At 46.3% G+C, this 71,929-nt stretch overlaps 1 protein-coding gene across 2 annotated transcripts; it reads left to right on the top strand.

The window, feature by feature from the left end:
* The first annotated feature begins 30,870 nt into the window (after nt 1-30,870).
* Tmem273 (transmembrane protein 273) lies at nt 30,871-62,858 on the top strand. Of its 2 annotated transcripts, none has more exons than XM_050140604.1 (5): nt 30,871-30,986; nt 50,837-50,890; nt 51,740-51,871; nt 53,273-53,318; nt 61,700-62,858. In XM_050140604.1, exons 1-5 carry the CDS (start codon nt 30,941-30,943, stop codon nt 61,722-61,724), a joined length of 303 nt encoding a protein of 100 aa, XP_049996561.1. In that variant the 5' UTR covers nt 30,871-30,940; the 3' UTR covers nt 61,725-62,858. The 2 variants fall into 2 exon arrangements, with proteins under 2 accessions (XP_049996561.1, XP_049996560.1); XM_050140603.1 differs by having other exon boundaries at nt 61,489-62,858.
* Nucleotides 62,859-71,929: the final 9,071 nt, after the last annotated feature.

Here is a 71,929-nt window from a genome sequence, read left to right as displayed (position 1 = left end):
TACAGAACAATTGTGCAACTGTTAATACAAGTGGGGGACCCTTTTCTGCACACCAGTGGGCCAAGAACAGGGGCACCAATGAGGTTACAGAACACATTTTGAAAGAAAGCTCAAACTGCCGGCCTCAGTCGGGAGGGCACACTTCTAGCTGCCACCTCCTTCCAGGGGTGGTGGCTCCAGCCTCATACCGGGAAGCCTCGGCAGAGGCAATGCATTTGAGGGCACATTCAGATGTCTGCCTCCACCTTCCGGAATGGATGACGCTGGTGTGCGCACACGGCCGGTTTTATTTTTACCCCGTATTTCTGGAGATAGCTTAATGGCTTCAAGTACTCCTTTCTGTTCGTGAAATTTAAAAGGGGGGGAAAAGAGCGCACATAATTATAATCCCACAGCAGGGCAATTGGCTTGCCTCTGACTATTAGGTCCCATTAAAGATGTATTATCTGTGGCGTCTCAGGAGAAATTCCTACTTATTTATGCTTAGTATTAGGGCAAATATTAGTTACCATCAAAACAGGATGCAGTTAAGTCTAATCCGATGTCACCAGCAGAGTTTGTCTTATAAACAAAATAAGTGGCAATTACTTTCAAGATGAACTAATAATTTTTTTTCAAGCCATTCCATTTTGCGTGCACGAGCAATGGCCGCCGATGGAAGGTAAGTACTTCAGGAAGCGCGAAGAGTGTGCTTTTTAATCACACTTTATTTAAATGTACACACCAAGGCTGTGGCTTCGAAGGCGAAGGCTCCTTCCCCTCTCCTCCTCCCTAGGTTCTCCTTGGAGACAGCAATTAGGAAACACAACCTAATATAGGAAATGAACATTGCTGCTTTTATGAGAATTTTAAACCAAATGGCTTTGCTCTTGGAGCGGAAGCTGCTCTCCTTCCCAGCAGCCCAGCAGGTTGATCTGCGCTACCTGGTGCTCCAGACCTCCTGGAAAACGACTGCTTTGCCACCCAGAAAGATGCTTTTTATGGGAAAGATGGGAAGGACCAGTGGAGGGCTAGGGTGGGGCATCTGAAGTTGGAAGAAGGGTTCAGAGGAGCATTCAGAGGGGTTATAGATATAGATATATATCTATATATTATACATGTAATATATCTATTATATCTCTCTATAGATATAGTAGATAAGACTATTATAGATAATAATATCAAGGCTGTCCTGATGTGAGTGTGGAGTAGCCCCAAGGTAAGTAGCCCTTTGTATGTGGGCGTCTCCCCTGGGAGCATATGGCTGCATAGTATTGGTTTATCCTACATTTAGCAGATAAATTCAGAACTTTCTCCTGAAGCATAAAGTTCTGAGCCTAGGTTTGTTGATCGAAGACTTTATCAGGTTCTTAAAGATGTTCCCACCAGGACTATTGTGCTACTTGGCAAACAGGTAGAGTATGCGCCTTCTGGGACCCAGGCCCCCAGCATTTGTATTACATACACATCTCCTGTTCCTTCTGGGATGTCTTTGGTGGGGGTGGGGGAGCCAAGTTCCCAGTAACCAAAACTGTACCTTCTTCAAGGCCCTGGTCCCAGCTCCAGTCAGGCCTTGCCAAGTCTGTTTCTGAAGACGAACACAGGGCTATATTCCTTTTGTATTTCATCAGGGGCTCTGAGCAATCCTTGGACGACCCAGCTCTCAGTACTGACCTGGTGGTCCAGCCTGGAGGCTTATCTCTGGAAGAGAAGATGGCCCCATTTGCCATGCTGGGAGACACTGGGCTGCACTGAGCATTTGAGTGTAAGAGTGGCTGTGTGCATGGCCGGTGGGACCCCAGTCCTCCATCCTCTTCTCCACCCAGGAGGTTAGCGCTGATCTAGGCTGTGAAAGATAGGGAAACATCAGGTTCTTTCCCCTCTGTGTGGCTCATCACATCACACAATCTCACTGGGCCTTTTTCTGCGACGAAGTAATGCATACTCCCCGCACCCCTCTCTGCTTGGCTGGGGACCTAGAGCGTCCTTTGACCCTTTTATAGAGGGCCCAGACCCACATTTCCCATCAAATGCTAACATCTAGTGTCTTGTGTACGTGTTCAAAATAAGTGGTCTCACCACGTCTTACTCTCCTGGGCCAGCGCCTACTTCTTCCTGCCCTGCCTGCAGCCCTGCCCTTGGTTTTCTCAGCGCCTTGCCACAGGTCAGGCCCCGCTCTCTCATCCCAGTGTGTACCCTCACTGCAGCAGCAACCCTCACCCCACTCTCTCGGTGCCTTCCTCTGTCTCTTTCAGCTGCTCTCACTGTCCACAGAGGATTGGCTCCAGAATCTCCCAAGGATAATAAACTACGAGAATGCTCAAGTCCCTTTTATAAAACGGCACGGCATCACACAGACACTAACTGCCCGCATCCTCCTGTGTACTTCAAGCCATCTGTAGATTAATTTATAATACCGTGTACAGTGTCAATACTGCATCAATAGTTGCTATGGTGCATTATTAAGGGATTGATAACAAGAAAGACAGTCTGGGTGCGTTCAGTCCAAATGCCTCTTCCTCAAACATTTTGCCACTCGGATTTAGTGGGATCCATGGGAATCGAAGCAGTTGAGGGCTGACGTCATATATAACTATAAAAATGAGAAGGGGGTGGTACAGCTGTTTTTAATGTTTGGTTGAATGGTTCCACAGATGTGGAGTCCCTGAAAGAAGAGAGCCAACAATCTACAGAAGACGAGTGAGTTTGGCTGCTGTTGTTTGAAAATAGTGTTTTAACAAGGTATACTGTACCTAGAACACTCTGCAGATTATCTGCTAGATGTTGAGTGAATACGGCCCATTTTGTTAGCTCTTTTACTAAAACTGGGTTTACATAGGCAAGATTAGTATAACCTTGCTTAGTCTCACATAATGGGAAGGGCTTGAACTCAAGTCAGTCTACTGTTAAGCTGACCAGTGGTCAAACCCCTGTTTACTGATCTATCAAGAGAGGGCTCCATCTCTCTCCCTGACCCACAGAGTACCAAAGACCTTGGCTGTGACTTCTTCAAACCCATGGGAGCTGGTCACAATGGACCTACTGGCCAAGTCTAAGCCACACCAAGGCCAACCTGCCACCCTCAGATGGGAGGCGGAACAGCACCTAGAAGGTGACACCCAGGACTGTAAAAGAGACTGAGAGAGGATATAAGGTTCCATGTAGGGAAACCGTGGAAACTGAGAGATTTCCACACGCACTATCAGCATTGCGTTTTTCTGATGAGCTGTTTTTGCTGGCCCAGAATAAGTGTGGGAGGGTTTTTTTGTTGTTTGTTTTCAGTGCTGGAGATTTAAGCTCGGCCTTCATGGATGCAGAGCAGGGAGTCTACACATCCAAACCCTTCTACATATGTACCCAGACTACATATCTATCTCACCAGGACTCTTATGATGAGGGCATGTTGACCTTTGTCAAATGCTTCTTCTGCGAATACCGAGAAGATCATGTGACTTCTGTTCTTAAGTTTATTTAAATGGTGTATTCAATTTATTGATTTGTGGATGTTTGAACCAACCTTGTTTTCCTGGGATAAAACACACGGAGTACAGCATATGTTTTTCTTAACGCGCTCTTGAATTCATTTCGAGGAATTTTGCCCAGGTGAGGTGCAGGGCCCACTCTCCTGAGTACTGCCATCAGTGAGGGGTGGGGCCCCTTTACTGACTCTCCTGCCTTCTGAGCCAACTGTCCTACACTGCCAACTGGCAGGGCCAGCTCACCCGCCTACTGCAGGCAGTGAGGGGCAGGGACGGGGTGAGGAGGAGATCTCTCTCCCACACCTCCACCACTGGCTGAGCAGGGACCGTATTCATGGGCTAGGTGGAGGCCGTGCATTATCACCATGTATGCTAGCCTATACTTTTCAGTAGGAGTTGGTCTTGTCATTGCCGCTCTGTGGGTTTTGGCAAATTCATAATAATGCCCATCTAACAGGAAAGGATCACAAAACAGTGTCCCTGCCCTGGAAAGTCCTTTGGGATCCGCCTATTAATCCCCACACCTCACCAGATCCTGGCAACCACGGGTCTTTTTAAAACTGTCTTTATAATTTTGAGCTGGTCAGAATGTCATGCTGTTGGACATCATGTAGATTTTCCGTGCTGCTTTCTTTCGCTTGTCTTTCCAGTTAAGTTCCTTTTATCAGTCTTGGGCCACCCGGAAGGCATCTATAAGCAGCTTTTCTTTTGGGGGGGGGTGTATTGCAGAGAAAAGGGTGTATTTGGTTTACACGTCCATATTGATGTTCATCATTGAAAGAAGTCAGGACAGAAACTCAAGCTGGGCAGAATCCCGGGGGCAGGAGCTGATGCAGAAGCCAGAGCGGTGCTGCTTACTGCTTGCTTCCCCTGGCTTACACAGTCTGATTTCATACCTAAAGACAGGGTTTCCACCCTTTGATCTAAATATCTGTATCTTTACAGAAATAATATTTAGAATGATTCTCCTTACAACATCTACAAATCTATTTAGGTTTATAATTATCCCGTTTCTTAGCTTTTGTTTTTCAAAAAATGATTGCCCTTTTTCCTTTATTAGCAAATTCTCACCTATCATTTCACTAATTATGGTGGCTCCCCTAGGGATTAGAACATTCATCACTGACTTATTAGTGCCTAATATGGATTAATTTCCTAATCACTTCCTCCACAAAGTAAGGATATTATCCCTTGGTTTCATCTCCCCCTCTTGTCTTACGCACTCTTTCTACCATGCAGTTCGATTCTATACCTGTTTAAGTCCCTGCGGCGTTATTATTACTGCTTTACACAGTGGAGAATTATTTTTAAGCTGATGCTTGCTCTCCCTTTATGCAGCTTATCATTTTCCCTTGATCTCTGCTTCTGTGTGGAATCAAGTTCCTCTATCAACAGAGACTCAGGCATTTCACTTAGTAGTCTTTCTTGCTGGCGGTACTCTCTGCTTATTTATTTATTTATTTATTTACTTATTTATTTATTTTTGCTTCACAATGTCTTCATTTAGCTATGGTTTTCAAAGTAGTGGGTGTTTTTTCGTTAGTTATGTAATTCTATGTCTGCAGCTGATCGTCCCTTGGAACACTGAAGACGTAATTCCATCACCTGCAGGGTCCCATCATTTCTAGCAATAAGTCCACATTCGGGTGCATAGATGTGCTCTTGGAGGAGCTCTTTCTCCTCCTCTACTTTCTTTAAAGTATTTTATAATTTACCTTTGATTCCTCACAGATGTATAGATGCACGTGACTGCCATTTCCCTTGGCATTTGTCCTATTCAGATTGCCTCTGTCGGGCCTGCCCTTGCTCCAATCTAAAGACTGATTACAAACGGCTGGTGGTGTTCTAGGCCTATCGAATGTGGAGAAGAACTCTCCAGTTCTCCATAGCAGCAATACATGTTCCTCCAGGGCCCTGGTGGCCTCCAGTCTCATGAAGTCACATGTCCACTTCCTCCCCTTTCTCCCTGGACAGTGGGCAACAGGCACCATGGATCAGTTTTGAAACTGTTCAGTGCTAAGCTTCAAATCTGTGCCTCCCATTCAAATGATACTCCCTATGGGGAGGTGTTGTGAGGCCTCTTGGAAAAGAAGGCTCTCTCATGGATGGGATTCTCACAAAGAGACCCCAGAGCACTGCCTTCCTTCATTACCACACGATGATAAACAAGACAACAATCTACTAATAAGGAAGTGAACCCTTCACAGGATCCACATCAGCTGTTGGCTTGATCTGGAATTTCTCAGCCTCCAGAGCTCTAAGGAACAGATGTCTGTTGTTTGCCGACATGTGATCTGTGATGCTCTTTTCTGGCTGCCCAAACAAGTAAAAAGTTGCAGTGGATGGATGGTTTTCTAGAAGCATTCACCATTCTCAGGCTGGTGAGTGTGATGCCAGTCATGACCCGACCCACCATCATTTGGTACTCCTAGATGAGAACAAAGTATTTAGAACATATCACCCGTGTCTGTAGCCCAGATCCGCCATCCTTCCTTTTTTAGCTGTGTGACTGAAGGAAGGAGCTATGGTTTGAATACATGTGTCTCAAAGGCCCATTTTTTAAAAAAGGTTGGTCTTGAGGGAGATGCTCTGGGACCTTTAAGAAGTAGGACCTAGTGGGAGGCATTTAGTTCATTGGGGGTGCACCTAGGACATGCTAATGACAGGTGACACAAGATACAGTAATCCGGTGTCGAAGACTTGTATTGGAACCCCCTTGGTGTGCACGCCATGCATGCAGAACCACGCCTGTGAGTCCATCTGCCAGGTATGTCGGTGACCCACTTTAGGGGAAAGAGGATTCTATTTAGCTCAAGCAAGTTCACGGGATCGGAGGTCTGAGTTCCTCACTGTCTCAGCACTAATCGAGTCTCAACAGCCATTTGGTTTCGTTTCTGCATTTGCCAGACACCCCAGCTCTCATTTTCTCAACCAGCAATTAATAGAGGCGGCATCAAGGGCTATTTCAGGAGCCATGAAGAGCTAAAGTGGCCAAATTGCTAGCAGCATGCTTGGAAATACAGCATGGCAATATTGCTCCATTCCGACTGCCCTTCCTGAAACACCCAGAGACACAGGGTTCTCACGTTGATGCTTCCACAGACTTCCCTCATAATATCTCCAATTCAGCATCAAGACATTGTGGAAAGCACAGGCTTTAAGGACACTTATTTTCTTATTTGGGTCTTGGTTGCCCTTCATGCTAACCTGGACCAGTACCTGGGCAGCCACATCTTTAAGTCTGTGTCTGGAGCCTTTCAGCACCAGGGCAGAATTTCAGATGAGTCACCTGGAGAAGAGGGACTCAGTGACCTTCTAAGCTCAAGGTTAACGGTTTACCCCCTACTTTATCTGTCAGAAAAGCCTGAATTCTGATGTCCCGGGAGTTCACTAGAAGACATCCTTGGGTGCAAAAACTTTCCCTGGGAACCGAAACCACACAGTAGTGGAGGCAAAGCAGATGTTTAGTAGAAAAATGGCTCCATAGACTACAGAAGCGGAGCCCAGAATTCTCTGAGAAGAGACATACAGAATTTCCCTCCAGAGCTGGAGTCTTCACTCTGTCCCATCCCTTTTTATCTGAGTTCCAAAAAGCTGACCCTCCTACATCTCTAGGCTACATATGAATTCAAATTGGCGGCTTTATCTTTAGAAAAAGATCAGAAGCAGAAAGTCAAAGCCACCCAAGACTTATACCTTGGGCTGCATTGGGTTGTGTGAGTAGAACTTTCTCCTTTTAATGGTTAAAGTTGGAGGAGTCTGAGTTGACAGGGAGTGAGACATTCGTAGCATCTTCCAGAGTGGCAACACGGAAGCCGAGCCCTTGAAGGAATTCAGCGGACCATCCTTCCTCTCCATTCCATGCCTTTAGCCCTTCCTTCTGATGGAATTCCACACCCTGAGATGCCAGTAGGGCCAGGATTTCAGCAAAGACCATCTGAGCTTAGATGCCTTCCTCCCATGGTTTCAGCTTGTATTCGACCGATGGAAGAACTGAGCTAAGCTCAGTTTCTGTTCTTGCCTTGTTAGTTTTTGTGTCTGGGAGTTAGATGTATGCTCACTGGTGAAAGACTGGTGCTCAGAGTTCCACCAAGACAGTATCTATTCATTTTATAAAAAGTATTCTTATAAATATAAAATTATAAAAATAAAACACATAAATTTTAAAAATAAATAAAATAAATTATTTTTTTTTAAAAAAAAAAAGCCCACTCGTCTCTCCAATTAAGCTTGAATTTAGGGACAGAAAGCAAATAGAAAGGGAGAGCAGGATTATCCACGGAAAGGAGAGGAAGAGAGTACAACTTTTCGACACCAGTGAATCCTGAGAGGTAGACCAGATGGAGGAAGGGTAAATTTGAAAGCCAATTCTGATGCACTAAAGGCTTCTGAGTGTAACTTTTGTGGAAATGAAGATTAGAGGACTAAGCTGACCCCAAAGAAATCACAGGAAAGTTTAGTCAGTTTGTGTTTTACTGTAGTCACTCACCTGGTTTTCTAGATTGGCTCTAAGCAAACATTGGCTTCCCCTCCCTCCTACACACAAATGATTCACTTTAAGAGGACAAAAATCTGACTTCCTTCGAACAAAAGTAGCGGAAGCCACCCAGTCACAGTGTTGATAAGACGCGAGCTAAGAAGAGCAATAGACAGGAGAGAAGACCATTGGGGAAAGCGGCTTCAGGATAGAGAGGAGGGCAGAGCGCGGAGAAAGAGGCTTCAGGATGAAAGGCACCAGGCCTGAAGAAAACAAAGATATCAGGGAAGCCTGGAGACTTCTCCAACCAATGGCTACACACGTCAAAATAGAACAAGCGTGAAAAAAGATCTCTGAATCAGGAGAAGCCAAATGCTCTGTAAATGACCCAGAAAGAATGAGGATGCTGGTAGACCAGGGCTTTCCAACCTGTCCTCACTATCCAGGCCACTTTATTCTCAGGAATGCCTCTCTCTTTCTTAATGAAACGTCTCTAGTTCTGTACTACCAATGTGTCCCTGTCCAATTCTTTGTTCTAGGACACAAGAATCTGCAAATCTCAGCAGATTAACAATGGTTCTTTATCAGGACCAGTCAGTGACACTATGGCATGGATGTGGCTCTTCAGAAAGAGGTTCCAGAAGCTCTCGTGAATCAGCATGGAGGATCTGGGCTGAACTCTATGAATGGCTGGTGAAATGCTAAATATCTTTCTATTTAGACTCTCAAAACCATTTGATCCCTATAACCCCAAGCCACTGGGAAGATCAGAGCTCTTTAGCTCTTCAGTGTAAATCTTATGGGCTTTTTGGTAAAGGGCAATAGCAAACTGGCCCTAGCTTAGTTCTTTATGGATAGCTTTATTTTTTTCTTTGTATAATTTTCCATATTCTGAGAAAGGCTGTGATGAGATCAAATCACCCTGGACAATGCCTTCCATTAGATCCATCCTGAAACTTCTATCAGTTTCTTTGTAATAGGGGAAATTGATTTTCAAGAGAGGTGATGAGGTCATGTTCAAACCCCTGATCCCCTGATTGAAGATTCAGGTTTTTAGTTTTATTGCCCAGACAACTAATTGCCTGGCCTGAGTCCAACCTGAATGAAGACCAGGCTGTCTTTGAATTCGAAAGCAGTTTCTACAAACTTGACTCAAAGGCTTTTGAGCAACACTCTAGCTGATGACGGGACTAAACCAAGCCAGTGACTGCCACCTTTACACTAGTAGAGGGATTCCTAGTAATTCCTTCTGTATGACAACTGTTAGGGTGCTGGAGACATCTCACAAAAGGCCACCATCCACATATGCAAGCAGCAAGAGTGTTTCTATTATTCCAGCATGCATGCTGGGGTGTCGCCACACACAGAAACAAGATGGCGAAAGACCCCGAGAAGGACGTGTGGGCTCCTTTTAAGCACAGCAGAGAGGAGGTCCTAGGGCAGTTAGGTCATTTTAAATATGATTGACTCAAGCAAGTGGTAACCATAGTATTGCATTCTAACTGGTCAGGGTTAGCCAGGGACTGGTCAGGGCTACAGTTTTCCATTTTGGGGAAGACCTGGACAAGTCCCAGCCATTGCTCTTGGTACAGCGTGACCAGGCCTCCTCCTTGTTGTCGGGGGTGTTGGGGATTACTTTGTTCAAGGCTCTTTCAGAATGCCTGTTCCATCTTAGGAAACTGAAACTGAGGCCTCATCTCTGAAAGAAGACCGAGAAGCCTGTTGTGGCGTTTGTTTGGTTCTCTCAACAACCATCTTAGAACAAAGGCAAGAGAAAGTCTACAAGGAACACTCCTCACATAAGACCAGACTTTAGGAAAATGGCGTCAGGCCCTGTGAGGCACGTAGGCGAGCAGCTGAATTGGTGTAATAGTTATGTCTCCTCCTACTTCCTACTTCCAGGGCACTGCTCCCTGCCAAAGGCCTGACCCTTGTATCAACACTGAGTAGATTGAAGGAGACTTTTCTTCCATGAGAGCTTGACTGATGGTGTGTGGATCCTAGAATCCTCCCTGGCTGTTGTGGTCAGAATGTGAGACTTCTTTTCTATAGGCTTATGTGTTTGAACAATTGGTCCTTAGTTAGTGCCACTGTCATGGAAGGTTGTGGAACCTTAAGGAGGCAGAGCCTCATTGAAAGAAATGAGTTTTTGGGAGATTTAATACCCTGGCTCCACACTCGTCTGTTCTGTTTCCTGATTGCTAATGAGATATGACACCTCGTGTTCCTGTCTCCATGGCAGTCAGAATTCCTTCTTAAACTAGGAGCCACAATGAACTCGTCCTCCCGTAAGCCGTCAAGCATTTGGTCACGGCAAAGAGGACAGTCCGTCATGCATGTCAGAATCATCACGGGCGTCAGAACCGTTACGCGTGCCAGAACCGTCAAGCGTGCCAGATCCAACATGCGTGTCAGAACTGTCACGCGTGTCAGAATTGCCACATGTGTTGGAATCGACACGCGTGCCGGAACCGACACACGTGTCAGAATCACCACGCGTGTCAGAACCGTCACGTGTGCCAGAACTGCCATGCGTGTCAGAATCGCCAGAACCGTCATGTGCGCCAAAGCCCACACACGTGTCAGAACCGCCACGCGTGTCAGAACCATCATGCGCGCCAGAAACCGCCATGCGCGTCAGAATGGTCATGTGTGCCACAACTGTCACACGTGTCAGAACTGTCACACGTGTCAGAACTGTCACACGTGTCAGAACTGTCACGCGTGTCAGAACCGACACGCGTGCCAGAGCTGCCACGCGTACCAGAACTGTCACGCGTCAGAATTGCCAGAACCGCCACGTTTGGCAAAGCCCACACACGTGTCAGAACCATCACGCGCGTCAGAATCATCACACGTGCCTGAACAGAACGCGTGTCAGAATGGCCATGCGTGCCACAACTGTCACACGTGTCAGAACTGTCACGTGTGTCAGAATAGACAGGCGTGTCAGGACCGACACGCGTGTCAGAACCGGCACGTGTGTCGGAACCGGCAAGCGTGTCAGAATCATCACGTGTGTCAGGATCGACATGTGTGTTATAATCACCATTCGTGTCTGAACCGTCACGTGTGTCAAAGCCCACACACGTGTCAGAAACCGACACACGTGTCAAACATCGACATGCGTGCCGACACACGTGCCAGAATCAATACGTGCCAAACTCGCCATGCACGCGAGAATCGACACACGTGTCAGAATTGTCATGTGTGCCAGAATTGACATGCGTGTCAAAAGTGTCACATGTGTCGGAATCAGCACGTGTTTCAGAGCCGTCACGCACCTAGAGGCGTGCGTGTGTCAGAATCGGCACGTGTGTCAGAACCGGCACACGTGTCATAACTGGTATGCGTGTCAGAATCGGCACACGTGTAGAGGCACTTGCGTTCCAGAATCGGCTCGAATGTAGAAAAGGACACACATGTCAGAATCGGCATGCTGTCAAAATCGGCAAGAGTGTAGAAAAGCATACACGTGTCAAAATCGTTACATGTGTCGGAATCGTCACGTGTGCCAGAATCGACACACGTGACAAAATCGTCTAAGGCATCTTGAAGCCAGTTGTCATATCTACAAAGTGAGCTTCCGTCTCCAGGGCCTTTCATAGGCAGGATCATCACGTTATAGGAGATGTTTGAGGCAGTGGTGGAGCCCATGAGACTATGGGATCCAGAGAGAAGCTTCTGCATCTCCTCGTAGAAAAGAACAAACGTCACTCTGGGGCGTCCATCACATCTCCAGGCACTACACTAGGTCACACGGCAATGCTCCGTCTGTGGCACTCGGGGACCCAACCATCTTGCAGGTATGTCATTTTAGTTAGGGCCAAACAGGTTTAAGCCGTCAGCAGCAGGGGTATGAGGGACCCGAGAAGCTCAGCTCAGGGGTGGAGCTCCTCCCCATGTGCTCCATGTCCATCCGTTGGTGTGTTGTAGTAGACTCCTGTCCTCCCCTGTGCCACAGGCAGATCCCACACACAGCTGGTAAGGAATGGAGCCAGGATGCACAGGCCACATTTTAGGACTCCACAGCTTAGCATCTCGCTTCAGGCCTCAGGTACACCCTAGATCCCCGAGGTGTCGGTCTGATGCTCAGGACAGAGCTTAGCTTCCCGTGCTTTTGGGAGGCTGCCCCTCCAGGCCAGTGCGGCTCACTTTCTTCTGCCTATTTATTTTCGATCCTGGGCTCTGTGCGCTCGTGTAGCACCCCACCCCCAACTTTAATTAGAGTTTATGATCAGTTTGTGAGCTCATCCTGCCAACCAGTTCCCTTGGCTCAGGTGCTCTTGTCTCTCAGCCTTTTGCAGAGATGACCAAAGAGGGCCCCACAGCTTCAAGCTCAGGTAATTGGCCAGAGGACCTTTGGGGACACTCTACACCCAGAGCCACAAGGCCAGAAGAGCTAGAAGGTGACATTTGACACTTGATAAAAGCTGTTCTCAACTTCTCAGAGCAGGCAGCACTCAGAGCAGCCTGTGATGAAGGGACTCAGTTCCGGGGGAAACGGAGAGCAATCTGCAGATCAGTGGACTTAAGGCAGAAGTTTGACACAATGGAGCCTTGGAAACTTGTATTTAGCAAAACGGGATGCAATCTCAAAAGCCAGGGACAGTTATAAAGCTTAGTTCGACTCTGTGGCTTAGAGTCTCCACCAGGTTTCAAGGAATGTGTTTCTGTAGGCAGAAGTTACAAAAGCAATAAAGCCAGAGATGGTTCTAGAAAATCGCTCCCAGGACCAGCTGATCCCTAGGACAACTGGGCTTGCAGATAGCACCACTGGGTGGGATTGTGCCAAGTGAGACCAATGAGGCAGTGTAAGAGTTTAGAAAAATATAGAAAACCTGGGGGAGGGAAGAAATGTTGGTCCTCGCAGGGACCTATATAGCACAACCCTATGATTGGCATAGCTTTATTTTGTAGTGGTCTCTCTCTCTCTCTCTCTCTCTCTCTCTCTCTCTCTCTCTCTCTCTCTCTCTCGTGACATGGTTCAGATATATATATATATATATATATCTGAAACACTGTATTAACAAGTTGTGCACACTATTTTACCTATAAAGGGTCTTTCTTCGTGTTATAATTTTGTAAATGTTATCTTATTAGTTGTACTTTTTGCTGTGTGTATACAAGTCTTTGAACATTTAAGTTATTTCTATTTGTCCACCCCTTTTGTATTTGAGACGTCTTACCATGCCCTTGGGTCATCCTTGAACTATATGCTCCAGGCTGGCCTAAAATGCTCTCAATACTCTTGCCTCGGTCTTCTTATTGCTTGGATTGAGATAGGCAAGCATCAGAAATAGTTCAGTCTGGGATCAACTTGGATCAGTTTGTGCACCCCCTTCCAATAATGTGCTTGATTGTCTAACTCCTTTGCCCACACAAACTATGCACACATATCCCAATGTACCGAGCAACCTTGGGCCAGCCCTTGCATTGGGCCATACCTACAACCCCTTCACAATGGGATAAACTTCTCCACCCATAACAAGAAAACTTAGGATGTCTTGTTTCATATGTATCTCTAGTGTACCCAGGTACCAAAACATAGGAAGACTGATCCTGCCTAAACGGATTTGGGTATTCACAATAAGAAAAACCTGTGTCCTCAAGTAAATGTTAAGGGAAAATTCTTTATTGCCTTCTTATACCTATGTATAATTCAGCATATATGATTAAAATCAGACACATTATGCAAAGAGACATGCAGAGTAGAAAAATTATTGTATGACCCAATCTCACAATCAAACCAGAGAACCATGTCACTATAGTAATCTCCTTCTCTTAAACCCCATTTAAAACATCCCAAACAGTAACTGGAGCCTTCAGCACGTTCACTCATGAGGCTCTCGCTCCTTTGCAGTGTCCTTTTATATTTTCTGTTGTTTTGATTTAAATAAAATTCCTTGGAATTTTTGCAAATCAGTGTGGCACTTATTTCAGTTACTAAATAAGAAGCCAAGAACCCTGGAGCAAGCATGCCAGCCCTACAGTCTTGGAAGCATGAGCCACTGTGCCCAGCTGAGTTACCCACTCTTATGATGAAGTTTGCACACTGGAGCATCTTGCTAGAAAAGACCCCCTCCAGAAGGAAATTTGGCATGCTGAAGAGCATACCTTCTTGTTAATAATGGGCACCTGCCTGCCTAACGACAGCCTGCTTACAGCCGTGCAGCCTGCGACGGTTAGGACAGTCAACCTGTTGGGATTTAGATTTACCGTAGACACGCATCTATGAGATTATTTCCCTTAGTTCTATGAGATTATTCCCAAAAGGGTTTAATTAACGGGAGAGAGAAGACCTATCCAGAATGTGAACTGAGGTCCCAGGCAGAATTCAAAGGAGAAAGTGAAGGGAGCCTCAGGACCTATGGCGCTTGATTCCTTCACGGTGGATTCAGCCCGCTCAGCTGCCTCCATCTCCTGCTGCTGTGCCTTCCTCGCCATGGTGACCATACTCTCAAACAGTAAAATAAGCTTCCGCTCATTGCTGCTGTCCATGGACGAGCGCTAAGCCTTAAGCAGATCCTGCCTTCCAGTGTTGGTTTTGGCTTTTCTTTTGTCCCCCCTTCCCTCTCTCTCCTTCTTTCCCTCCTTCTCTCCCTCCTCCTCTCTCCTCCTCCTCTTTGTACCGGGCATTGCCGTGGTGGGGTGCAGTAGAAACAAAGATGAAAATTTCACTTGGGTGTGCTGGGACGTACCCATATCCATAAATTCTAGCACTGCGGAGACTGATGCCAGAGGACAGCCATGAGTCTGAGTTTGCGGTCAGCCTGGGCTACACTGTGAGCTTGAGAAATAGAGTAAGACTGGAGAGTACATTTCTGCTTCATACAGACCCCTCTGTCAGAAGGAGGATGAGGACTAGGCAAAGTGGTGGGAAAGAAACTCTTTCGTGTTTTTCAGGCCCTGCTCTGCCAGCCACAGAATCCCATTCCCTAGTCACAATACCTCTAAGGGACTACCCCCCCCCCCCATACTTCTTCCTGGTGCAGAAACACTGATACCTAATTTATTGCCTGTCACAGATTCTTGTATGTCACTCACAGGATGCTCACTTGCCTAGGTCCTTGGTTATGTCCCCTGCTTCCTTCCTAGCCATGCAACTGTCTTCAGACTGGCAGTGAGGTTGGGTTGTTTGCCCCATCTTGTCTTTCAAAGCTTCTGTCCCCTTTTCTGCACTGGAGCTCACGGGCAGCTGTGTCAGTCGGTCCTTTCCCTTCAGCAAAGGATGCAGAGGGTCTACCCTCCTTGAGGCAGCAACAGAACACACTAAAACACAAAGTCTCTTTAGAACATCTTCACTGTTGTTCTGTAACTCACACTTGGGAAGAGCCAAGTGCCCTTCAGAGGATCCAACGCATGGATATTTCAGGGCCCAGAAGATTGCTTCAGTGTAGCTTTGTTAGTTTCAAGCTGTTGGACCAAAGTTTTAAAGTGTTTTTAGTTCTTCTCTGTCATAACCTGTTTTGGAGCGGGGACTATTCATTCAGTTTGATTCTTTTTCTCCCTCAGCTCTTGCACAGAGGCAAAGTTGATAAGGAGGAAGTAGCTCTGCTCATCCCCAGAAGACTGTAACGGTAACACTTTAGCTTCCCTCTAATTACAGCCACCATGACAGTTCATATGTTGTAGCAATAAAAATAACCATAAACCTTACATAATCATTAAAGTTAAGCAAACAGCCCCACACTGCATCATAACGTACAGGTAGTTGCTAATAATCCGGGAACAGCATTGGGGCATTCAAGGAGCAGCTTTCCTATCTCCACAGTTTCTTAAACAACTTCAGAGACATATTTTTATTAAGTATATGCAAGGCAGATGATCTTAAACCTCAAGAAGAGTGTGCATAATAATTGTGTACTCTTGTAATGCTCTCTGAAGACCTATTCAGAGTCCATTCGGAAAGACAATAATATATCAAGAAGTTCTGCAAACTTCCTCCTAATGAAGACATGCCAATTTGAGACCAAGAATGTGGCCTCCAAGGACAGAATAACCACTGCTCTCTGTCTCTCGGTATTTTGCTACTTTATTTCAGAGTGATTCAAAATCTAATTAAATTTCTAAACTCTAATGAAATTACAGAAGAAAAATCATTTAGGATTATATTATGTACAATTACTCACGGCTGAAAATCACAACTACCTTCTTTCACCGGGATGGAGTCTCCAGGGAAAACCACTGTTATTTATCCACCATATAAATCTGAAGCCTCTCCCACTCTTTACAGGTTGGAGGTAAAACTTAATTAATTAAATGTATATATTTTGAGATGCAATGGATAGGTGGAGAGGGAGTTCACGGGAAGAAAGCATATGAGCTCAAGTCTCCTGATGCAGCATGGGATCTCCTGATGCAGGACACGGGGTGGGTGAGTGTCCCCCAAGGATCGGATTTCCTGATGCAGGACACGGGGTGGGTGAGTGTCCCTCAAAGGTGGGATCTCCTGATGCAGGACACGGGGTGGGTGAGTGTCCCCCAAGGGTCGGATCTCCTGATGCAGGACACGGGGTGGGTGAGTGTCCCCCAAGGGTGGGATCTCCTGATGCAGTACACTGCCCACCACAATTACAGAAAGGCTAGGCAAAGTTGAGGGACTCGGTTACTACGTGCTGTTGGGATTCAACAATCTTAGCTTATTTTTCCTCTAGAGACTAGAGACGGGATTATCACTAGAACACTGCTGAGGGATAGTGGCTGGGTGTGTCTGTGCATACTTGCAGAGGTCACAAGAAGGCATTGGGGTTTGTCCTCTTACTCGGTGACTATTCCTTTAGGCGGGGTCTTTCCCTGAACCAGAAGCTCACATTTTCCCAGCAAGGCCCCTTGGCACTGAGGCGACACTTGTGTGTGCAAGGGATGCCCAGCTTGCTACACAGGTCTGGGATCTGAGCTCTGGTCTTCATGATTGCTCTGCAAGCACTGAGCCCTCTCTTTGGCTGGCCATGAAGGTCGTATCTTAGCGTGAAGCATATCTTGGGACACTGTAGGTATGTAGACAGCAGACACAAACAAGAACACAGATTATTACATGTACAGAATTCAGAAGCTAGCCTGTGAAACTCTTTCCGAATCTCATGGCTCACATAAGAAAGAAATGTGCAATGGTTTTCCCAGTTTTGGCAACGCTGTGCACACTTCTTCATGCATTGACAGTAAAAGGCACGCTAAAGAATAGAGTCCCATACAATCTCGTCAGTCGGTTAACCAATGAAAATAGTCACACAGTTTCTAAAGACTTCTATGCTCTATGTTCTTCTTTTAAAAAATAATTTGTACCTTTCTGTGGTTTTGTATTTCACTGTGGATAAATACTCACCTTTGAACTTAATTTTTATCTGTTACTTTGCATTCTTTTTAAATTTAGCTTTTACTATTTTGAAATTGTGGGTGTGAGTGTACACACGCAAGTCATGACAAGTGTGTGGAGGTCGACTACAGCCCTTGGCGCCGGTTATTGCCTTCTGCGGTTTTGAGACAGGGTCTCATTGCTCACTGCTGGCCCTGGGCCTAGGGAATCCTCCTGTCTCTGCCTCCCGTCTTCCTGGAGGAGTGAGGGAACACATGTCTGTCACTGAGCCTGTCCTTTCATGGGTTCAGGAGATCTGAACTCAAGTCCTCACCCTTGAGCCATTTCTCCAGTCCTCTTTTTATTTTAAACCATTTAGCCACGTCACTTACATTTTATTGTCTCAAGGTTATACAAAATCTGGATCTTTCATAAAGGAGAACTGATTTTTAAATAAAAATAATGAGCCAATAAAATATTGTAAATAAAAGAGGGAAATTACCTATTTCTAATTCTAATGAGATCCAGAAAAAAATCCTATACACATGAAAGTATGATATAAAAGCATTTTCAGAGGAGAAGGATGGAAGGAGGGAGGGAGGAAGGAAGGGAGGGATATAGAGAGAGAGAGAGAATGTTGCCAGAGACTTACCTTGAAAACAAGCAAGGGTGTTCCTCAGAAGTGAATGGAATGCTGTCACATGACCTTACAGATGCAAGAGGGCAAGGGGCAACAAAAGAATGATTGGGCACATGATATCAACACCACAAATAGGAGGACAAAGGCCACCCGCAAGGTTCATCCCTCCCTCATCCTCTTAGGTCTTCAGGAATTTTGTCTTCTACATAAGGCTTAAGAGCAGGGCACGGAGGTCTTCTGAATGGCTCTTCTCAGTGTTTTGAGCCCTTCCGTGCAATTTCAGAGAACTGTCTTATCTGTCAATTACTCAATTTATAAACATGATGGTCACTGTATTTGTTTATGTTTTCTTGAATGTCAACGTGGAGATTTATGTGTCTCTATAAATAACTCCCCCCCCCCCCGTTTTTTTTTTTTTTTTTATTTTGACAAATAACATGATAGGGTCCCTTGTAGTTCAACCTGGCCCGGAACTCTCTATGTGGTCAAGGCTAGCCTTGAATCCTTGAGCATCCTATCTCCACCTCTGAAGTGCTGGGATTACAGGTGTGGGCCGCCATGTTTGGTTTAGGACAAAGACTACAAGGATCAGGAGTTGAACCCCTGCCACAGCAGCAAGAGTAGAGAACCTAACCACCAGGGAGCATCATTGGGCTAGACTATGAATTAGGTTGCTATTTTGAATGGAATCTTAAAACTTGAATGTCCTTTGAGTTTGTTTATAAGAGCAAATAGTTTTTACAGTGGTTTGTATTCAACTACATAGCTTAGATCCCCCATTTTTGTTTTTATGTATTAATTATGTTGCTTTCTATTCAGATAATCAATTGGTGTGCAAATAATGCCAGTTTGCACCTTCTTTTTAGTCCCAAGACAAAGGATTTTTTATTTTGCATTTAAGGACATAAAGAGTTTTTAAAATTCCTTTAGATCACTGCATATTTTTCTCTTTTGATCAACTAATACAGTGAAATATATTTGCAGATTAATTTTTCTACTTTTAAACCGTTTTAAAATTCTTTGGTTAAAATTTAGTTGATATAGTGCATCAGGTCTTAAAATAAGTAACAAGGAGACTTCTGGATAAATGACAGATTAGAAGGGGCATCCATGTGAGCCGGTGCAGGAGGAGTGTGGGTGTAAGAAAGGATACACTCAGTTCCAAGTTGAGCCCTAGTAGAAGAGATGGGGGTTCACAAAGGAAAGAGGACAACTAACTGACTAGTGCAGAGACAGAAGCAGCGTGTGACTCTGCAGGAGGCACAGACAGCTCCTGTGGAGGCTGTGTGCACAGGAGGGCGCCAGATACCTTGGAGTTACAGGCAGTTGTGAGTCTCCCAATGTGGGTGATAGGAACTGAACTCCACCACTCTGGAACAGCAGGAAATATTCGCAAAGGCTGAGCCATCTCTCCAACCCCCAGCTCGATTTTTATTTGACCTCTTAAAAATGTCATTTGATACACAGACTTATTTTTGGGGAGGGGGTTACGAGACAGGGTTTCTCTGCAGCTTTGGAGCCTGTCCTGGAACTAGCTTTTATAGAACAGGTTGGTCTTGAATTCACAGAGATCCTCCTGCCTCTGCCTCTCGAGTGCTGGGATTAAAGGTGTGCACAACCTCCCAGCTTACACAGACATTCTTAATTACAGTAAAATACAATTTATCCATTTCTTCCAGTACAATAAATATAAATTCTTATTGCCAAAATCACAATATAGTCTTTTACTTTACATTTAATTATATGTAATTATTTCTGTCAGGTTCCCTTTTATTTTTACTGTTTTTGTTCATCTTTTTCTCTATTGTCGGGGAGTGTAGGGAGTTCTTTACACAGACTTAGTCTTCCGCTGTTGATTTACTGTTTAGGCAGTTCAGCCTTAGGATTTTTCTCTAGCCTATCATGTCTGTTCCCATGACGCTCTCCTCATCATTTGAGCATAGGAACACCCACATCCTTCCTGGACTATGGAGATCAGTGGCTTTAGCACATGCCAACTGTCACCAGATACCATCCCGGCTTCCTACTCCACACCTGAGTTAACAGCACTGAGATTTTAGTTCTGAAAACAGGGGTGTTTTACAATCATTCTTAAGATGAAAACAATGTAGAATGAAAATGAAGAACAATTTGATTTTTTTTAAAAAAAAAGTAGGAAATACAGATTTTAATGAAGGTGCACAGATATAACCTTATTCTGGAGTTTTGTTAAGTCCAACCAAATACTCAGAGGAAACGTCTCCTGTGGGACTGGAAATTAGTTTCTTTTAGTCTCTGAAGTCTGATAAACTAAACCAAAATGCCTTCACCTTTTTGGTATGGGTCGCATACAAATGACTAGCTATTGATCCAGCTATATCCATTTTGTTCCGTCCCCCAGAATGGATTTTTGAAAAGAAGTATATGTTTTCTTCATTCTTTTGGTAATTGACTAATTGATTGCTTTTTAAAGTTGCTTTTAAAAACAACAACAACATTGAATTCTAATATCTTCCTTGGTTTTCTGAATTTTTTTCTGATTATCTTCAGATTTTTTCACACCACTGAGATGGTATTTTTTTATCTCAAGGGACATTTGCCTGGGTGTGAAGCCCTGGTTCCAGTGAGCGTTTGCCTGGGTGTGAAGCCCTGGTTCCAGTGAGCGTTTGCCTGGGTGTGAAGCCCTGGTTCCAGTGAGCGTTTGCCTGGGTGTGAAGCCCTGGCTTCAGTCTTCTGTTCCAGCTATTGTTTCACAGGTGTCCCCACCCCCGCCCTGCTGCTTCAGCCAAGATACACAATGCAGTCGAAGTTTGATCCACAATGTTTATTTCTCTCTTAAAGCTTCCTGAATTATCCTTTTCTGTGATGGGAACAAATTCGTTCTCCTGCCATGTTCTTTAGTTATTTCTTTTGCAATCTTTCGTCTTTATTATCGAGAAATAGCATGTATCATTTCTGCAAGTATTTCCTTTTTCTCATAGCTTTCTCTCCTTTTCTAATACCCAGTTATAGCAATGTTGGTGTTTTGCCCCAAGTTCCTCCACACTCAGTTCTCCTTCCCACAGCCTTTCCTGCTAGCTGATATGTTTTGGAAGAACAAGAGACTCATTCCTCTGAAGCTAATTAATTTTCCTGCCGTGTTCAATCTTTTATTTTTCTCCCCAGAAATGTTTCTTATTTACATGCTTTCATTCCCAGAGGCTCCAATTTTTAGTCCCTGTTTTTCCATTAAGTGAGTTCTTTGACAATTTCATACATATACGTTTTGCATTCTGATGGCTCTCTCCCTGCCCTTCTGAACCACCTTCCGGCCCGTCTCTGCTCTCGCTCCTACCTTTTGTCACATTTCCAGATTTATGAATCTTGTCTTTGTTGTGTGACCTGTTTAGTTTAACTAGGATCGTCTGTTTGACCACTGGATTAGGAATGTCCACGGGTCACCAGTAGGTTCACAGGTAAAAATATTAATTCCCATTTTTACCTGAATGCGTCCGCAGGAAATAGCCCCACAGAGAGGGGCAGGGCCCCCTGAGTCTCTCCTCTATCCTTTTCTGGCTGTCTATGGGCCCACTCTCATGCAGCCCAAGTCCAGTCACCCGTAGTCGTGAAGACGGAATTTTGCAGTTCATCTTCCTATCTTTCTGCTCAGAAAGGCTCCTGGTCTTCTCTTCTGCCATCTTCTCTGAACCTTAAGGAGATGGCATTTAGGTCTTGTTTAGGGCCAGGCCATCAATAGCCACTGAATGTCAGTCCCCTGTGTAGACTTGGGTCTGTATCCATCACAGGTCACTGGAAAGAGGGGTTTCTCTGTCGAAGGATGAACATGCTACAGGCGCAAACACATATATATTTATGAAGAGGTTTGAGGCTCGGACAATTTGACTAAACAACAGTATCAAGCCCGTCCACCCAGTCTCTATGACTTGACCTCTTCTGCCGTGAGTTTGTGAGCAGGTTTCCTGTACCAGGTGTGGACTCGCTGCTGTGGAGAGGGAGGGCTGTTTCTGTTCATCTTCATAAGTAAGTGTTTGTTGTACCTAACTTTTCCAATCTCCTTTCTTGTCTCAGGCTGTGTGTTTGTGTGTGTGTGAGTGTGTGTGCATCTGCTTAAGTTAGATTACAGCTTTTCCTGTTCTGTTATCTCCAGTTCCTCTGTGCCTTATAGAGATGGGGGACTTGTTTTAGAGGTCCTCTGTGCCTTATAGAGATGGGGGACTTGTTTTTGAGGAGACCGTAATTCATGGTTCTGGAGATAGCAGTGATGTGGGATGACCCTCTGTATGCTGTGAATATGTATCCCTGCAATTGGCTAATAAAGAAGCTGATTTGGCCAATAGCCAGGCAGAATAGGGCCAGGCAGGAAATCCAAACAGAGATACAGGGAGAAAAAGAGTGGAGTTAGGGAGACACCAGCAGCCTCTGAAGAAGCAGGATGCAAGGTAACAAGCCACGATCCTTGTGGAAAAATATAGGATAATAGGAATGGGTTAATTTAAATATAAGAGTTAATTAATAACAAGCCTGGGTTAATAGGCCAAATAACTTGTAATTAATATAAGCCTCTGAGTGGTTATTCAAGAGCTGGTGGGCAGGAGAGAAACTTCCAGTTACAATGAAGAGTTCAAGCTCCATGGTCACATCAACGAGGGCTTCATATTGCATGGGAGAATGGGAGAGGGTTGGAAGGGATGGCAGGTGGAACCCTTGTGAGAGTGAGCACTAGTGGGTGCAGATGGGGGTCAGGGACTGTGACGCCAGGGACTGTGACTAAGCCATTCGGTGAGAACTATGCCACTCTTACGAGAATGACAATCCCTCTTACCAGCTGAACCTCCTAATACCCCTACCCTGGCAACCAGATTTCAACATGATATTTGTGATACACCCAAACAATTGCCCCAGTAACTACGCTGGACCCTACTCTCAGAGCTTGTATCTAGAGGAAGCAAAGCCTCAGAGATGGATGCGTTGGGATGCGGAGGGTGAGCTTCATGAGCAAATGCCCTTGGGCAGGCCAGCTGGCATCCGCCTGACAGTGTTTGTCCCTTCACTAGAGTCTCCTTGACGTGAACTCACGATCTTCTACCACTGGGCTAGCCATGATGAGCTTTTGCCTCAGCCAAGCAACTGAGTCAAGACAGCAAGTAGAGGGCTCTATACAATTAGCTTTTGCTTTTGCTATGGGCTCCTACAGCCGTATGCTGAAACCCAAACACACTCGAGCCACAAGGGTTTCTTGCAGTTTCAGTTTAGATTGGAGCGATCCACTTATCCCCTTCTTCTCTGCTGGAAGCCCTGTGCTGCGAAACCAAGAACCCTGTATTAGTCTCTGCCGGAGCAGTGCTAAACCTGCATTTATTGACGTCTCCTATTGTCTCCCAGAATGGGTTTGTAACATTTGGGTTATATGTGGAAAATTGAGTTTATTTCCGTAAGTCAACATTGCAAGAAACACTAACAACAAAGACAGCATGGATGGCTTACGCCTTGATTTACAGTGTGCCAATCACTGCCTAGGAGGTTTGTTGGTGATTAATTGTCTCATTGTCACCCCTAGGAGTACAGTTTCTATTCTCTTTTTATAGATGGGGAAAAAAAAAAAAAAAACAAGGCATGGAGCAGTGTAAGATAAAGAGCATCTGGCTTCTCCAGTCTATGGTCTGATTCATTAGCGTTGGTTCTAATATGTACAGACATACAGACATACATACTACAACACACACACACACACACACTCACACACATATATTAGAATGTGTGTGGGGGGGGCGGAGCAAGAGACAGACAGAGACAGAGAGAGATGGATTCAAGCTAAATACTGGTTACTTTTCTTAAAAATTTACCTTCTTCTTCATCTCAAACCATGGCTAGTGTGACGGTCTAGATGCACGGCTTTGACAGTGCTGCTCTGCTCTCTGGGAGCCTCCCTGTGCACTGAGCACACAGAAGGTTTTGCCCCGAAGCCCAGTTACACGTCTCCTTGGATGTAACCCCTTCTACCACTGAATGTGTTTGGGTCTACAGCCTCCCCAAAGTGACATCAGTGGACAACCAGCTCATTGGCTCTCACTGGTCCCTGGCAAAAAAAAAAAATGAGGGTGAAAGTAGCTTTTGGATTTGGGTGCTTTCATTATTTCAGGATGGATGGCTTTAATAATGAATCTTGTATTAATACCTTAATGGACTGTATACTTTTTTATCATGACCTGGCCGTATTTGAGGAAATTTAGAATCACAATATTATTCTTGGGTCAGCAACAGAAGTGTGCATAGCCATGAGGGATAGGGAAAGAAATTAAGCCATGAATATGTAAAGGCATAAATATAATTTTTACATTTGGGAAGTAATAATAAAACACATATATATGTCCACACAGTACATTGGGAGCACATTTATGTGTAAGATTCCCTTGAGGCTGCTCCCAAGGGCACTCACATTTTTATTTCACCTTATTACTCCTGCTAAGCACACTCCAAGGTCACAGTGCTCTTCCAATGCAAAGGGTATAGGGCAGGCAGGCTGCAGCCACCGGCCAATTTCGCTTACAATCTTCACTTTCCTTATTTCCTGGAAAACGGGTCCCTTCCAGCTTGCAGGGCAAAAGGAACCATCTTGCTGGTGATTACTGTACACAAAGATTTCCTGGGAATATATAGCACCCCATCTGTGCACCCCAGACAGGGATCCTATGACAGGCCAAAGGACAGATAGTACCAAAGTCCAACTTGGTGAATCAATAGATTTTATTGGGGTTACTTACAGGAGTGTGGGTGAGGGGGTACTTGTAAGAGCAGAAAAGACTCAGCTGGGTGCATCACCAAGCCCAGCCCTTGCTCACAAAAGTTGGGAAACCTCAAACACACTGCAGGCAGCTCTGTAGGTTGGAGAGCGTCCTTTCCAGGTGACGGAAGTCCAGACCAGGCAGCCGGTCTGGTCCCATCGTCTTCTCTGCAGCTCAGCTTCATCAAGTGGAGAGGGACTCCCAGCTTTTACTCCTTACTCCAGCGGAGGGGGAGGGGCTAGTGAACCTGGTCAGCTTCAGGGACTTCCTAAAGCTATTTTGAAATGTTTGTCTTCCTGTTTAAAGCTCTCCCTGCGGGATGGAACGTTTCATCCTCTAGGACACGGCCACGCAACACATCCTCAGAACCAGCAGTTCAGCTTCTTCTTTAAACTGTTTTTCTTCCAGTGGGATTCAAGAATAAAATCTTGGGAAAACCTCTTTTTCTGTGGTTCTAGAGAACGGACCCAGGACCTCCTGCACCCTAAGGACTTGTTCCACCCCTAAGGTCCTGTCCTAGACTCTTGGGGAAAACTTTCAAAGCAGCCATTGCTTCTTATTGGAGTTACATTTCTGTTACATAACCTTGATATTTGTTCTAATTTTTAATTATTTAATTTTGAGTCTCTAATAGATACAGACTTGCCACGTATGTGTTACATGGAATAATTAATCAAAGCCAGTCTTTTGTCAAATTTTTGCAAGTGAAGTGGGATGCTAAGTTGCACAGAGCCAAAGATCCTGTTTCAGGCCCTGTGAGGAAACAGCAACCTTCCCCTTAAGGGAGCATAGGACAATGTCGGTGTTCCCACTGAACAGTTAAAGGACTTGAACATCACTTCAGCAGCCCAGGCTCTTATTTGCCTTCTCTGTCTCCTCTCTCAACCTTACTCCCAGAGGGGTCCTCTCTCTAGTTCTGAATCTACCAGTCCCTATGTCCCTATATAACCCCACCCCTGAAACATACACAATTCAGTGAGTCAAGGGAATGTTTCTGGACTCTCTGCTGTCTAGCTTGCTCTATGTCACCTTCTACACTTTGATTGTTTTCTGACACCATTTTCTGTTTCTGAGGTTTACCCTCCATGTCCTATGTGGCTGCTGTGTGTTCACTATTACAACTACATGCTGTTCCAATCTACCAATTCTCCCACGGTTGGATTTTTGACATTCTTTTGAGGTGAAGTCTTCTTTGTAGCACAAGCCATGCTTTGCACGTGTCCTTTCCCATATCGCTGAATGTCCAGGCAAGAGTCCCTTGGACTACATCCTGGAGAGTGGCTGTGTCCTGTGACCTGCTGTTATTCAGCTTTATCCAGAGAACTGGAAAAGTTTTTTTCAAAGGTGTATAGCATATTGCTTTGCTTTCTCACTTAACTCGGGCATTATCTAAGGGTTTTCTTGTTGACAATCAAAGAATATATAAAATATTACCTCAGTGTACTCGTGGGTTTCATGTCTCTAACCCCTGAGTGTAGGATTTTGCACTGTCAGGGTCTTTGGGATTTTTGAGGTCTCTCTGCTTTCCATGAAGACATAGCTTTCATTTATTTAGGTCTTATTTTCTGTTGCACACCAACATTTTCTTGACATTAATCTAGGGTAACAATTGTCGGATCACCATATAGTCTATCTGGTCAATGTAATATATTCTATATATGTTGTTCATGATAATGGTATCATTTGTAGTTCTTGTTTTTTTTATTTGTTTGTTTTGAGATAGACTGGGTTTCTCTGTGTAGCCCTGGCTATGCTGGAACCCATTCTGCAGACTAGGCTGGCCTTGAACTCACAGAGATCTATCCACCTGTCTCTATCTCCCAAGTGTGCTGGGATTAAAGGTGAGTGTCACCATGCCCGGTTGGCAGATAATAGTCTTTATAAAAATATTCTCTATGTTATGTTGTTAACAGTGGAGTTTTTGCTCCTAAAAAAAGTTTCTAAAATTTTCTTAAAACTCTTTAAAGTTTTTAAACTTAAACTCTAATCTTTTACTTAACTCTAAACTTAAACTCTAAAAACTCAAAGCTTTTAACTACTTGGTTCCATCTGTTGAAGGGTGCCGGGTTTTCCTGCTTCCTGTGTCTCTCGTGTGTTTCAGGAAGTTATATTTTCCTGAGATTGTGTTCACTTCCCCCAAGTTTTTATATCTATTGGCTTAAGATTGTTAATAATACCAGCAGCGCATGATTGGTGTTTCCTGTATTTGTATTCACCCTTCTTCTTCATACCCTATGCTTGTAAACTCTTTTCTCTTTGAATCCATTCTTTGAGAAGTTTGTCATAGTATTAGTTTTCTTAGAGAAAGACACTAGAGTTTGCTGGTCCTTCCTGCTGAGTCTTTCATCTCTGCCTCATTATTTTATGCTTTCCTATTTTTATTTATTCTTGAGGGGGTGGCGGGGAGAGAAAGGGCGTGTTTTTATCACCTGTCACACTAGCTCTGCAGCTCTTTGCTTTCTCTGCCCATCTTTCCCTTTTTGTTTTGGTCTTTTTGCTCTACTGAGATAGGATCCTGCTGAATAGCCCTGGCTGGTTTGGTGTTTGTAACCCTCTTGCCCCTGTGTCCTGAGTGCTAGCTCACACACTAGCATGCAATCTCTTGCCTTTCTTTTAGGCATTAGCACCGACATATTTCCTTCTAATTATTAACTCTGATGTTCTATGAAATTTGATATGTAATGTTTTCATCACCATTTGATTCCAGCTGCTTTTGACCTCAGCATCACTTAAAAATGTTTTTGAATTTCCCAATATGCTGAACTTTAGCTTCTCATTGCTGCCACAGTCCTGACTCCATTCTACTGTGCTAAGGAAAAGGACCTTTATGTCACAGTCCTCTGACATTTTTAAGATTTACCTTGTAGCCCATGTATGGCCAACCATTTTGGGTGGTTAGAGGTGGTTGTGACCTGGATACTTCTAATCACTAGATGATGCGCTCTCAGTCAATCTAACAGCCCACTTTTGCTTTTGCTAATATCCCTTAACACTGGCAATTGACGGTTCCTCCCACCTTGCCCTGAAGGTGTATGGGGCAGGGCTGGGGACACAGGAGGAGGGCAGGAGACTCTCTGGCATGATGAAGTTGGAGGTAAGCAGCAGCTTGGGCACAGGGCAGAGCATCATGACTGCTGGAGTGGTACCCTCTCTTCTGACTCCTGGTGAGGTGACCTCTTTAGCCTCAGCTAAGTTCCAGCCCATTCCTGCCTGTTGAACCTGACTCTGCGAGCTGGGCCAGGCTTTGGTTCCTACATTAAGAAGTTGTGATACTGAGCCCCAGCTGTGTAGGTCACCAGGTGAGGTTCTGACTCTGCTCTCACACACTCATGAGCTAGTGTAGTGGGAGCCACCATGACACCTGCAACAGACACAACCACGGGTTATGCACGACAGCCATATCAGATAGAGCAGCTGCTCCTGCTGGGGGCAGCGTGGCATAGCAGAAGGGCAAAGGCTCTGTCTTTAGAGGTATCAATCAATCATTGCCGGCTTGAGCCTAGCAGGCATCTTCAGGCTCTGTGTTTTATTTTTTTTTTCTCCAGCCTAGCAACCAGCAGGCTTCAGCTCTCCAGCTCAGGAAGTGAGAGCAAGTGAAAAGCAGAAGTTGCCGAAGCTGCGTGCCTTCCTGGGTAGCAGGGACAGGTTGTGCCCTGGGAGGAGGGCCAGGAGGCAGGCTGCTGTCTGTGTTAACTTGCCATGTGGAGACACTTGGAAATTGGAAAATGAGTGCATTTATGTCAACATAGAACCACCTGCTCCATCTTGTTGCTGGGTCTCCTGGCACTGGAGTTGTAGGTGGTTGTAAGCCACCATGTGGGTGCTGGGCGATGAACCTGGGTCCTCTGCATGGATAGTAAGTGCTCTTAACCACCCAGCCATCTCTCAAGCTCTCACAATTTCTTACAGCCCTCTCAGAGTAAGTGAAATATTTTTCCTATGCACCATTAATAAGAAGAATTATTTTGGAGTTCATATGTGTTTAGAGAAACAAGTGTGAGCATTTTAATTGTTGGGGTGTGGGGTTCAAACCCAGGGCCTTGGGCTTGCCAGGCACATGCTCTACCACTGAGCTTCACACTCAATTCTTGCTTTTATTTTGACCTTTGAGTTTACCCAGAAGTTGTACTTGACTCTGTTCTTGTCTGTCTAGAATCCTTTTTTAAAAGCTTTCTCAGGCTTTTTGGGGGAAATTTTTTCCTTACATTGGGCAACATTTGTAGATGGAAGTTCCTGTCCTGCCTGGTCCCACAGCCATTCAGTCCAAAATAAACAGAGGTTTACATTGATTATAAACTGATCTGTTGTTAAGGCTTATTATTAACTACTTCTTATAACTTAAATTAACCCATAATTCTTATCTATGTTTAGCCATGTGGCTTGGTACCTATACTCAGTAAGGCATTCTCATCTTGCTTCCTCTGCTTCTGGATGATGACTGCATCTCTGTCTTTCCTCTTCCCAGAATTCTCCTAGTCTGGTTGCCCCGCCTGTAAGTCCTGCCTGGTTACTGGTCAATCAATGTTTTACTAAACTAATATGAGTGAAAAATCTTCATCATTCCACAGCAATAGTAGAGTCTCACCATGGAGCCCAAGATGGCCTGAAACTTTCTCACCGTTGTGCAGCAGCAGCATCACATGGGATTATACATTAAGACCATATAAATTTGCTATTATGTGTGGAGGTAGGAAGATAGGACATTTTTAGGCTGCTAAAATGATCAAACTGCATTGCTCCTGATGCAACCTCTTGTTCTTTCATGCCTGGAAGGAGCAAAAGTGACCACACCAAAGGATCTAATGAACATCTGTCCAACATGGTAGTCTGACCACCTCTGTGTAGACATCTGGGTCTCCATCAGTAGTCAGAGGCAGGCAGGATGGTGACACAGGCTGCTGACTGGGACGCTCAAGCCTCGCTCTCACACATACCTCTGTGTAGACTGTGGTTTGGTTTCTTCCTCTCTGGTCAGAACTGACAGTCAACACAGGAGGCTGTGATGGGGTCAAGTAACTGTCACATCCTCAGAGAGCACCAGGGACAGGAGAAAGTGCTGCTGTAGTTGGCTGCCACTTAGAGGTTTGACAGGGGAGCCCAGTGGATAGGCCATGTTCTGCCAGCTCAGTCGGAGGCTCCACACTTGTTATTATGTGGATTTAGCACCTAAAAAGTAACATTGCTTACCCACTGTACTTGGATCCTCAAGTCAGCTGGCTGAGCCGGGAGAGGCAGCGAGACTTGAGGTCTAGAAGCTTGACTAGGAAGTCCACACTCTCTTCCGTCAGTGCAGAAGTGTGCCACACTCCAACTGCAGAGAGGTCACCATGTGGGTGACTGTTATGAGCTGGAGTCAGGAATTTTACTTCATACTCTTGCCCTTTAAAGTATGAGGTGGTGTCCCCCACTGATGTATGAACAGACCCTGCTGTTTGCTGTACGGTAAGAAGCACACATTCTTCTTCATCACGAGTTCCTTTTAGACACCATTTATGCCCACGCTTCAGTGCTTCTGACTCCGCTCACAACCCTCATCTACTTTCGTGTGGGCATCTAAACTGTCGTTCAGCTGGACCTGGTTTCATACATCTGTAAATACAGCACAAAAAGGTCTCAGCGGGTGATCAAAAGCTTAAGTCCAACCTGGGCTACACAATGAGCTATCTCTGGAAAACAAAACAGAACAGAACAGGAGTCAGAGATGTAGCCCAGAGCTAGTCTTGGTCTCACAAGCTGGAGGTCCTGGTTTTGACCCTAGCAGCCCAAGAAAACAGCAGCCAAGCCTGTCATTCTCAAAGGAGAATAAAAGGCCTCCCAGATTCTGAAGCACCCGTGGTGTAGCTACAGAGTCAGGGTTGAAGGGGAGGTTGCAGAGGCCAACACTACTGTTCCTACCCTAGGGCTGAGAGGTCGCTCAAGGTCTGGCTCAAGGTCTGGCTTTCTCTACACAGCAGGCGATGTCCTGCTTTAAGACTTGCCAGCGGGGAGCCTTTGGGAAAGAAATCCACCTGAAGTGATGCTTCAGTCTTAGAGCTACGGAGAGAGCCAGAGTACTTATAGTGACTGCTTCAGCGTCCAGCGGTGGACCCTCATCAGCATATGCTAACTTCGCACTACCCTGCAGACCAAATAACAGGGACTTCCCTCACCACTCCCACCCACCCACCCCGCCTGCAGAGGGCCAAGAGGAACCCGCTGTGGCTGGAGCTTCCTTCCTTGTCAGTCACGTGGGGCTCGGCTCCCATCCCTGAAGCTGGGGTTATTAGGCTCACTTGGCTGCTCTCTCGGGAGCCAGAACAGAACACCACTATGAGCTCTAGGGTCCCAACACTGAGAGCCCTCCTGGTCCTCTTGGGTAAGTGAAGGCAGGTGGTGGAAACGGAAGTGGGTGTTACCTCTGCCAGCCTGGGATCCTAGTGAGCAGACGCTGCAGAGAACAGCCATGGGCTTTTCCTCTGAATCATGACACATCCCTCAGGATAGGAGGTGGCTTTGTTGACTCTGGTGGACAGTGAGCAACGTCTTTGTTTCAAACAAGTGTTGGCTGGGCTGAGGGAGGAGAGGAGGGTGCCGTGGGGGAGAGCGCCAGGCTATCTAAGAACAATCGTCTTCCACTGTGGCTTTGTTCATCACAAACTGGGATATGCTTCTGACACTCTGAGTTTCAGTTTCTGACCTAATGAAATGGAAGATAATAATGTTTACTTTGTAGACTCGCAAGAGAATTGAGTTAAACTTAAGTGACCCAAATCAAGATAATTGCACAGCAGAGAGAGGCAGATGGTGCTGCCCCAGTCCTGGTGACTTTGTGTGGAGTGGACCCAGAAGCATCTTTATTTTTAGAAATCACCTTTATTGCTAAGCCCTGAAAGGTAGAAGGATGGAGACAGTCGGGGGTAAAGTGGTCCCAACAGGAAAGAAAAAAAATATCCAGAGAAGCATAGAGAGGAAACATGGAGAACTGGAGAAAAGTTCAGCAAGATGGCTAGAGATTTTCAGAGATGTGGACAGCAGTGACGGGGATGCAGAGATGTGGACCGCAGTGACGGGGATGCAGAGATGTGGACCGCAGTGATGGGGATGCAGAGATGTGGACCTCAGTGATGGGGATACAGAGATGTGGACCGCAGTGATGGGGATGCAGAGATGTGGACCGCAGTGATGGGGATGCAGAGATGTGGACCACAATGATGGGGAGAAGCGCTGCTTTGCAGATTGGATGTCAACCGTTGTTTCTTTGGAAGGCAGCTATGCTCATGCCCAGCAGCACACCACCTTTGTTTCTATGGAAAGACAGCAGCCTTATAATTTAAGACGTGTTTTCCAGAAAACTAACCAAATCGGAGAGCCAAGCAGATTGCTTCCTAAGTAGACAAAGATTCCCACAGCTGCCCTCCATGTGTGCCTGTGCCAGGCAGGGGCAGCACAGACCTAGATCTTGGGAATTAGCATGTCAAGACAGGCACTCTCATCTACATGTGGGCGTGGCTCCCTGATAGTGACAGTGATGAGATGGTACGAACCAGCAAGCAGTGAGTGAAGGTTCTCAGGACAGCTAACTCGGTGTTCCTGCTGAGCAGAGGCCAGAGCCAGCGGAATCTCTCATTTCTGCTTTGGGCCGACAGAAATACAGACCGCTCTGCCGCAGAGAACCAGGGTCAAGAAGATTCTATGCAACCTTACCGTACGTAACCAAGTGTCATGAGCTATTTCACAGGGAGTTGTGAATTTAAGAAAAGCAGTAAATAAAGTAAAATTCCATAAACAGGGAATTCATTGAAGAATTGCAGACAATAGTTTGGGGATGCTCAGGTTGGCAGACCCTGAAAGAAGTAATAGCATGTGGCAGGTATGGGTGCTTTTGGGTTGTGAAGTATGGGCTAACATTTACCTTGGCTCAGTCAAGTCCTCAGCTGCGTGGAAACACACCTCGGGTACTCAGTCTCCTCATCTGTAAGAGGCAGCTAATAGTCCATCCCACTTCCCACTGAAGTTGAGAGAATTAACCCTGTTACAGCCTTCTGTCTTCTTAGCACAGTGTCTCGTGGTGTACGCACAGGATCAGGCATTAGGGAGATTTACTGATTCAACTTCATGGAGGCATTTGGTGGGTGGGGAAGAAGCTGAAGCTATTCACAGCGTTTGACCCAGAAATTCCAGGGCAAAGAATTTACTCTAATAAAATAACAGGGTAAAAGCTTCCCAGAGCCGTTTAACAGGATGTTACTCCACACAGAGGGAATCTCAACGAAGGGATTGTCCGGATGGGATTGGTCAGTGCCCTGTCTGTGGGAGAATTGTCTTGGTGGTTGATGATGTCACAGGGCTCCCTGTGGGTGGTGCTACCTCTGAACAGGTGATCTGGGGTGTGTCAGAAAGCCTAGCAAACACCAGGTAGAAGTTAGCCACTAAGGAACTTGTTAGTAAGTTGGCAGTGGTCATGGTGTTCATTACAGCAACAGAAAAGCAAACTAGAGCATTGTCTGAGAAGCATTCTAAAAGTCACCTTATTCAAACAGGCTGCGCCATGCAAGGGTAATATCTGAAATGCATTTGTGTGTGTGCCTTCACGGAAAGGTCTGGTGTTATTTTTCTGTCTGTAATATAAATACCCTAATATTTGCTTTAGAGTCTTTCATTTACCACCTCTTTGCAATGCTGCTGCCATTCAGTCCCCATTTAATAGACAGGAGAACTGCCTGTTCTGAGCCCTGGTTCTGGATCTGTCTGTATTTGAACACTGTAGTGCAGGTTTGATAAATAGCTCATGACACTTGGTCACGTACGGTAAGGTTGCATAGAATCTTCTTGACCCTGGTCACTCCTTCTTGCTCTGCAGCTTTTCCTCACAAGCATGGTGAAGCCCATTTCCTGAGGGTTAACCCGTGTTATGCTTCCCTAAGAGCTGCCCACGGACCTTATTTGCCTCTCAAATACAACCCAACAGGGGCTGTCCTTGTAGCCAGGCCCATTTGGACAGACGGACAGAGAAGCACACGATGGTGAAATGGCCCCTCAGAGGTCACAGAGCAGGAAAGTGGCCGCTGAGTTCAGATTCAAAATGGGGCATTCTGACACCTCCAAGCTATCCTTTCACAGCCTAAAGCAACGTGCCTCTCAGCTCAGAATGGAAATGGGGTCATTATGAAAACACCCCCACGGTTTTTAAAACGTGTTGTTCAGATTTCCATTTCAAACTTAAAGAAAAGCGCGAACAATAAGGAGTACGCGTATACTCAGAAGGGTTGACTGTTGAGAGCAGTTCACCCCACTTTCTTCATCTGGGGTTCTTTCTGTGCGTCTTGTTCTATAAACCCCTCGAAGCCAGGCTGCATAACATCAGGGTTCTCTTTAACCCCTACATGCATCAGTGTGTTTTCCCCAAGCCTAGAAACAGGCTCAGCCGTGTGGGTGGAGCTGGAGGGACATCACGTGACATGAAGAAGGCGGGGCACAGGGCCCTGATGCCACAGGTGACCACACCTGCACTCTCCGAGTCTTCCTGAAGAGCAGAACAGTGGGTGGGGCTTAGAGAGAAGCTGAAGAAGAGACACAGTGCATGTTCAGGGCAGGAAGTGGTGCTGGTGTTCTTACCCTTTCCATGTTTATGGTTCTGAGTGTAAAACTATGCTATGAGATTTTGTGATCTCAAAGTATGTGGCTAATTAGTATTCAATATTCCTGTTGGCTTTTGTTTACTCTTTATGTACCTGTGATATGAAAACTATGAAGAGGCCCTCCCGCCTCCAGGGGTTTACATTCTCATGGTGCACGTCTCTAGTTTATTTGGAACATTGCTGGACTATTTATTATACCATTTTGGAAGAACCCCTTGGCCAAGAGTTTTAAAATGTAGAGGGCTATGCTAAATTTCAGGGCCCTACTGCTTGAGTTTACTTTGTTGTAACTCTGCTCCTTAATTTTCCCTGGGGAGCTGTTCACTAATGTGAATCAGAAATCAGTCTGCGTATGTACCCTCACCAACCCCATAGCTCTCAGTAAGTGAGTTACTGACAACAAAACGTACTGATTCGTAAAGACACTCATCTCAGTTCCTTTTTCCCAGGGCTTTAAACCTATTCTTTACCCTCAAAGGGCCAGGATTTCCAGCTAAGCCTTTTAGAACTAAATAGAAGTCTTAAGTTTTATCTTTTATGACTTGTTTATGTTTAGAAGTAGCCCTGTAGAAGATGCAGTGTGCCTGACCGCATCTCTGAGGAATTTGGCATATTCAGTTGAAGCTGTGCATGTATCATGGCTTTTCCACAGTTCTGAATCAATGGGTTTGCATGTCAATTAAAATCAGACCCGGTTGAAAGTGTAAGCAATAGTAGCAGGCCCATAACTAAATGCTGACATTCTAATGTATGGTTGAAAATTTTCATTATGAAGTAGTTACTAGTGATTTTCTATATGCATTTATCAGTAATAAAGCAATAGATATGCTTCACCCAATAGCTTGATTTTATTGTTTGAATTATTTTTATTTTCTAATTAAAGATTATCTTACTTCCCTTTCACCAATAACTGGAGCCCCTACATTCTATAGTGATGCAAATAAATCAGGAAAGGCAAGTTACAAATCAGAAAATTCAAGTAAAGTGTATCAAAGCCCTTATTATTCTGTTCAAAAGTCAGAATTATATGCTGTTCTCCTGGTACTAAAGGATTGAAAAGAATCAACATAGTTACTGATTCACAATTTGTAGAAACCGTTGTTTTGTATATTGAAACCGCTGAATTTATGCCAGATGACACAGAATTGACTTATTATTTATTCAGTTACAAGATATAATCAGGAATAGGCATCTTCCCATATACGTAACACACATCCGATTCTATATGGGTCTACCAGGTCCTTTAGCACAAGGTAATGCAGAAATCGATCAATTATTGATTGGAAATGTACTGAAGGCCTCAGAATTTCATAAAGAAAACATCATGTCAAGGATTTTTCCATTACATAGCAACAAGTCAAGGAAATTATAAGGAAATGTCCTACTTGTTCTGTATACAACCAAACACCACTACCAAGTAACCCAAATGGTATTCAAAGGAATGAAGTATGGCAGATGGATGTGTTCCATTTTGTAGAATTTGGAAAACTAAAATATGTACACCACGCTATTGATACTTATTCAGGTTTTCAATGAGCAACTGCTTTGAGTTTGGAAAGGCTGATTGGATAATCACATATTTGCTAGAAGTTATGGCCATCATGGGTATACCTGCACAAATAAAGACAGACAATGGTCCAGCATATGTCTATAAGAAAATGGAACAGTTTTTTGCTTATTATAATGTAAAGCATATTACAAGTATACTACAAAATCCTACAGGGCAGGCAGATCTACAGAAAGATCAAACCTAACTCTAAAGGATATGTTAAATAAACAGAAAGGGATGATAAATACCCCTAGAAGTAGATTGCATCATTAAATTTGAATTTTCTAAATACTAATGAGACCAAGATGAGAGAGATGACAGAGTATTTTCTCTGAATTTGTCAAATGCAAATAAACTAGACATTGTTGATGAAATTTTGACTGTATATATTGTATATAGTCATGTACTTATTATATATAGTTTTTCTTTTATCAGTTATAGCCTTCTTTTTATTTTAGACAAAAAGGGGAAATGTAGTGATAATTCATTTGTATTTTAATAAATAAAGCTTGCTGAAGGTCAGTGCAAAGCAGCCATACTAGTCAGCCATAGAGGCTAGTCAGTGGTTGCACACACTGACTAATGGTAATCCCAGCAGTTACCCCGGTTAGCCATAGAGGCTGGGCAGTGGTGGTGCACGCCTTTAATCCCAGCACTGGAGAGAAATATAATGTGGTATGAGACAGGAACTCGCTCTCTTTCAGTCTGAAGATTTCATTAAGGTAAGATTCTCGACTGTTTTGCTTTTCTGATTTTCAAGTTGAACCCCAATATCTGTCTCTGGGTTTTCATTAGTTGTGCTACACAACAGGGTGACTGCAATCTGCAGCAATTTGTGGAACACTTTAGAACAGCTAGGGGAGTGTTGAGTTTCCAGTTACAGGGACACGAGAAGAGGGAATGAAACTGCCAGTTTTCCTTAGCTCATTGTACGTGTATGTTGAATCGTTATACTGTGCCCTATAAAGACAATCAAACGTACCGTGTCAATTGGAAATAAAGACTGAATTACTCTTACATAACTATAATATAGTCACGAGCCTTAGGAACTGCAGTGCTAATAAAATACTTTAACCATCTGTGAATGGCATTTCAGTATTTCCCATAATGGTTGTTACCACCTTGATGTAGGGGCAGGTACTGCCTGGAGTAGCCATATTACTTTAGCCTCCTCTAGGCTGAGGTACACATGGACTTGGTTGTTCAGTCCAGTGATGCTTTTGTCAAGCCAACACGGTCACAGCAATGCTCACTTTGGGGCTACCTGATCCTCCATAATGATTTCATTCAAATGACCCATTTTTCTACCCAAAAACAACGTGGCAATGCTGTTACCTTCAACTTCATGGATGGAGGTACAGCGTGCATGAGAAAGGCTGACGCACTGTTGACCTTATATTAAAAGCCCCAAAACTAGGTCTTGGACTGTGGTCATCAAAACTTCCACTTAAATACTAGATGGTCAATATGTTTAAGTTGTGCTAAATATTGACTGAAAAATACCCATTGGTAATATCTGGTAAGAAGTCCTCAGCATTTTATCATCTGTGTTCTCAGAGTGCCGCCATAAGAAACACTCCCAAGGATTTAAACTCCAGCAGAAACGTCAGCCATCTGTCTTTGTTTTAATGGTGTTGGAGCATCTGCAGAATTCTATGTATTATTATAATCACGAGACTAAAAGGAATACAGTATCACTTTAATTACATTCCAGGGCCTAAAACATCTTTCACTGAAGGAGCCAGAGTTATTGAAAGAGAGAGGCTTTCTCCACCCACTGCCTTAATTTATAATGAAAAGATGGCAGAGGCCAGGGTAAAGAGAATTAAATTCGTTTTTATCTTACAAAGTCAAACTCATCACTTTATTCCTTGGCTCTTAGTCCCTGAGATCTTTGTACGAATCTTTCCTGACAGCTTTTCCCTTGCTCCAGTTCCTTGCCAAGACAATGCTTTAGATTCTGCGGTGAGGAGATGTGTGTGAGAGAGAATCAGTGTGTTTGCTCGCCTTTGCTGCCAGATTATCAGGAGGAGTCGAAAGGGAGCCATCCACCAGGGCCTCTTAGCCAGCGGGCGGGTAGGAAGGGAAGAGCCTGGGACAAGTGGGCAGAGCCAGTTTATCCACAGAGCAAGACAGCAGGACTAGCTTTGGGGAGTCGTCCCTTTTTCTAACCCGTTTACTCCCTGGATTCAGTCTTTTTCTTTGGGGTTGGTTGCTGGGTTTTACTGTTGACTTTCAGGTGTTCTTTGAACCATATAGAAGTGTGAGTACCATCTTCCAAATCCATGACTGCAGAAAATATTGAATATTGTAAAGGCTTATTATTTTTGTTTTTTTAATTTTTAAGTTAAGAGCTTGAGACAAGTTCTCACTACATAGCCCTGACTGGCCTGGAACCTGCTCTGTAGACTAGGATGGTCTCAGACTCACATAGAGATCGGCTTGCCTCTGTCTTCTGAGTACTGACAGCAAAGGCAGAACTATATCTGGCCTTATTTTTTGTTTTCTTTTTTATGTGTGTGTTTCTGTGTGTATCTACATGTGTGTATGCCACATGTGTGTTTGTGTCTGCAGAAGCCAGAAGGGGGTGTCAGATTCCTTGGGGCTGAGGTTACAGGAGGTTGTAAGTCACATGATATGAGTGCTGGAACCCATCTGGAGTCCTCTGGAAGTTCAGCAAGAGGTCTTAACTACTGAACTATCTCTCCAGCCTGGACGTATCTAATGTTGGTGAAGTTTAACTTTCTAGTTTACTTCTCTTTGACAGGCTTTTCCTTTGATAAGAACCCTGAGAAATTTTCACCTTAAGTCCTCAAGATTTCCATCCAAAATCTTGTATGGTTTCATGCTTTGCATTTAAATCTGTTTTGTGTATGTGGGTGTTTTGTATGTATGTGTTTGTATATGTGTATATGCAAGTGTGTGCAGATTTTCAAGTTATATGTGTGATCTAGAGGCCACTGTCATCATCAGGTGTCTTTCACTATTACCCTCCATTTCTTTTGGCATAGGGTCTCTTACTGATCATGAAACTCACCAATTCAGCTAGGCTTTCTGGGCAGTGAGCTCCTAGCACCCCGTCTCTAATTCTCCAACTCTGGGATTACAGGTATATATCACTGTGCCCAGCTTTGGATGTGGGTGCTGGGGGTCTGAATTCAAGGCCTCACGCCTGCATCTGAGAACTTTATACACTATGGTACCACCCCAGCCCCCATGATGCATTTTGGTCCTTTTGTGTGTGTTAAGAATTTATATCTAGGTGTATTATATTTGCTATTGTATTTTTTTTTTTTTTTTACCTAGAGGTCTCTGATTGCTTCAGCACAATTGGCTGAAAAAAAAAAACAAAACACCTCATCCTTCCTCCATTGACCTGAATCAGTTGCTTTGTCAAAAAGCAGATAGCTGTACTTGTGGAATTGATTTTGGTGCTCCTTTCTGCTGATACATGTCTGTCTCTGCCATGGGAGCAGCCTCAAGTCCCAAGCTACAGAACATCTTTAGCTTGTCCAGTAGTCCCTTCTAATTATCCCAGCCAGGTGAATCTGAAAAGTCTTTGGATGTCCACAGAAAAACTTACTGTGCCTTTTGATGTGATTTGCATAAAGGTGTAGAACAACTGTGAGAAATAGGACATCTTCCTTATGTATGTATCTTCTAGGAACCCACTAATATTCTTGATTTCTCTCCTCAGTGTGCAGTACATGAATGAGTGTGCATGTTTAGACTCACGTCTGAGTGTTCTCGAGTGATTACCAATTATGTTGTCTTTCAAGTCTTTCCTCCTTTGCATAGTTGAATGTAAAGAAGCCCCGTTGTTTGCATGTGTGGTTCTGAGTCTCACCACCTTGTTGAACTCACTTATTCTATGAGTTATTGTTTGATTACTTAGGATTTTCTTCTGGCCGTTATATTACATGCAAATGAGGTCAGGATTTCCTCCCACCCCACCCCGTGTTCACTCCCTATTCTTATTTCCCTGGCTTGGCTAGGACTTCTAGTACGGAACTGAAAAGAAGCAATGGCAGCAGATCCCCCTGCATCGTTCCTGATCTAAGTGGACCGCTACCTTACTTCTCACCATTAAGAACAGTGCTTTTTAACCCTCCCAATGCCGTGACCCTTTATAATACAGTTCTTCACGTTGTGGTGACTCCTACCATAAAATTACTTCATAACTGCAACCTTGCTACTCTTATGAATCAGAATGTATATATCTGATATTCAGGATATATGATAGATGACCACTGTGGGGAATCACAGCCCACAGGTTGAGAACTGCTGATTACAAGTGCTGTTAGCTGACAGTAAGCTTGCAGATGGTCTCTGTGATAGTGAAGAAGGTTTCCTCCACCTCTGGTTTTAAGAGGGTTTTGTCATGGATGAGCATAGCATCATAGAATGTGGCCCTACTGCACTTCCACGGAGGAAATAGAAGGGAATCCGCTTTCTACTTATTCCAGGAATCTCAGAGTCCTGGGCACCCTGCCTTCTCTCTACCCTTCAGGTTCCACTTGCATTTGTTTTGAAATATGGTACAGAGGGATTTTAGTTATTTTTAGTGTGAGGAACTGGAATAAGGAAGCACATTCCACCTTCCTAGACTCAGAGGAGCACACTGAGGAGGGGGGCTGATTTGGAGTAATACTATCCTAGAGGGTGTTGGTGTTTCCAGATCTCCATCAAATATCCTTGATCCCAGAGGATCCTGAAGGGAAGAAATGCCCCCATGGGGGGTGGGGTGGCTGAGAGGCTATGAGCAGGTTGCATAGATCAGTCAGCTTTCTCGTCAGCTCCCGAGCTAAACTGTCCGAGCCTCCTCCTAATCTCACATCCAGACCCTCATTTATCTACAAGAATTGCTTCAACTGATCTTTTTATTACATTTGATTCCATTAGATTCTCAGCAGGGAAATCTGGGTTTGCTCACTCCTAAGGGTCTGCCTGGTGCCCAGCTGCGTCAACCCCAAGACTGGCCAGAACTGTGCAAGAGCCACCAGGGCCAGCACTGGCCCCTTGAGACCCAATTGCACTCCTCAAGCACGCCTTCTCACAAGAAATAGTGTGCAAACCAAGGCTAAGAGTGTGGCCTAGAGGTTGTTTCTGTCACCGCTGATGGCCAGTCAAGGTCTAGCTTCACTGGAGAATAATGCTGGGCAGGACGGGCCCACTGTTGTGTGACAGCAGCCATCGGCAGCTAAGCAGAAGTAGGAAGGGTCCTGGAGAGACTCAGTGAAGAATCTTGAGCTGTATTGGGGCACTGAACATCAGGGATTCCTGTGACATTGACAAGCCCTGACCACTGAGCCATGTGTGACCCCTGATGATAGGTCAACTCTATAATGGTCTGCTTCCCATGCTGGTGTGAGACCTTCGCAGAGCTGGGCTGTTTCAGGTTCATACCTAATATCATTCATATGCGGACATGTGAGCCTAACAGTTTCTGTCTCCTCCTGGGATCAGTCACCCAGAGAGGACTGTGTTCTGTGCTCCCAGATACTGTAGGCACACATACATGCACACACACGCACGCACGCGTATGTATGTACAGTGCAAAGGTGTTTCCTCTTCTTGATCTTGCCAGGAAATATTTGTGAAGTTCAAGACTTAGGTCAGCACTCAGTTGTGGGGAAGGGCGTGTGTGGGTATGGGAGCCCCCAAATGCAAGCAAAGGCATGTGTGAAGACAGGAGAAACCTCAGCGTAGTGGTTGCCCTGGAGACGAGAGAGGGAAGGATAAGTTACTTTTATTTCCAGCCACCAGCAGACCAGATACCCAGAAGACAGGGTCTCCTCTCCCCAAATGATAGAGATGGAACATGATTTAGCATCAGCCAGAAGTCTAGAGGAAAGCCAAACTTGGGCAAAGGATTCTGTGAGGGATCTACGAGCAGTAGGCCACATCTCCAGTCCTGAGGGTCTGGGGTCCCAGGCAACTGAGACCAAGCCCCGCTTCTTTCTGCTCTGCCATGCTGCCTCTGGAAGCGTTACAGCAAGACTTCTCTCTTCAAAAGGGGACTGTGGGTTTCTGAGTGAAGGGGTAGGGTGAGGCAGGCACAGCAAGTGGCTTGATTTATAACTTAAATATTTCAATACGGGACACACCCTGAGCTCTGCAAACATCAGGAGCTGCCTCTGCAGAGACACGTAGAGCAAGATGCCCAGTGCACAGCAGGGCTCACTCAACAGCCTCGGTTGGTAAACAGAGGCAGATGAGGATCTGGCAGCCTCGCCCTGGGACTCCTATATGGGCTGCTTTCTCTGCAGTGTCGCGGCCCTTTGCATGGGCCAGGCCAGCTGTCATCCCACAGCTCTGCTGCCCTGAGTCTGTGCTTCCCTCAGCGGGTCCCTCGGGACTCTCGCAAAGCTTCCCAAGGCTGAAGAGTACAGTATGAATATTGCATGAATAATAATAACCCCACCACTTAGCGGTTATACAGCGCTTCCCTCTTTCCTGATACTTTACCATCATTAATTAGTTATTCTGCACTGAGGCTGCTTCCTTGCTCACTGCCAAGAACAGCCCCGCAAAGGCAGCTCTGAGCTGAAGCTCCAAGACGGGGTTGCAGGCCTTTCTCCGCTTATAAGTCTTTGCCCTTGCTGGGAGCACTGTTCTTCCCGGTCTGAGCACTCCCTTGAGAGCCCCATCTTTCTCCCACCAGGACAGAAGAAGACAGTCTCTAAGTGGGTAGCTTGTCTACAGGTGCAAAGACAGCTGTTGCCTGCCTCTCACTAGGGGCACACATAGCCAGGGGATTCACACAGCCACACTCTGCCGGTGGCACCGAGCTCAGCACACCAGCATGCTGAGCCCAAAGTCACTGATAGAGCAGTGGGCGGCAGAAGAGGAATTCCAGATTCTGAGTATCCTCCCTGTGCGTCTCTCCTCTCCTCAGGTCACAGGGAGGCTTTCAGGCACTCACTAATGGGTAATATACCTTTTCCCTACTGAGTGTGGGCCTGGTGAGGGCCAGAATCCCTTGGAGGGCACTGCCTACCTTGCTAACACCCACCACGCTCCCCTTCTCCTAGTGTCTATCCCCCCAACCCAGGCTTGCAGCCACTCCCTTGCCAGGTGTGGTTTAGAACATGTCTTCACCTCCTGGTAAGAATGAACCCAGACCTTCCCAGGACTCCCCAGTTTTGCAAAGGTTCTCATTCAGACCCAAGCCAGCTCCCACCCCCAGTCCCTCCATTAGTCTGAGAAGCTATCGATTGCTTTGGCTGCTGTAAGCTGAGTGTTTGGATCCCAGTGTGTGAATCTTTAAGAATTAATTAGCCAAGATTGCTCGGGAAAACAGTATGGTCCCAGGTTTTGATGTTGTCTGGTCACCCACTGTTATCATTCCCCTCTTAATTATGGTACTATTTCTGGAAGGCGGAGGAGCTTGCTCATGTTTCATGGCCTCCTCATCAGTCTGCTGGCCCTCTATGGCTTCCTGTTTCTCCCTCCTGCTTTGGGCAGCCATGTCCTAGCTGGGCAAAACACAGGCAAGACCATGCCCTCCGGCCCTCAGGACTGCAACAAGGAGACCTGGGGGACTGGCCAATGCTTGTTTGAGGTCACCATGACAACCTCTAAGAGCTACCTCTTTGGTTCTCACACTCCCAGCCCCTTCTCAAGCCTCCTGGCCCTCATCCTTGCCTCCTCCTCTGCCTTTGTCACCCCTCCTACCCCTTTTCACTGGCTCCCATTAATCCTCCTATCTAATTTAATTAAACTGTAAGCTTGTAGAAGTTTCCCAACACCCCAGGCAGGGTTGAGTGTCCCCTTGGCTGTCTTTGCTGCCCAATCACTGAATGTATGGACAGACAGTTCCTGTGTGACCATACCCCCACCCTGCCCATCTTCCTGAGTGTCAAGTTCAAGGGCTTGGCTAGGTGTGTGGATTAAGAGATTGCTCTGAGTCCTTGGGAACTCTCTTGCCACAGGTAGGGCTCCCTGGGTACCAGGGACAGCCATCATGCCCCCTTGTTGCCTGTCGCCCTCTCTGTCTGTGTGCTCTGTTCTCTGCTGTTTTCTCTTGTTCTGATCTGTACCGCTCTATCTCCAATCTTGGTCCTTTCAGAGAAAGACTGGGGCATACCGAGTCATGGGAGGATGTGGGGACATCCTGTTTACTTAAAGTTGAGGGGCTAAGGTCTGGTTGTGATATGAGAAAGGGTGACTCAGGAAAAGCTGCTTCTGGTGGTTTTGGGGCTCATGATAGGGCGCCTGAGGTTTCTGTAATTTATGGCATCACAGAAGGTTCTAGACCCCAGTGGAAGCCACACAGACATGGGGAGTGAAGAGCCCACATAACTCGGGCCAGACAGTATATCCCCAGTGTTCTAATGGGACAAAGGTTTCAACATAGCACATAATGGCAGACGAGTGTCATTGTCACGTTCAAACAGCCCCAGCCCAGTGGAGGGCTAAAAGGGACAGGGCTCCTGGCCTTGTTTTTCTTAGAAGACCACCTGCTCATGAATAGCCAGGAAGGGGAGGAGCTACTGCCACACTCACACTCACACCGACCTAAAAGGAGTGCTTTGTGCTGGGCTCTGTTTTCTGGCTCTTCCTCCCTGCACTTCTGGTGAGTGCTTCTTACACACTTACAGGGTTGTGTGTACCCATTTTCCCAGGAGAAAAGCAAGGCTCAGGTTCAAACAGTGGCATAAAACCCAGCTGGACTGTCCCTTTAATTTCGCATTCCCAGGGTCCTTTCTGAGCCTCCTTCAACTGCTACACAGTTCCAGTCATGTACCAGGATGGCCCAGGCTCCCGAAGATTCAGTCCACTGCAGAAGATGGAGGTGTGCTCCGCAGTTGGCGCGAGCTTCAGAGGCGCATGCTGCAATTCTGTTGCTCGTTTGTCTCTGTGGTTGAACTCAACTTCGCTTTTTACAAACCTGATCTTATCACTTTGAGACTTCAAACTACTTCTAGGTTCACACGGAGTAGCTTTGGAGCTCGGTCAGCTCACGACTCTGCCTTCTACTGTTGTTCTCTGCCAATCAGGAGAGGAATCCAAGTTCCAAGGGGGCTGAGGTACCGTCCTGGCTCCAGGGAACATAACTCTCCTTGTATTATTGGAACCTCTGTGTCACAGAACAAGTCCCAAGGGGAGAGGTCTGATGAGGGTGCAGGAGTGATTTTGGACCAACAGAGCCAATAGGAGACTTGGAGCAGACCTCTCCAAGTGGTTTTTTGTGCTAATTGTTAGAGGCGGGCAATGGGGAAGCATTGTACAAGGCCCAGCTGCAAAGGCCCAAGGGGCATAAGGGTTTGCGCGGCTTGTGTGTTCTCACCAGGTTTCTCTGCAGCTATCCTAAATGGTTTCCTATTTCAGCCAGTGTTCTCCATTGCCACCTCACTTGACAGCCTGCTTTTCCATGATGATGATACATCAGGACTGTTCCCTTAGTTAGTGATCGCTGTGGTTCACAAGGCTGTCCTGGAGCCAGTTCCCCTTCTGCCATGCACACAACAAAAATCATGTAAAGTAGCTCCCTCAGAGGAACATCAAGATGCTACCAGCAGACAAGCGATCAAAGATGATGACAGACATTTATTCAAGTCTCCTTGGTCATTTTTTGGCAGCTCGTGATCTCCTCAGGGCCCTTTGGATTGGCCTGATGCTGGTTCCTTGTTGGTGTGTGGACTCTTTAATGGCGGGGTGGATGCTAGTCCTAACATTTGATGCCCATTTCCTCTAGTCCGGAATGTCGGAATTCATGAGATCTAAAGTTAGGACCCACCACCCACCCTGTAATGTTTAAGTACCCAGATGAATGTGACCAGGCATCAGTTGACAAACACTTAGGGTGGCCACCCCTATTTTTAGCTCAGATACTTATAGAATGACACATGGCGACCAGCCCACAACTGGGAATCACACGCCCTGATTCTGCCCAAATAAGGTGGCAGGGAGCGTTAGCCCCCAGCGAGGGTGGCCCCAACAGGTGGACAGCACAAAGAGGCCTAGATGCCAGGGATGGGCTGTTTGTTAGTGGGTCAGATTCCAACCGAGATGGGCAAGTCCAAACCGTGCCTTGGGCTCGCTCTTCTCAGCTCTCCGAGGTTCCATCCTCCTCTGTGTGAGGAGAGTAGATTGGCAAGGCCATCTACTCTTGTCGCTTCCTCCTTTTCAGTGCTGACAATGAGATGAGGGACTTCGCGCATGCTAAGGAACCGCTCTGGCACTCAGTTACCTACACCCCCTAGTTCAAGAGCCATTGACTCTTGCAGTATTGGAAGCTACCTGCCGAGCGAGCCCCAGGCTGGAGAGCTGCAGAGAGAGAGAGACTACTTATTCAAGCCCTCATCAAATTTCTCTCAAGTTGCTTGATAAAGGCAAAGCATCAGGTCCAGTTGGGGTGTGGAAAGGACAGTGAGTGTCTTGATGTAAGTTTCTCTGAAGGAGACTTCTTACATGCAGCATGCCACCTAACTCCTCTTGGAGGCTCTGTGGGCTGCTTCTTCTTCGGAAAGCTTCAGGCTCTCAGCCAGTCCATCTAGAAGGCAATAGCAGAGGTTATGCTTACCTTGTATACTCGACTCATCGGGAACAGTGCTGGAGCACAGTGTGTGTGTGTGTGTGTGTGTGTGTGTATACGCATGCACGCAAGAGTATGATCACGTGCACAGCCAGGCTCACGGGACTAGTAGCAGGTGATATTTGCCTTAGGGACAGCAGTACATACATACATACATACATACATCCAGTACATACATCCATCCAGTACATACATCCAGCAGTATATACATACATACATCCAGGCCCAGCCCCTCTGAGGGTCTTAGAGCCTGTGTTCCAGTATTGTGCCCTGCCTCTACATTATAAGAACTCCTGCTGAGAATTTCTGCTTCTGCTGGCTTTCCTTCAGCTTCCTCCTGGGGTCTCACACATCCCTGTGCAGAGCAAGGCATCCTGCAGTCCTCTGGCTGTGCTGGAAGACAAGCCCTGTTAGGGCCATCCATCCTCCAGCTACTTTGCAGAGCTAGGGGCTTGCCGAGGGTCTACAGCTCAAGAGGGACTTCCCCAGCTCGTGACCCTAGCAGGGGGCAGCTTGCCTTGAGGATGGATTCTCACCCGGGGGCTCATTAGAAAGCAGGGTTAGACCTCCGGGTGACACACTGAGAGCAAAGAGCTAAGGCGGATTGGGAGGATTTTTCTCCCTGAGGAGGGGAAAGGCTGCCGCCGAGTGGCCAGAGGGCTGGCTAGCAGGCACAGTTCCATCCAGAGCCACTAAAGTTTGTCTGCTCAGCAGTAATGCAGACCTCAGGGAGGAAGTCCCCAAGCTGGAAGCTTCAGAGACTAGCGGAAAGTCTCAAGGCTTAGAGGTTATCTGAGCATAATACAGGGAGGGTGGTGTCTCAGGGATCTGCAAAGGGTTGAGTGGAATAAAAGGACCCAAGGAAGGACAAAGTGAACCTGGATAGGATCGCTGACTAGGACGAGAGCTAGGGAGAGCAGATCCAGGCTGCTGTGGTGATGCTGGGGCAGGGCTTGGTGCTCTGACCCCAGGTTTTCCTTCCTTTCTCCCTCCACTCCTCCACAGTGGTCTGAGGCACTGTCACACCTCTGGGTCCTGTGGTTGTGGCTACTGGCTCTGCAGCTGGCTTTCTCAATTGTGCCCATATTTCCTTGTCAGTTTCATCTGGGGCTGGGGTAAAGTGTTCACGACAAATGCTCCCATTAAGAGCTCTGGTCACCAAGGGGGAGACCCAAAGATGGGAACCGGAAAGCCGATGACTGGACAGCAAAGGCAGGCTGACCACTAGAAGCCTAACCTCCCTGAAGGATGCCCTCACCGACTCCTGTGTTTTGTCCAATACAGACAGAAGGAGGCCCCGCTGTCAGCAGAGGGTGTGACTCAGTGTGAACAGGGAACATGGTGGTTCTGAGGCTAGAGTATCCGCGGAAACCCTACTCTCATCTATAGCCCTTCCGTGCAGTTCTGGATCTTTCGGTCCATGAGTGGTTCAATCTAGCTGGGGCAGCAGGTTTCATTTAAGGAAATGTTAATGAAGTAGAGTTTATTGGGGGCTTCACCCGTTAGAGAAAATCAAAGTCATTATGTGTATGCACAGGTGTGGGCTCGTGTGTGTGTGTGTATGTGTGTGAGAGTGTGTAAGCTTGAGTTCTGTAGGAAAGGGACATCCGTGTGTCTGCACAGAAGCTGTGGTTAGAACAAGGCTGTGTGCTTTTGCTTGGGAATCTCTAGGCTTCATTCACCCATCAAGCAGGTGAGATAAAACTTCAGAACCAGGGGTGCCTGGAGGTCAAGATCGCTCTCTGCTCTTCCAGAGACCTAAGTTGAGTTCTCAGCACCCAAGCCAGGCAGCTCATAACTGCCTGTACCCCTGGCTCCAGGGGATTTGGCACCTACTGGGTTCCTTTAACCATGCATACTGACACACACCTGTACACAGTTAGAAGTAAAGCCAATCTTTAAAAACAAGTCCTGGACTGCTATGATGAGCCCCTCCCCACTGAACAGAGAACACAGTTGTCCTTAGTGTAGTTATGGCATAACACCCTGTGCTGAGTGTCGCTGAGGGTGGCCAGTGGTCTTGAGTAAATGGAAAAGGCCTTTGCTGGTTGGGCAAGCAGCATCTCTGTCCCTTTCTTTTCTAGAAAGTCAGGGCTTGGGAGGCAGCCTCCTGGGAGCTCAGCAGGCAAGGGCCCAGCCTCCTTTCCTCTTCCATGGAAGACCCACTGAGGTGCATGAGCAGACACTAAGGCCATTTTGGCCATTGGCCTTTGCCATTGACTTGGATGGCATGGAATTATGTCCCCGCTGTTGTTAGTATTTTTCTCTGGAGTTCCAGCCATCTGAAGTCTATCATACCCTGAAAAGCTTAATAGGAAAAAATCCTGAAATAAACACTTCATGCATTCTAGGTAACTTTTATATTGTATCATCATGATCATCCTACTTTATTATTGGCTACTATAAATATTTTTTGTGTCTAGGTATGTATGTAGGAGAGGAGGTGGATGCAGGGTTTCAGTGTCCATGGGAGTCTTGTACTGTATTTCCCACAAGTATGGTACACAGCTTCTGCGCTCCTGGGGAAGCCTGCCACTTTCTACTTTGCTTCGTCTTTGGGCACATTTTTAAGTCCTCAGTATCTCTCGGGCTCCTCATTCATCAAATTGGGCCCACGTCACAGAGTGATTGTTGTATTAAATATATGACCAACTGGATTGCACACATCTGTCTCAGAATAAGTGACTGAGGATTGACCACCGTCCCCAAGGCCCACAGTCTTATATAGCTGGTCTGTAGTACCACCAGTTTACTAGTGAATAGGGGCTCCAAGTCCTGGCCAGAACAGCTAGAATTATGAGGAATCCCTGTATGGTGGTCTTGCTTTATCGCCTCTATCAATAATTTATTCATTCGTCAGGTATTTGTTAATAATTCTTATATTTCAGATGCTGTGTCAAATGCTGGACACTCCTGTGCAGACAGTGGGAGAACACCACGACATATTCTGTGGGCTGGTAACTAACTAGCTAAGAAGCTACTAGCATGGTACCCAGTGCACAGAAGCAATTACGTAATGTTAAGTTAGTACTGACTTGGTCACTTAGGCTGGGGAAGCACAGAACCATCGAGGTACAGAAGGGGTAGCTCACTAGGTGTGGGGAGCCAGGGACGAAATAACATAAAGCCAAGACCAAATGCGAGCAGAGAGGGGAGGAGGAGGGACCAGACAGAGGGAGAGGCCCAATGGCAAAAGACTGGGTAGACTACAGGAGGTGATGAGAATGACCAGGATATAGGCTAGGATCAACATAGGGGTCTTAGATCAGGAATAGTGTGCAGAGCCCAACAGGGCCCTATTCTTCAGTTTGTCTTTGGGGAAAGTTTGAACCCCTCAGCCAGGCCCCAAGACCCTGGCAGTCAGAAACCCACTGAGCTCTTGAGGGTTGTAGTCAGGGGGAAGCAGAAAGGGAATCAAGTTTGACAAACAACATCCCAGCTGCCCTCTGTCCCCACCAGTGTTGGCCCATTTTTGCTATTTTTAGTGTGTGTGTGTGGGGTGTGTGTGTGTGTGTGTGTGTGTGATGTATATGTGAGTGTGTGCATGTCTGCTTGGCTGTGTGTGTGTGTGATGTATATGTTAGTATGTGCATGTCTGCTTGGCTGTGTGTGTGCTGGGTATTGTGTGTGTCTCTGTGTGTGTGCTGGGTAGTGTGTGTGTCTCTGTGTGTGTGCTGGGTAGTGTGTGTGTCTCTGTGTGTGTGCTGGGTAGTGTGTGTGTCTCTGTGTGTGTGCTGGGTAGTGTGTGTGTCTCTGTGTGTTCTGGGTAGTGTGTGTGTCTCTATGTGTGTGCTGGGTAGTGTGTGTGTCTCTGTGTGTGTGCTGGCAGTGTGCACACATGCACTTGTGCATATTTATGTTAAGGCAGAGGAGGACATGGCATGCATTGCTCTATCACTTTTTGCCTACCTCCATGAGACAGGCTGTCTTACTAAGGGTTCCATTGCTGTGAAGAGACACCATGGCCACAGCAACTCTTATAAAGGAAAATATTTAACTGGGACTGGCTTACAGTTTCAGAGGTTTAGTCCATTGTCGTCACAGCAGGGCATGGCAGTGTGCAGGTAGATATGGTGCTGGAGGAGGAGCTGAGAGCTCTGCCTCTTGATCCTTGGGCGACAGGAAGTGAACTGTGTCACTGGGCAGCCTGAGCATAGGAGGCCTCAAAGACCACCCCCACAGTGACATAATTCCTCCAACAAGGCCACACCTCCCAATAGTGCCTCTCCGTTTGGGGCCCATTTCCTTTTAAACCACCACACAGGGTTTCTTAATGAACCTAGAGCCATGCTGGTAGCCAGTAAGATCCAATAACCATCCAGTCTGTGTCAACATCACAGGCACACGTGTGGCCATGCCTTCCCTCTCTTTTAAAATGTAGGTGCTGAGGATTGAACTTGGGTTCTCATGCTTGCATAACAATTGTTCTTACACTGAGTTACCCCCACCCCCAGGCCCAGAGTGGGTGTCTAACAAGGCTTGGACTTGTTTTCTTCAAGGTGTTGGAGGAGCTCAAGTGCTGGAGATGGACAAGTCTGCTGGGACTGAGATTGGTAGGTGGCCTCTGTGTCTGTTTTGGTACAGAGTTGCGGTAAGACCCTATAAAGAATGCAGGTAGACTCTGGTGTTCATTCTTGCTAGCCATCACATGTCTTGCCCACAGGCCCACTTAGTGGCCAAAATAACTCCATCCCAGGGACACAAGCCATCAGGCCACCTCTGTGCTGTCTGTCTCTGATCGGCAGCTTAGCTTGTCCCATGCCTTATCCTGTATCTATGGGCTTACCACGGCAGGCTCTGCCATTCTCTCTGGTCCTCACCTCTTCATCAGCCCCCTTCCCACAGCGCCCGTCCTCCCTACGTTGAGGCTTGTCTTCACCAGCAAGGAGCAATGCACACATAACTCTCTCTATGAAGGCCCTAGGCCAGTCCAGACCACTTGTGATGTGATATTAATGTGAGCCTTTTGCCTGATTTTCTCAGCAGACTCCAGGGTCCTCTAAGACAGTGTGGGACCTTCCCCATTAGCTTTCAGGTTCACCACATAGCAATGGTTTTCATGTCCTCGACAGACGAATCAATGAATAAATTAAGGGATAAGTGAGGTAGGATGGCAGGAAGTCAGAGGATTAAGTTGCCCACCACTAGAGCTCAAGGGGCCAGGTCCTGCTGGCCTTGAATGACCCTTAAATATGGGAACAGTTCTGAGAGCTGGAGAGACCAGAGAGGAGGCTCTGGGGGTGGGGAGGGGCTGGGGATGGACAATGGAAAACAAGGCTAGCACAGCAGGTAGACACTGGAAGGTTAAGGGCCAGGAACATGAGCCTGGACTGTGTGTAAAGCCATGAAAAGCCCCTGGAGGTTGTCAGCTGAATTGAGTTCAATTCTTCCCTGTGCTTTAGATTTCAAATATGCCCTCATTGGTATGGCCTTGGGAGTCGCCATATCTGCGGGTTTCCTTGCCCTGAAGATCTGCGTGATCCGGAGACATTTGTCTGATAGTGACTCTGCAGACCTGAAGAACACGCCCCAGGGTAAGGGACCCGTGACAAACAGAGCCTGCACTGCTCTGGGGAAGAAAGGACTGTCTGTGGGTCCTTTGTGTTACTGTAACAAAACATCAGAGGCCATCAACTTAAAGAGAGGAAAGGGTTCAGTTTGGGGCTCACAGTCTGTGGATTTTGGTCCATGCTCTATTGGTCTTTTTGGTGGTACTACATACCAAGAGTGTGTAGAGGAGGATGCTGGTTCCTCTTGGAGAGAAGAAGCCAGGACTCTGCAATTCCTCTTAAAGATGTGTCCCTAAGGCCACAGAGCTCCCAGTAGGTCCCACCTTTTAAAGTAGCACCATGTATTGAGGAATAAGCCTTTAACACGGGCTTTTGGAGAACATTCTAGACCTAAGCTATAGCAGATGGCATCCTGTGAAGCAAACCCAAAAGCCCACAGCCCGGGAACTCCCACCGAGAATAAATGGGGCATCTCTGAGTCTGTTTTTCCGCTGTGCCCCTGCCTAACCCTCTGTCACTATGTAATTCTGTAGTCAGTTTGGTATGCGGGGAAGTAAGCTCTCTGGAGAAAGATGGAAAGAGCTGAAGTTACTTCCAAATGGAACTTCTGTTTCCCTGTCCCCGGGATACGGTCAGATAAAATTGATCCCAGGAGGGCCTGAGGTGGTTCTGAGCTCAGCTGGTTGACGAGCAGGTCATACCCAGAACAGGGAAGAGTGGTTGCATTTGATCTGGATGTGGCTGGGCTCGTGTGAGTCTGTGAATGGCAGCCTGGCACATCCTGCTCTGTGTCAGGGAAGACCTCCCTGCAGGGTCTGGGCAGTTTCCCTATGAGTTATATAGCAACATGCAGTGCTTATATGCAGCTCTCTCTCTGGAAGACACACACAAAGCACCTTGAAGATAACCAAGATGATGGTGCAATTTTCTGTGGAGGACAAGGAGGAAGGAGGCTCTTTTCTCTTCCAAAATATGTCATGCCCTGTAGAGATACATGGGAAGGGTGGTGTGAGGCATAATGAAATGGCCATCACTGGTCACAGGCACTGGCTTAGCTTTGATTTTGTTTCCTTACCAATAAGAGTAAAGGAAGCTGTCTCCTTAGCCCATCGTTTTTGGCATCCATTCTCCTGAGAACTCTAGCCCCTTTGGGAGGTTCAGGCTGCATGTAGAGAGGGGATGTGGGCCTTGGGCGGTATGGGGAACAACTCAGTCATGCCTGTGCACCAGCTAAGGGGCTCAGGGACTGACCATGGACAGAGAAGTTCCAACAGCAGTAAGATGTGCCCTGAACCAGTTCCCAGTGAGTGGCCCACTCTAGAGCCCATTCACTGGGCTGAATTTGACACCCTACTCCCACAAGCATGCCAACTAGGAAAAGGAGCCATAGGCTCTCCTTCCTAACAATCAATTCTATCTGTTTAGACCCCATGCTACAGAAGACAAGAAACCCCAGGAAGAGAAGCCCCAGGTAAGTACACTGCAGACTAGTCAGTATGTATCATCCCTGACCCCAACTCACCATAGGGGACAGAATGCATTCTGCTTCTCTTCCTTTCTTTGGACCAGTAGGGGCCATGAGAATAGTGGCCACAGAACACAGCAGCCAAAGGGGCCCAGACTCGTCTTTGCACAGCTTGGCTTAGAGTCCTTCTCAACAACTCTGCTCAGAACCATCCGTGCATGGTACTTAGAACAAAGCCGGCAGCTCGTCCGTGATCAGAATCTGTCCCAGGTTAAATTCCCCCACTGGTATCTAGCAGCTTTGCTTTTCTGCATGGAGCCCATGTCTTCTTGGGTCGCCTGCCCTTTGCCCTCACTGTGTTCTAACAGAGACGCTTTTGCTCAGGTGGGTGCAAGCCTTGCCCTTCATTTCCTTTCCACCCCTGCCTCAGTGATTTGAGATAGCCTGCTTTAAGTAGGAGCACCCACACTGCCCTTCTCTTTCCTTTCTGTGCGTGCATGTGAATGTGTTTGTGTGTGCCAGGCTTGCACTCATGCACGTGCACACACGTGAATACCAGATGTTGATGTTGGGTATTTTCCTCAATCATGTTCCACCTTGTCTTTTGAGTCGAGGTGTCTTACTGAGCCCAGAGATTGTTGATTTAGTTAGGCTGACTGGCAGCAAGGTGCAGGGATACCCGTGTGGCCCCCTCCCCAGTGCTGGGTTATGGGCGTGTGCCCCGCTTTTGCATGGGTGCTGGATATCAAACAGTTCTTCCTGCTTGCTTCCAGAACTTACTGATGGCCATCTCCCCATCCCTGGCTTTATTTTCTCAAAGCCTCTTTTCCATAGATGCATGACATATCACATGTCATTAAATTCTGGGTCTTTTGTTTGTTTGTTTCTCTCCCAAAAATGTAACCTCCTTGAGAGCAGGTCTGTCTTTCCATCGCTGTAGGTCCAGCAGGTAGCCCAGTGCCTAGAACAGAGCGTGAGCTGTGGCTGTGATGAATGAATGAATGAATGGCCATGTGGCCATGAGACAGGTGCTGGGTGGCAAGAGAGGGAAGACAAGTTCCCCCTAACGACAGGGGTCACAGGCGACAGCCCTCTGAGAGTGGTGTGACAGGAAGGGCCTGTGTGACCTTGGCAGTGTGGGGGGCTTCTCACTCAGTGGGAAGTAGATTGTGTCAGGGTGCAGGGAGGAAGCAAAAGGAACCCACACAAACCCAGGAGCCCTGAGAAAGGAGGACCTCAGTGGGCCGTTTGGCCAGAGAGGGAGTCTTATGGTGAGAGCAAATGCTTTATTAGTCCATGGTGTGGGTAGGGAAGATGTTGTAGAGGTTTCAACTCTCTGGGTTGTGAGAGCCTTGGGTTAAGGGAATGACCCTGAAACCCTGTCCTGAAACTTCCTGTCTAGCACTGAAAACTGGGAGAGGAGAAGGGCGCTGGATGATCACAGTCATCCTCTTAGGGCTAGGAGGAGGGCCTGTGCAGATGGTGGCCGCTCTGGAAGTCTGCCAGAGCTCGGACTCTCCTGGGACACCCGCTGAACCACAGCCAAGAGGCTGCAGAAAGAAGACAAAGTGGGAAAGTTCTGGAGTCTTTGAGGCATGGGGCTGTAGGAGGAAAGAGGCTGTAACAGCTGTTCAAAAAAGGAACCTCCAAAAGTAGCCGCCAAGGGCAGTGAAGGAAGGGGATGAATGACTGCCACAGAGGGACGTGACCAAGATCCTCCAGCTAACACGAGATGAAGTCTGGGGATCCTAGCCAACTTGAGACCCCAGGAAGCAGCTGAGCACAAGGAGTCAGGGCTCGCACGTGACCTGGCCTCACCTCCCGCTCTTTACTAGACTTTTAGACAGCATCTTCCTCTGCTCCAAAGCTTGTCCTGACAGGAAGGAGGCTGGCATTGCCCTGGGGGCAGTTGTGGCACTTTCCCTTGCCATGGTTGGGAATGCTGGCACTAGTTAGAGATCTTGGACTTGGACAGCCTTCCTTTAGGACTGTGGAGAGTTCGCAAGGGATGAGCCTTCGGCCATACGAAAAGAAAAGCTGTGGTCATTTGCTCAATTAAAGCTGGGAGAACTGGGCTTTAGCCAAACAAGAGTCTGGTTTTCCCACAACCCTTCCTTTTGACAGTGGCCAATCTATTAGCCAGTTTAGCTCATTTAACGAAAGCAAAATCCAAAACGCTACTCTGTGTTAGCAGGCTTCAGTGTGTTTGACGGTTGCCTTCTCATACTGCTTTGCGGGGGTCCGAGAGTGGGAAAGCCTGCATATTGGGAGCAGATGCGGAGGGTCACGATCTTACGGTCCTGGGTTGAACCCTGAATGGGTTGGCCACTCTAGGTCTGGAGTCATCTCTCATCTTCTCTTCTGTCCTCTTTCTGTTTGAAAAAAAAAAAAAACTCTTGAAATCCATAGAAAATCCGAGAAGTTGCAAATAAAACTTATCTGCTCCCTCCATCTCCTTTTCCTTTCTTCCCATGGCGTCTCTCATTTCGAACTGCCTAAGTTTAAAATTGTATAATGTCCCGTTCTTTTTTGGAGGGGGAGGGCGGGGTGTTGCCTATCTTACACTGTCCAGTTCATACCTAACTCTTGCCAGGCTCCCTGTTGGTGATGCGTCTTTTGATAGACTGGCTAAGGAAGCCATCTCTTGCCCTCAGTGCTGTAGAGATGCTTTGTCAATATAGTTCTTTGTCAATAGCGAATGTGCTGAAGACTGGTGCTTGTGAACATAGCCTGACCCCCAGTGATCCTCACCCTTTGATCTCACCTATTCATAGCTCATGTCTAAGTCAGCTGTTGTCATTGGTGGTCACAAAAATACTGAGTGCACAATCCTGGTGCCTCCTCTGCATTTAATACCTGTCATTCTCTTTGGGGGCAACTGGGAAGGACTTTTTATACTTCTCTCTTTTCCCATATTTTATTTTTAGTGATTATTGTTGTACTAGACTTCAATGCTTTTTAATCTATCACCGTCATAATTCTTTGTTGCTCAAAGTATCCCAAGTTGAGTAAATGGAATGTATCTTATTTTAAAAATATTTTATTTATTTTTTGTGTCTTTCTTGATCTCATCCATCTCCCCATCCCTTCTTATCCACCTTCTGTCCTTGCAAACCCCCCTTCTTATCCACCAGAAGGATAAGATCCTTGCACCCCCCCCTGTACAATAACATAAAATTTAATAGAAAAGAAAAAAAAGAAGAAAAATCTCGTCATATACCATTTAGTCCATATATCTTCACTAGCAGTGTCATTGCAAAGAGTCATTGACCTGGTTCGAGGCCTCTGGTTTCTGCTACACTATCGATGCTGGGCCCTCACTGCTTCTCCTCTTGGATATGTTGTTTTTGCCTTGTGTTGTGGAGATCCTGCAGCTTTGGAGTCGTAGGACTGGCCCCTTCACGTACTCCATATATCACATATACGTATATCATAGATGGAGTGGATGTTGAGATGGGTTAACACATAGCCCTGGTTCTGGGTCTGGGGGTCACAGGGTTGGTCAGCCCACCAGCTCTCTCCCAGCAGAGCTCTCTCCAGGGTGAGCTCTCCAGTGTTGCCCCTGCTAGTTTACCCTATGCAGCAAGGAGCAAGGAGGGAACAAGTTTTCCTGCTTTCAGGCCCTGAGGGTTGCCTGCCTTACACATACCTACATAACCAGGGCCAGCTCTACTGTGTTACCCAAGAGAGATGAAGGGGCCACTCTTCTGATTGAAACAACTGGTGAGGGGCAGGGACAGCTCTCCTGCTCTCATGACCTCAGAGACAGCTCTCCCAACTACCAAAGGCTGGCAGGAGCTGGAGAGGGGGAATGCGCAAATCATTTCTTGAAGACAAATGGGCCCCATTGAAAACATCCTGGCTGTTCTGAAGCACCTTCCAGATTAAACACATACACACACTCTCACATACACATATACACAGACACACATACATAGACACAAACACACATACACAAGACACACACATACACATATACACAGATACACATAAATAGACACATACACATAGACACATATACATACACATAGACACAGACACACATACATGTGTACACAGACACTATAGATATACACAGACATACTCACATACATCCACAGACACATGCTCACACACATCCACAGACATGAATATATATACACATGTAGACATACACAGATGCACAAATAGACACATATGCACATATATGCACACATGCATACACAGACACACAGAGGCACATACATGGACACATATATGCACACATGTATACACAGACACACACAGAGGCACATACATGGACACAAGGCACACATATATACACATGCACATAGACATAATACGTAGTTACATGCATACATATACATAACACATACACACATGTATACATATACACAGACACATACATGGACACATAGACACACATAGATACACATGCACACACATAGACACATAGACACATGAGTACACATACATAGACATACACACACACAGTATCTCAGGTCCTTTCCAACCTCTCTCATCCAGACTTACCCCTCAGCCCTTTCCTTGAGTTTCCTTCTATTTTTATGGGGGTTTGATTTTTAGAAATCTGAATTTGGACAAACTGTATCACACTCATGGCCACCAGCATGCCATTTTCCCTGGGTTCTTTCCATGTATATGTGTAAAAGGCAAAGGCAACCCTCTGAAGGTCTCCAGAGCTTCCCTGTCTGTGTTGCCTCCTCTGACGTGGAGAGCCTGTTTCTCTACCAGAGAAGGATTTTTACCCTTTTGCTCAGTTCCAACCATCACACACGATGCTACGTGAATCCCAGCAGTGTCCTGGTACAGCCTGCCCAGCAAGCACGATGAAATCTCTTCAGCGCTTTTTGCCTATAGAGTTTTGCTTTTCATGTGAATACAGCTAGAGCACTATGTTCAATTTAAATAATAATTTTCTCTGTGTGATTATTGCTGACATTTGATACAGAATTAGGGATACTGCTCTCATGGCCTAGGGGAACTTAATGTTTTATTTAAAACCCTTAGTTTATTTTTGAACAGGTAAAAAAGACCAAAGTCAAAGATGAGACTGTTCAACATGAACACAGAGAATTCTTTCTCTCCAGACTGTTGCTATGTCTCTGCTTGAGGCTGCCATCTCAGTGGCTCCTGGCTGGCTAAACCCCTCCCCTTGACTCTTCCACAAAAACGTATTAAATTTTAAACATTCACATATAATAAGTTTTAATTTTATATTTAATCATGAAATTTTTATGTTATGTATATATCAGGTTATATTTTGATATCTATTCAGATATATTTTTGTGGTATTTTAATAATTTTTGCTTAATTCGCTAGTATTCATTTTGGTGTGTGAGGCCAGCTATTGATACAATTTGGTCTTTTACACAAATAACAACCTCATTAAAAGCATAGGTTAAGTATAGTTGGTGCACGCCTTTAATCCCAGTGTTGGCAAGGTTGCCAGTTAGAGTCCAGCCTGAACTTGATAGTGAGTCCCTGTCTCAGAAACGAACAAATGGTGCTGGAGAGATGGTTGGGCAGGTTAAGTGCTGGCTGCCCTTCCAGACGACCTGAGTTCATTTGCCAGCATCCATGTCCAACCGCCTGTAACTCTATAAATCAAGCTTCAAGACGATCTGATGCACTTTTCTGGCCTCCAAAGGCACACACACATATGTGTATACACGCGCATATACACACCCACCAACAAAATAAACCTTAAAGAAGAGCAAACCAGAAGACAAATGACAGTGTTGGTCCTGCCCTCTATTCCTATCATTTGATTTGCTCTTGGTTCCCTGCATGCGCGGATGTTTCTGGACTTGGCTACCTGTGGTCAGTAATGGACAGGTACCACACTGTGTTTCCAGATGTGCTTTGCCATCTGTCAGGCTGTCTCCTCCAGCCCCCAGCAAACCCACACCGCACTTGTTCCTCAGGGAAAGGTTTGCTAGTTTAGTTCTGGCAGCTTTAAGCAAGACTTTGCAGTCAACTTCAGAATTTTATTATAAAAACAAATGTCTTGGTATTTCATTGGGGATATATAATTTTTATACATTAGATTGGAGCTGATTAATTTCATTGTAACATTAGCCAGAAATCCATGGGAAAAGTCCATTTTATTTTTGATTAGCAAATGTGTTAATCACAACTATTAGTGGGTTTAGTATGCTGTCTTAGTCCAGGCATCTGACATGCAAACCCAGCTTTGCTTTATCCCAACCTGCAGTACTCAGTCGTCTGTATTCAGGCTGACGTTTTTCACACCACTTTTTTTGTGTTCAAGGACACATGGCAGCTTTCTGTGTCTAGCCCACTTCACTCGACACCATGCCCTCCAGCTCTGTTCACGGTTCTGCACATCACAGGTTCTTTTCGTTCTTTATGGCTGCATTCTCTGTGGATATACATACCATGGTCTTGTTATAAAGACACTTAACATGTCTGTTCTTGTGTGTTTCAATGAAAACCCTCAGGCTTTATTCATAAGGTTCTTACCTTTCTTGTAAATTTAATCCCAAGTATTTTAAATACCTTGTATGTTTACGGTCTTTCGTGTTACTTCACTGACCTGGTCACTGAGTATATATTACCCTGGATGCCCTCATAGATGCTTGGGTCATTTGGCTTATTTTTTTTCCTTTGGTCCCTTTGAGTTTCCATGGCACTCCCTCATCTGCCCAAACTCATTCCTTCTTTCCCAGTTCTTATGACACTAATTGTTGTTCCCTCTTCTCTGATACATCTTAAGTTGCCACTGTTATGTGATAGGAGCCACGGAGAACTACACGCCTTGTTCCTGATCTTGGTGGGAAACCTGCTTAGCATCCACTGAACGGCAAGCTGGGTTGAGAGTGGGCTGTCGGGGAAGGACTTTACCCATGACATTTACTGGGCCACTCTCTCATCAGTGAGACATTTCTGACAGAATCTAAGACCCATTCCTATTTTCAAAACTCAATAATAAGTGTTCCAGGCTCTCCTTGGCTCACCAGACACAGAAGCATGGATTGATTTTATTTATCTATTTGTTTTTCCTTATTGACCTACATGTAATTTTTTTGGATAACATGGTAAAAATATTTTAGCCTAACAATCACTCTGGTTGTGTCGTGTCCAGATTTTTTTTTGTTCTTTCTCTTCATGTTATCACATGGCTGGACAGTCTAATTCCGCTACTTACCCAGCCAGCTTGTGTTGTTCTCTCGTCTGCTTAGCCTGCCTTTTACTGCGGGTTGTGCCTGGCTCCTAGGAGGCTGTTGACACCCACACATTCGTGTAGTCATGACTCCCGTGTCCTGGTCCAGGAGGCCCTTCCCTAGCTCAGGGTTACCATGGCAAGGAGGCTGTCCTCCTTGTCTACTTGGGTCATCAATATCTTAAGCACTTTTGCTGAGTAGGCCCAGACCCTGAAAATCCTCTCCTCAACCCTGAATGGGCCTCTTACCTTGTGGCTGATTAAAATCAACAGATGGAGTGAACTCTGTGCTTAGCCTCTGACTGTCTAGACAAGGTCCTACAGAGTCTGTGTTCTTCTGAACCATTATTCGCTTTAGGGAGACACAGTAGCATTAGACAACATTGGATGCCTCTCTTAGATTTTCTTCTCAGTTGCCCCCGCTTCCTTCATTAGATCTTTCCTTTTTAATGGTTTAATTAGTGTATATTAATTTTACTAACTAATAGGTTTCTTCCTGACAGATCACCCCCACCCCACCCCCCACCCTAGGTTGTCTTTTAGTGCGGCGGTGAAGACCACAACTAAAAGTAGCTAGGGGAAGAAAGGGTTCGTTTCAACTTACAGCTTACAGGGCATCATGGAGCCAGGTCAGGAGTTTGTGTCAGGGCCTGATTTGGTGCCTTCATTTTTTCTTTTGTTTTCCTTTTTTGAAAAAAAAAAAATCCATGGTCAGTGCCTTTCCCCCCCCCCCCCCCCCCCCCGTCTCAGTTGGTGCAGAAGCAAACAACTCGCGATGTGGAGCTGAGGGCGCTGTCTTACATCCCCGTAGGCCTCCCTGTCTTGCTCCGCTCAGCCTCTGCCCAGATCTAAACACGGTCTTCATATACAGTGACGCTTCCCCCAAATAGCCCGATCAACCCCGAGGAATGAGTCCCGGGCACTTTCTGATTCACTTTGGTGAATACTGGAGTGCCCAACACTGTATTGACGTGAGTCTTGTGGCCTTAGGTCTGGCTGGCAGAAACGACCTCATGGCTGGTATCTGGCTTCAGCATGGACCGCAGGCATCCTTCTGTGTCATTCGAGGAGAGGCCCCATGGTGCTGACACCTGCCACTGAGCTCCTCACATCTGCTCACTGTGCTGCCAGCAGGTAAAGCCAAACGTAAGAACACCATCACTCTAACAGAGAGGCTTCCAATGTTTCTTTCCCTTTCTAGAGATGCCCAGGTGATCGAGCTGTGAGTGGCCAGCTGCATCTGGAGAGGCTTTAGGTGTTTTGGGTCTGAACACCTGAGGCTGGTGATGGATCATTACATGGTCAGGTACTAAAAGGACTCCAATCAACAGCACCTCTGTCCTGAGGGACGATATCACTCCTCTTCTGCAGGAGTGTCCGTACAGGGGGAGAACATGACTCTGCAGCAGGGGACAAAGAAACCCCAAATCCATAGTTCCCATCCTACGTGCTTGTGTGGGAGCTGTGCACGCTTGTACAACAGCATTGTATCCACATCAGTGGAGAACCATCCATCCCACACGGATCGCAGAAATGGGAACCAAGCCGAGACAGTTTCCTCAGCACCACGGGATTATAACCCTCTAGACACAGGCTTCACAGTCTTAGCAGCCAGGAGACTCCCACTTCTAAGACGAACCACGTGAGCATTCAGGGGATCATGGAACTGATAAGCCAGTGTCCAGTGCTATCAGTAAAAGGCTGTCCTTGTAAGGGAGGAGAGGACAAACCAAGCCAGAGTGAGAGGAAGAAAATCAACAGCCCTGGGAAAGGCCTTGGAGCTGAAGTGCTGCAAATGAATGTGGGTGTGGTCAAGAGCAAGCTGGCCTGGCGCCTCACAGAGAGCACAAGAACGCAGGCTGGCATCGTGGCCCTCATAGCGTGGTTTTGTGGTGCTCGTTACAGCGTGCACAGGGCTTGCAGGAAAGGCCTCGGGAAACAAACCCTGGTCATGCTACTCTTCCCGATACAAGATCAGGACACGGGCTCTGTGAACATTCCCACGCTGCCATCATTTCTGGTTTGGGAGACTCTGCTTTTCCATTCTTCAAGAAGACAGGTGGCCGCGTGGACTGGGTCTGCTAAGACGGGGTTCCCTCCATCATACTATGCTGGAAGATGAGCTGGCTTTACAGAACCAAGTGCTGCATTACAATAATGTCTGGAGTCCCAGGGCGTCTTTTGTCTGACTTGACAACAGGGCTACTCATTAGCAGCTTTTGCTAACTGTTCACCTCAAGCAGTTACATGCTACTCATAAGCATTCTTCCATGTTTGCGATAGAATAAATCATCATGTACGGGAGCTGGTAATTGATTTGCTTCTTTTAGCAGCATTTTAATTAAAACATCTGGTTTGTGAATGGCAGAATCACTCGTGAGCGAAGGTGAATGGCTTTGGATTCTTGGTCCTTGTTTCATGTTTTCTACACATGCCATGGGGTCCTCCCCACCACTGCACCTTGTGACATGTTTTCCAGACATGGGTTGGCTTTGTCTCCTTGCCCCACATAGAATTTAGCAAACAGAAGCACAGTCATGTGACACCCGATGATGGGGAAACTCTGAGGAAGACACCCCTCCGTGCTGCCAGTCTTGGGTGGGCACCATGCAGCGTGCTTTACGTGAGGCAGATTGTTGAAATAAGAGCGGCGGCGGGGCTGCGTCCCCAACACCCCAGCCGCTTGGCTAGCTCACGCCCGAAATAACAACACACAAACTGTATTCATTTAAAGAACTGCTTGGCCCATGAACTCTAACCCTTACAGGCTAATTCTCGCCCCTGGACTAGCCCATTTCTAATAATGTTTGTAAGCACGCCAAGGTGCGCTTACCGGGAAGATTCTAGCCTAAGTCCATCGTGGGTTGGAGTTGCCTGGGAGAGCTGAGCATGGCGTCTCTGCTCCAGCAGAGCTGTCCGGTCTGTCTGGAAGCAGAGCAGAGTCTGACCTCACTTCCTCTTCCGCCCAGAATTCTATTCTGTTTACTCCTCCCATCTATGTTCCAGCCATGAGGCCAAGCAGCTGGTTTATTATAACTTAACCAATGAAATCAACAGATTGATATATGACACTCCCACATCACTTCCCCTTTTTCTGTTTAAACAAAAAAAGAAGGCTTTAACTTAACATAGCAAAATTACATATAACAAAACAGTTATCAAGTAACAATTACAATAATCTATAGCATAACTAAGGAAAACTATAACTATAGCTAACTATTCTTAACTCCATCAAAGAGTCCAGAAAGATACAATATTACCTAAACAAATAAGAAATAAGCAAACTCTCAAACTCTAGAAATGACAGAGACATCTCACTGCCTGGACAGTCACCCAAAGTTCCTCTGTACCATTGGGGCATCCATCTTCGGCCTACAGGCCCATAGTTTCCAGCAGACATTTCCACAATGCAGGAAATTTCAAAGGCAGTCACTATCTGCTTGTCCTGAAGAATGTCTTGCAGACTCTTTCATGAATCAGGAACCCCGAAAGATCATCTCACCATTAGGCAAGTTCAGCAGTCCTCTCTCTGCGGGTTCTCTGTGTCCAGTTCATGCAATAGTCCAGGCAAGAGCAGTTTCTTGCCCAAATGGCTATTAAACTCCATAAGGATCCTCTTCGATGCCCATCTTCCTTTTGAAGTAGATTGGTGATGCCAGGAGCAGAGTGTCTCATTGTCATGAAAAGTCCTAAGTTATTAAAACATTTAAAATGCCATATTCTATAATCTTTGAAAAATATGAAGAATGCCTATCTAAAATATATGTATGCACATCCAGAAAATCTTAACTAACATGACTACAAACTTAACTATTATTAATGATTATTCATTAACAACTTATATTTCCTAATTATACATTACATTTTAAAATGAACTACACGACACAATACCTTAATCAAGATCAAAAATGCATATAACAAAATTGACCTTAAAATCCATACCAATGCAAATTATTCATATCTATATCATTTCCCCCTTTAAATGTAATAGAACATTTATAAACCTTATTTGGGAACATGGGCGCAGTTTTCTCTCTCCAAACTGCTTCCTGCTGAATGGGGGCGTCGTTAATTAGGTCTTTCATGGTATAACCTGTGTGCTAGTTTCATCTCAGTTGGCAGTTGAGCGAAGCAATTTTCTGAAGGTATTCACAGCAACCGTTCAGGAGGGCGTGGTCCATCATACCATATCGGAATAGAAGAAATGAACAGGGGCTGTAAGGTCGGTAGATGATGCAGCCTTGTGGTACACTGTCACACATGCAGGCCGTTCTTAACGGAAGTGCCATTGCACTGTTCTTATCTGACCAACAGCATGTCCCCAGGTGGCAAGGGACTCATGTCATGGACGGGGAACCATTGGCCATGATACCTCTCTGGCTTTCTTCCCAAACCCCAATTCAGTGGCTTCCATCTGGAAGTTCTTAATGGAAAACTCTCAGGCTCTTCTTGAGAGCAGCTTCCAGAGATGCGACTCTAAAGGACAATACGTCTTGACAGCCCCCTTCTCAGGAGCAGCTTCCAGGGAGGACGGTAGCTCTTGGAGGTATTGGGGACAACCACTGTGAGTCGCTGTGCTGGGTCAGTGTCTTGGATAGGGGCATTCAGACCTGGTTGTCTCATCCCCCCCATTTGGGGACATTGTAGCAGAGGCCATGGGTGAGGTTAAACCTTACTTTCTTGGCCTCGGAGACCATGGAGCCCCTAAAGCACATGTAGTCTCCTTGATATCTCCCCACAGGATGGAGAGCACCACACTTAAAGATTAGGGACAAGTGATGCTCAGTCTAGCTGTGGTGTGGAACCTGTAGGACTTGGTACCTGGAGGAAGAGAAGGGAAGGTAAGAGAAGTCAGCAAGTTAAAAATAAGCAATAGATAATCTACTGAGAAGTTAAAAATATTGAGATTTAATTCCTAAATAAGCTCAAGACATAAAATGAAACATGTATGTTCATGTATGTTTTCTCTGTGTACTAAGAGCCCACACGGGTGATGCAGGAAGTGTGTGAGTGTCTTGGGTTCTGCTCTAGACCTCCGCACAGCAGCAAAGGCTAGAACAGCGACACAGAGAGACACATGGGCGAGGTGGAAGTGTCAGGCTGATTTCCAAATCAGTCGGTGCCCTTCTACATCCTTGCCCCTTCAGGCAGGGCGATAATGTAGCTGGGGATGGGATGAGGGAATGGTGGATGTTGATGAGGATGGATAGGTTGGGGGAGAACGGAAAAGAGAAGAAAAAGGAAGATGGTCCCACTCCTAGAGTCAACAGTTACCAGCGTGGGCTAGACCCGACCTAGCTCGGAAAGGTCTCCAGCTGAGTCCTGGATTTTTAAGCCAACGCTTCGGAGCCCAGCATGGGGCTGGCTGCATTAGGACAAAGTGAACCTCACACTTCCCACAGGGCTTCTGTAAAAGTTCTGTGGAGGTTGTGCCTGATAATGAGAGTTAAAAACATGTGGAATTTTTATTCTGGAATATGTTTAGAGATCCCTGAGAAGTCCCAGCGAGAAGGGGAGAGAGGACAAGCAGACTGGAGGAGATGATGGAGGTGGTGGGATTGCTAAGACAGAGGGATGCTGAGCCCAGCAGAGCCACGGCATAAACAGAGAAGTGGCCGGTGAGGGCAAGTCTGAACGAGGGGTTGCCTGGGCTGCTCCGAGCACATCCTGAGAGCTGATTCTTCTTCTCCTGGGCAATTTGTCACAATCTCAGACTTGCCATACTAATTAATCAACCTTCAAAAATAGCCTTTTTCAGAAAGGTATTGCTATCAGATGACAAGCAGGTGGCTCATCTCCAGGCTGTGGAAGCAGAGCACAGGATCTCAGCCTCCCTGGTCAGTGGATCATAAGTTCAAGCGTTCATGGTCCTGAGTTTCAGCCATCTCTCTCTCTCTCTCTCTCTGCAACACATCTTTGCATAATTAAAACAAATCTTCCACAGCATAAACAAATGTAACACATCTTAAACTAATATCCCACAACACTACTACACAAATATATATACACAATACACACATATACACAACACACAATATACACAATATAGACACAAATGATGCATACAGATTCACAACACACACACACAACTCATGCATTTACACACGCACACACACAGAGCGACAGGCACACACACTGTAAATGCTAGAACAAAAATATTCCCTTGGAAGTTGCAAGACATTAAAACATAACACAGGATTCTAACACTGGGGATGACCAAGTTATGCCTCATTTCTAGCCCTTTGCCAGTGCCCACAATATACTCTGCACATGAGCAGTAGAAGAGCCTTTGAAAGAGTCCAAAGGGCCTCCCAGAGCCGCTGAAACCAGGGAAAAGCAGAGAATGGAGCCTCAGATGTACCCAGTATCTTCCCAAAGATGCACCCCAGTCACACTGCACATAGGGCGGGTGTGGGCCTTGATTTCCTGTCATCCCAGCCCTTGGGATTTGGGGAACAAAACCAGAAATGAAGCTGACTTAGGGATGGAGTAGGTCTGCTTTCAAGTTCTCCTTCAGTTCTTGGTTGACCCCCAGCCTCAGTACGCACGCTGGAGGCTCAGAAGAGCCCAGCATAGAGGTGAGTGTCTGGCCTACAACTGACAGGAAGGAGGGCAAAGTTCAAATCCTGCCAAGTTCAGGGCATTGGGGTGATAGTTTATTCTAAGTGTGTGTCAAAGCTCCTGGACCTTTGGTTTAGCTATTTTGAATAAACACAAGGGTTTGGTAGTGGGTGAGATTGCTTTTTAAATGAGTGGTCTCTGAGCAAAGCAGATTTCCCTCCACAGTGTGTATGGACCTCATTGGATAAGTGGAAGGCCTGAATACAGCAAAAGAATGATCTCTCTCGAGTAAGGACAGATTTCACAGTAGACTCCTCAGACATGACATAAACCTCGGCTCCTTCAGGGTCTCTGGTCTGCCAGCCCACCCTGTGGATTTAGTAATTCATAATTGTTGTTTAAGCCACCCCTCTTTCTATACACAAAGCCCCATGTTTCTGTAGAGTCTTTACACTTATTAAACATAGGAGGTTTCTATTCAAAACAGTAACAGGCTATAAACAATAGACCAACAAAACCTATGGCCAGAATTGTGGCAGCTTCCCAAGGATTTAACTCGCCAGACTGATGACCTGTGTCAAGGTATGAACTTGAAAAGACAACGGGCAGAGTGACTCTACACGGAATATGATGTCACTGAAGAAGTATTGCCTACAAGAGACAGGCACACACTGTCAGGCACGGCAACATTTGGTGACCGGATACGGGAGGGAAAATTCAAGTGACTACTCTTGATTCAAAAGGAAGTTGCAAATAATACAGTCACTTCAGGGAAAGTAAAGGTGAAAACAAAGCAGCCACTGCTTCTTTCCTCACGGGTGAGTCTGCACCCTCTACCCCTTCTTTCTGTGATGATATGCCCATGGTACCCCCTCCACATGGTCACATGCCCGTGGACCCTTTCCTCTCGCTCTCAGAAGCATTCTGACTTTCAGCCACCTGCCATCTTTAATTGATTTAAGTAGTCTCCAGTGCTTTCCTTGGTCACGGGAAGCCTGGGTTCCATGGCTTTTGCATCCAACATCGGCACAGAAGCAGCCTCTTCTTTGGCCTCTGAATTACAGTTCAGGTTTGACTCCATGGACAGCGGAAGTTATCCTCTGCTCTCCTTTCTCAAGAGCCGATAACTGGTGATAGTTTTATTCCCTTTGGTTCGATAGGTGGCCGTGAGGATGGCTGAGATCCACATAGGGGTCTCTGGGCTCCGTGTCTAGGCACTGAGCTGAGGAAGGCTCTGACCTTCCTGGTGGCTGCAGATCTACACCAGTTCAACACTCAAAGCAGTTAAGTTACGGAGAGCTGTGTAAACACTCCATGCTCTTGAATGGTGAGGGGCACAGGACCATGCCAGCCAGTGCAAGCACCGTGCAGCCTCAGGCAGGGTGAAATGATCCCATTCCATAACTTTGTAGTGAATGAGTGTTAATAACTAGGGAAGAGAGGCCTGGTTTTAGCTGGCGCTCCCAGGTGACTGGCCATCACTGCAGGATCCTGAAGCAGCTACTCAGGCCCAGAGCCAGAGCAAAGAGACTCCAATGCATACATGCCCCTACTACTCAGCTCACCCCCTCCCAAACCCAGGGAACAGCCACCCATGTCCATTTATCCCAGTGCCTACTTAGTGGTAGGGGTGTACTGCAGCTTTGCTGCCCTGTTTAGGATAAAGCCTAGACGACATCTAGATCTGTGCACCTCCTCCAGGCAGCCAGAGCAATCACCCCTCCAGTATCTGAGCCGGTCTTGCCCAGCCTCCCTGGCAGTGTTGAGTTCTAGGCCATGCTCTTTAGTCCCCACAGCTGGAGAGGCTGCTCGGACCTCCAGAGCCTAATTGGCCAAGCCTACCCCTGGGCGTGGCTCTTCCTGCAGCCCAGCTGGTTTCCATCAGGTTTTTCCCCAGCATGCCCTGTCTTCATTTGTCCTTGTTTATGTGTTCTGGCAAATGCATGCCACGGCTTTCCCACAGGGCCCTATTCTTGCCTGTGAGGTTTTAACCCTATGTGGCTGGGACATTTTAACCTTTTGTGCCTGGGGCAGGTTTTCTCAGCCCAGCTCCGTTAGCTGCACCCAGGGATGGAGAGCTGTTCTCAATCACAGGGGGTTAGTACTGATGCTAGGCCTCCGGGTTGAGGGGCCTGTGGGAGGGGCTAGTGTTGAGCCTCAAGTGGACCAGGGTCTCACAGGAGGCTCTGCAAATCTCACTTATGAGCCTGTATCTTTTCCCCAACCTCATAGCATTTCAACAAAATAGAAGTAATGTATTGCTTATTTTCTTACAGAAACAAAAATTTCTGGCATAGACCCATTGTTTAGGACAGGCACCTCACCCAGGCAGAAACAAGCAAAGGCAAACTGCCAAAAAATCCCTGAGAAACAACCAAAAGTAAAATGTAGCCACTGTTGAGTTCTGATTATGAACACAGTCCCCAGCTGAAGCTAAACTGTCCCCTCACCTTCCAAGACCAATTCAGCCAAAATTTCAGCATGGATGGATGCCCAAGGAATCCCATCCCTAACAGAGAAACCATGAACAGAACTCAGTTTTCTTCAGGAACACAGTCTCTAAATGATTCCCCATGATCCAGGCATATACAGGCAACATTAAACAGATTTATTTGGTTAGAAAAAAAAAGAAGAAAGAAAAGAAAAAAAAAGTGGCCTGGTGGTGGTGCACGCCTTTAGTCCCAGTACTCAAGAGACAGACACAGGCAGATCTCTGTGAGTTTGAGGCCAGCCTGGCCTACAGAGCAAGTTCTAGGTCAACCAGAGCTACACAGAGAAACTCTGTCTTGAAAAACTAAAAAAAAAAAGAAAAGAAAAAAAGCACCCGAAGTTGGGAGGAAATATTGGTGAGAGGTATTGGGCAAACTGCAGTGAAGGGAATGAGGGGGGATTTCTTCAAAACACACCGCATGCAAGTATGGGATTTTCAAACCGTGAGAAAATCAAGTGAGTTCTTAAAAAGTGAGGCCACCAGCCCACGGCAGCAGTTTCTCCTGCCATCTCTGTATCATGTCAGGATGGCATGGAAGCACCAGGCTGTTCAGATTCCAGCTGCCGAGCTCCTGAGTCCAATAAACCTCTTTTGCTTATAAAATACGTAGCTTGTGGTATTTTGTTATAGCAAAATGGACAGAGCAGTCATCTTTCCCTGTGAGTACAAAGCTGAATCGCTACATCACTGGCCAGGGTTCTTTCTCCCTAAGCTGGTTGGCGCAGGTGATGCAGGTAGATGGTGGGAGGGGCTGATCCCTGTTTTTAGGGATGTGTGGGATCCCAGTTCTCCCTGTCCGTGAGGTTCAGGTCATGAGCACCAACAGCAACTAATAGCACCTAGCATCAGACTCCCCAAGGAGGAAAATTCACAGGTCATCCTGCGGAGGATGCAGTTGACTGAAAGCCCTGCTGCATGCTTCAGATCCCTTTCTTGGGAACTTCCTGGTGGGCATTTCACGCGACCTGATCCAGCCTTCCCAGAAGCCCCCACTCCACGCTGCTGCATTGCTGAGATTTGGAGTCTACGCTGGGGTGGGACAGAGCTGTGGGATCCCTCTCCCGCTCCTTAAGCAACTGCACCATCTCTCTGAAGAACGGTGTGAGAAAAGCGTCTTAATGCAGATCTTTGAAAGCAGAGGAGTTGGCTCATGATCCCGGGAGCTGAAAGTACAGGGGCCAACCCAGAACTTCAGGTCACCTTCCTGCAACGCCACCCGTAGGCCTCGGGTGTGAGCCAAAGGCGCAGCGCCATGCACGGGAGGACTTGGAAGCGAACCAAGTCAGCCTTCAGGACTGTCAAGTCCAAGTGCAAGATCATTCCAGTTAATTTAGAAATAGCAGTCTGGGAGCTGGGGCCTGGCTGAGGGGGAAGACAGATCTATCTTAGCGCTTCCGGCGGCGTGACTGTCTAAGAACACAGAGGGTGTGGTCAGCTGCGGGGCGTCAACTCCTGGGTCACATGCTGGAGTCCCGCTGTTAGAGAGAGGCACTTTTGCACACAGCAGCCTGATTACACAGCAGAGTTTCATTGAGCTTGGACTGCTGGGCAGTGGCAGTGCGAGGCTCTTGGGTGGACTTGTCCTGCCTGAGGCCTCAACTGCTCCCTGCTCCTAGATAGAGAAAGCCCAAGCTGTTTGTGCAGCAGCCCAAAGGTGGAGGTCATAACCTCAACAAACTGTGCTCAAGGAACAACTTTCACTAAACCAGAAGGAGAGACGCTAAACTCTGTGCCGTCTATTTGTGCTTGCCTTTTGAGACCTGACTCTTGTTGCTTCATTGCTAAGTGACTGAGTTTTTCCATGTGGGTCTACAAACTTTTTCTAAAAAAAAAAAAAGAAAAGAAAAAGAAAAAAAAAAAAACAAGCTGGGCGATGGTGGCGCACGCCTTTAATCCCAGCGCTCGGGAGGCAGAGGCAGGCAGATCTCTGTGAGTTCAAGACCAGCCTGGTCTACAGAGCTAGTTCCAGGACAGGCTCCAAAGCCACAGAGAAACCCTGTCTCGAAAAACCAAAAAAAAAAAAAAAAAAAAAAAAAAAAAAAAAAAAAAAAAAAAAAAAAAAAAAAAAAAAAAAAAAAAAAAAAAAAAAAAAAAAAAAAAAAAAAAACCCAGCTCCGAGGCAACATTTCTCTGCTGGACCTTCGACCTGTCTGAACTCCCTGCCTGGCACTTTCTTTGTCCACATAGCACAAGGGTGAAGTCACCTTTAATCCTTTCATGGCAAAACACAACTTCCTCCAGTTTTTCCCTGGCCCAAACCTGGCCCAGTTTCTGGTGCTGCTGCCAATCGCCTCTCTCCCTTGGGTGTTCGGTCTTGCTTTGAGGAGGGGACTCAGGGGACCTCACTGCTGGGAGGCTTGGCCACAGAAATCCCACAGC

This window comes from Alexandromys fortis, unplaced genomic scaffold (assembly GCF_014885135.2).
Source record: "Alexandromys fortis isolate MF-2015 unplaced genomic scaffold, M_Fortis_MF-2015_v1.1 scaffold_46, whole genome shotgun sequence".
In the NCBI taxonomy this organism is placed as follows: Eukaryota; Metazoa; Chordata; class Mammalia; order Rodentia; family Cricetidae; genus Alexandromys; species Alexandromys fortis.
This window is presented reverse-complemented; position numbering and strand designations above follow the sequence as displayed.

Bases quoted from the DNA above. Each gene is read 5' to 3' on its own strand.
- Tmem273 (XM_050140603.1), top strand. From the start codon at position 30,941: ATGAGCTCTAGGGTCCCAACACTGAGAGCCCTCCTGGTCCTCTTGG. The intron at 51,872-53,272 runs GTAAGGGACCCG...CTATCTGTTTAG, and splicing joins CCTGAAGAACACGCCCCAGG to ACCCCATGCTACAGAAGACA. The intron at 53,319-61,488 runs GTAAGTACACTG...TTGTGGCCTTAG, and splicing joins CCCAGGAAGAGAAGCCCCAG to GTCTGGCTGGCAGAAACGAC.